This window comes from Gymnoscopelus braueri (assembly GCF_963280865.1).
Source record: "Gymnoscopelus braueri genome assembly, chromosome: 16".
Lineage (NCBI taxonomy): Eukaryota > Metazoa > Chordata > Actinopteri > Myctophiformes > Myctophidae > Gymnoscopelus > Gymnoscopelus braueri.
Genome location: NC_137616.1, coordinates 6,177,420 through 6,230,917, shown reverse-complemented (window position 1 = coordinate 6,230,917; position 53,498 = coordinate 6,177,420). Strand labels below are relative to the sequence as shown.

Sequence of the window (53,498 nt, the reverse complement as noted above, 5' to 3'; positions counted from 1 at the left end):
TCCTTTAAGGGTTCCAAATGGCCCCTTTCGGGTGTGTAACTCTGAGAGTGTACAAATGGAACCAAATGGACCCTTCAGGGTACATTTGGTTCCATTGTACACTAAAAAGTTTGAGAATCACTGTGCTACACTAAATGGAACATTGGTAACAATAAGGAAGAGGCCCAATTCCTTCCAATATGGTTGCTGTGCATATTCAAAATGTAAAAAGAAAAGCAGCTAAAAAACATGTTGCTATGCAACACGATGACCCCACACACACACACACACACACACACACACACACACACACACACACACACTGACAGCTGCTCAATAGTTGTTTTTTTAAATCCTCAGTGGAGTAAATGGTTATTATAAATGTACATCACTTTTCAAAAGCGCTTACAGGCTGCTTTTAAAACAATAAAGAAAAGATGACAGAACAGAAATGAGACGAGGTTTGTTTGTTTTTAGATGTTAGTGGATGTTAAACATGACAAGTGGAGCATGTTGTTGACTCCAGGCTGTGAAACAGGGTTTTTCTGGCTAGTTTTATTCAGAGCAACAGATGGAGGTCTTCAGTCAGGTGGAACCATGCCTTTCCACCATCAGTTCCTCTATGTCAGTGTTTCCCAAACTAGGGGTCTGGACCCAAATAATTTTTGGAGGGTCCTCAGATGATTTTAATGTGCAAAATTGTTTTCTGGCTCAACCGTAAACAAACCAACATACGGTATAAGTCTATACAGGGTATCTCGACATTTCTAAAGTTACAATTGTCCCCAGGTCGAAGATTATTTTGGGGGGTCCTGGCATGAAAAGTTAGGGAACCCTTGCTCGATGTCAGTGTTTCCCAAACATAGTGTCGCGACCCCAATTTGGGTCCAGTGTTACGACCCGGCCTAGGGGTCACCCGTTTTTATGGGAGTAAATATCCCGCAATTTTTGAAACCCTTTCCTACAGTGTTTTCTCTCAAATTCTTTATATGTTCAAAAGCCTTTCAGGGGGGACATGTTTCAAAAATAGCATTGCATTTGCATCACAACACATTGTGAGCTTGGAAATCGGCTATTTTCACTGTAGGCTATGTAAAAACAAACAAACAGCTTTTACCCAAACATGTTAGCAAAAGTCATTTCTGAAGCACTTTTCTGTATTGGCCCCCTGACTAATATATGTGTGTATGTTTGGGTATGGGGAGACAGACACCACATTTCTCTTTTGGATCTTTGAGCTGTCTATGGAGCTGACACAAAGTTTGGGAACCTCTGCAAATTAGGCCCATCTTCTTCTGGATTGCATAAGTGGTGTAACGCCACTAGATGGCAGCATTGCTTCAGCGTAGTTCAATATCGGGACATAATTAGATTTCACACAAGCAGCAGGCACTGGAAAAACACTGCTAAGAGTGCTATGGAGATCCTTCAGAATCCATCACATATCAAGTGCCCTTGGCCCCTTGTCCACCAAGCAGTTTGGAGAGTTTAATTTGAAGGTCTCTTGGGTCCAAAATGCTGACATGCTGCCTGATGGAGAGCAGCTCTCCTTTAGGCAGAAGTGGACAAAATGACTAGTATTTTGTAAATGTTTACCTCGTGAAGAGACGCAAGTAGACAGGATACTGCAGTTGAATTTTGATTTAAAAAAAGTGTTTTATTCCAACTCTCTGGTTTGAGGTGGTTTTACTTTAGAACAGCACAGAACTCCCACTTTTGATTTGTTATCAGCACAGCAGTGGTGGAAAGTAACTAAGTACATTTACTCAAGAACTGTACTTAAGTACAATGTTGATGTACTTTTAACTTTACTGGAGTATTTATTTATTTATTGTATTATTTATTTTTGAATACATTTATTTATTTTAGACATAATGATAATTGTGAAATGGGACATTCTGCATAATGAGTACTTTTACTTTTGGTACTTTAAGTATATTTTGACACCAATACTTTTGCACTTTTACTCAAGGATATTTTCAATATCGGTCTTTTACTTGTAACAGAGTGTTTGTACATTGCAGTAGGCCTATTGATACTTTTACTTTAAAGGCATACTAGGTAACGTTTTCAACAAAACTAAAGTTAAATTGTATATCTTTTGTGAGTGGCAAAAGTTTCACAACACCCACTCCATGAATTTCACCCCCGGAAGCCTTTTATTTATATATTTTATATTGAACGTGGACTGGGGGGACTTTCCCGGGGAAATGACGTCATCTGGCCGGAAAACGGAGGTGGAAATGCACTGGTTTCCTGTTTGGCCAGGAACTACCGTAACGGTTTCCTGTTTGGCCAGGAACTATCGCGCAAATAACAAAAAGGAACCTCACGCTGATTTTAAGAGAATGTAGGATTAGAAGATCGAAAAAGAACAGAAAAAGAAAGCACAGCTCATGGTAACTAATGCTCCACTGGCTAAGAGAAACGATCCGTAGATAGTATAAAACAATTAAAAAAACGCTATTTGAAACGCTTCCGGCTTCCGGTGAAAACGAATGGAATTCTGGGTAATCGAGGACCACGGAAATTGTATGCAGTGACGGTAGTGACCAGCAGAGGTTGCTAAAAATCGTTATTTGTGAATTTGCATTGTACAACTTTAAGTAAAAAAATGTAGTACTTTTTCCAACACTGGTTACTTATCAGCCAAGCACTTGCTGTTTTAATGAAGTCAATTCAAGTAGGCCTCTATAGATAAGTAGAAATTCACAGCATTCCAGTAGCTAAAGGTATAGGTGGAAGTAGGCTTGTATCGATATGAACTTTTCACGGTATGATGCAGTGGTTGAAAAAGTACTGACATTTTTTACTCAAGTAAAAGTATCAATAGGCTACTGCAATCTAGAAATACTCAGTTACAAGTACAAACGTATTGGCATCAAAATATACTTCAAGTACCAAAAGTAAAAGTACTCATTATGCAGAATGTCCCATTTCACAAGTTCAACTTGTATACAAATCTTTTGAAAATGGCAGATCTACGCGTCGCATCGCGACACATCATGAGCTTGTAGATCATCTATTTTCAAATAGCATATATAATAGGCTTAACTGGTTGTGCATGTTTTATACCTCAAAATTGTACTTAAGTACAGTACTTGAGTAAATGTACTTAGTTACTTCACATGACCACACTGCTATGTAGTGGGTTGAACGTTGAAGGGCACGGTTTTAGGGACCTCCTGCGTTCCCGCCCGTTGGTTCCACCCGCTGGACATGTGAGGAACTGCAGTCTCCAGGTGGAGGCCTCACATGCACCTGCAGCCAGTTAGTCATTAGGTTGTTTGGTTTTTGTGGATATTTTTTGTCAGAGAGAGTTGGGGCAGAGCACAGAGCAGGTGCAATGTGGGAGAGGCACACTGTTAAACCAACCAACAAGAGACTGTGAGATTAAATTTAGCCGCCCCGGAGAGGGAGAGAGTTTTTGGTTTTGTTTAATAAATGCCAGGCATTGGCCAGCAGGGACAACAACACAGCACCAGTGAGCCCTTGCGTCTTTTACTATCCCCTCTCTCTCTCTCACACACACACACACACACACACACACACACACACACACACACACACACACACACACACACACACACACACACTATATGTGCAAGGCAGGCTCATGGGGAATTTACTCGGTGCCAGTGGGATAGGCCTATAAGGATTTGGATCTTTTGTGAATATGCATGAATTGTGCAAAAGACGTTATAGTTGGCAGCCTTTCACATCCTTTCCGTTCCTTTGGGATTTTACTGTATGTGGGAGTTTACTGTTATGTGCCCCACTGTGAGTTTACTGTTATGTGCCCACTGTGAGTTTACTGTATGTGCCCACTGAGTTTACTCTGCACTCTGCATCTACAAACAGAGCTCAACCGGAGCACCAAGGCCATCGCAACCAGAGACCAGAGCAGGCCTAGATGGAGCGTCAAGGTCCAGCCAAGAGGACACTGTTGCGAGGGACGAGTGCCGGAACCGGGAGTGCAAGCGAAGCCAGAAGATCCAGGTAGGTGCTCCCAGTAAGCATTAAGTAATATACCTGTATTTTGAGAGAAGATCAAGAACGCTCGCCCCCAAAACACGCTCACCCCGGGGTAAAATCCGGCGACCTCGGAACGGTCGCCACCAGGTATTCTTAAACGTAACTTCAGTAAAACTATGCCTAAACCTAACCTTATTCCTAACCTTAACCTCTGTAAAACTATGCCGAACCCTAAACGTATTCCTAACCTTAACCTCAGTAAAACAAATAAAAAAATACAAGAACCTGGGGGCGAGTGATCCACGGAAGAAATGGGGGCGAGTGTGTTTGTCTGTATAACCGGAGTATGAACGATATACAAGGGACCATATGTAGGCCTATATATCATGATATGAAACGAACGCGGTCAGGTCGGTCGTGGCATGGTCGAATCAGAACACATAGAAGCCTACGCAAGTGTATTTTTATTAAACAACTATAATATTAATACCTAAGGGTTCTGATTCGATTCTCATAATGATTTATTTATTTATAATGCACTTTACATTTGTGAAAATCTCAAAGTGCTACAATAGGCAACTGCATAAAAAAAGAATCATCACGCCATTAAAAAGCATCTAAGAAACTGAAACAACACATCAGGGCATAAAGCCTAGACTAGAGGTAAAACTAGTGTAGTTAAAAGAATGCCTTGTTAAAAAGGTAGGTCTTTAGTCCTCTCTTCAAAGAGTCAACAGACTGTGGTGCTCTCAATGAACAATTTTACAACATAGTATAAATATCAGGGGGAAAAATAAGTTCAGTTCACAAACAATAATTTAGTATTTGAAATTGCCAGTAATTGTTCAAAGTCAAAAGTTCATACATCTAGACTGGTTTGAAGATGGGGATGGGGAGTCAGCGGGAGTAGTAATGTATTATTTGGCCTCTTTCTTTTTTGGGTGATGCCAGAGTCTGCCCATCATTTTGCCACTGCTTTGATCAAATGCCGGAGAATAACCCTGTGACTTGATGAGGAGGAAGTCTTCAATGGTGGACATATGTCAGTGGTGTAAAGTAACTAAGTACATGTACTCAAGGACCAATTTTCAATACTTTTACTTCTACGCCACTACATCTCAGAGACAAATATTGTGCTTTTTACTCCACTACAATTATTACGAAAACATTAGTTACTAGTTACTTTGTAGATTTTGAATATCATTACAAAACATACATGAACCACTTCAACCCTATATACTTTGGCTATTTTAAAATAGCAGATCTACAAGCTCACAACGTGTCGCTTCGCAAAGCGACACGTTGTGAGCGACACATTGTGACCTTGTAGATCTGCTATTTTCAAAAGATTCCTATACATGACCAACTTGTGAAATGGGACATACTGCAAAGTGAGTACTTTTACTTTTGGTATTTTAAGTATATTTTGATGGCAATGCTTTTGTACTCTTATTCAAGTACACTTTGAACACCAGACTTGTACTCGTAGGGCGCGCTCCCACCAAAACATAGTCGGCTAGCGTTAAACGCAGGTTGTGCGCGGCCACAGTTTTTTGCAGCCAGCGGATTCTAAAAAACGGGAGTGACGCACCTGACGCACCTCATTTTCAGGATGCTCCCCGTAGCCCGTACCGCCTTCTGCCTTGAGCACCATGTTGCTTCCTGAGACTTGGGACGGTCCGCCTTCGACTCACCGATTGGACAGAGGAGGAAAATCAGCTCCTGCCTCCAGCAGTTTTATGCTTCAAATGGACAAGTCGTGTAGAGCAGATAAACGCAAGGTCTGCGCGACAGGCGGAAAGATCCGCTCTTGCGTGAATCCACGCATTTACATTGACAAAGCATTGGCAGATTCCGCCACTACAGAGTATTTCTACATTATGTTATTGATACTTTTACTTAAGTAAAACATTTCAGTACTTTTTTCCACCACTGACAGATGTTCACTCCAGTCACAGCTTTGCTGCATTGGCACATAAGCATGAGTTTGATTAAGTCTGCTAGTTGGTTGCTACTCGACTTTTCTCAAACTACAAGTGGTCTCGGCTCTCCGATAATCGTGATCAGCATTAGACCCCAAAATCTGGTAGTGGCCTGTCTCAATTTTTCATTCAAAAGTTTACGTTTATTTGTCATGAATGACATTACGCGGTATTGGATACAGCAACAATGCCTCGACATTGTGTTTGGAGATTGGGTGTTTTATCTACCATCCCAACAACCAATAACATGACAAACTCAACCACTTAACCCATTAAGACCGGGAACGCATCCGTGTCATTTTTAGATTTCTTTAGCTATTCAAAAATAGCAGATATACAAGCTCATAGCGCAGCACCGAGTGAGCTTGTAGATCTGCTATTTTTGAAAAATCGTGAAACCACGGTAAAAAAAAAGTCTGAAAATATTTTGTATACTTAGTCAAACTAATCTTAGTTGCAACTGTACATGTATTGTACGCTCTTTTTTTTCATTCTACACCAAATCCCTTCCGTTTAAAAAATTGCTGATTTAAAAGCTTGTAGATCTGCCAGTTTTGGCGAATGTTCTCCCCAGAATAGGGATGCTGGGGTTCAAGTGGTAAATAAACTAAAATGGCTTAATAAACAGTCTTTGTGGGGCTATTCTGACTGACTGCTAGGCACATTGCACGTCTTTCCCATCCATCTCCTAGATTACAGGAGAAAATAACTGAATCGAGAACGTTATGCCGGCAACCGAGTTGGCATGGAAACGCTCCAGCGGGTGTACCTGCTCTCTGCTGATGGCACAATGAGGGGCACTTCTCCTCTGGAAAGCTGTAAGCAAACAATGAGAGGCACTTCTTCACTGGAAAGCTGTAAGCACGATGAGGGGCACTTCTCCACCGGAAAAGCTGTAAGCAAACAATACAGGCTGTCATCTGTTTCTGCATTTGTGGACGGCGATTACTTGGGTTTTTAGATGACGGCACAACCACGCGTCACAAAAGAGAGCAGGCGACAGGCTGTGGAACATATGGAAAGGCTTGTTTGGGAAGGATAGTTCACCCCCAAAATGACATTTCTTCTATCGATTTGTCACCCCATGGAGACTTGAATTTTTTTTTTGTTTTTGTCACATTCCTAAGACAATAATCTGATGACCGGCAGCGGTTCCGGTGGGAGACACAGAAAGTCTCCTACCGGAACCGCTGTCTACCAGTCCGCTGGTCATCAAATTATTGGCTTAGGAATGCGACAAAAACAAAAAAATATCCATGAATTCAAGTCTCCATGGGGTGACTAATCGATAGAAAAAAAGTATATATTTTTATAAAATATTTGATTAAAATATATATTTTGGGTGAACTATCCCTTTAATTAAATTAACTGTATAAATAAAATAAAAAAAAATCCTTCCTGATATGAACCAAGATAAATATAAAATCAAATAATAAATTTCTCCGAATGAATGAATATGTACAGTCCGTCAATAAATATACAGTAGTTTATCAGTCTATATATCTCAGTTTCAGCCTCTCCTCACCAGTCCATTTTGCATGTCGGTGTATTGATGCTATAACAAGTATTTTGTTGGCTGCAGTTTGGCTGTGAATGATTGCGCTTGCAGCACAATGTTGACTAAATGACTGCCAGTAACATCCTTTTAACCCATTAAGAACAGTGAACGCATCTGTGTCATTTTAAGATTTCTTTGGCTATTTTTTTGAAAAATCGTGAAAATGTGTCCTTAGTTGTTTCTCATACAATGGGGAGAATTAGCGAGGACCAATTTCATAAATATAAGGCTGAAAATGTCTACGTTCTTACGGAACAAATGTGTTTCAGTGCAAACACCTTCCAGAAGCCATTGTCTGTCTAAACACCAGGGATTGCAGTTCACTGTGGGTTCCAATCATTTGTTTTTGTTTCACAAGGTTAGATTTTCTGAGTCATGAAAAATGCCATTCTGCTTTGAAGGCCTTGGGATAATAGCTCGTTTCTGAGTGAATTTTGATCAAAGCGTGTACTCTTTTGTAATTTCTCTATCCCTTAATGTTCAAACTATTCAAGGCCTGTTATTTCCTCAAAAAGACTCTGCTGTTGACTGCTGTCTCACCTGTCGTCTCTCTTCAAAATAGCCGGTCTACGAGCTGTCGCGCTGTGAGCCATTATTTTAATAATAATAAAGTGTGTTTAATCACGTATTGTGGCTTAAGTGGTTATACAGTGCACAAATCCCCCTTCTAACTCCGGTAGCTCGGTGTAAGAACTAATTCAGCATAACCCTTTATACCCTTTAAATCTGTTTACAGCTCTAATATGTCATCACCTCTTCTTGGCAAAAAACAAATACTCTATTCTAATAGACAGTTGTGGAAAGTAACTAAGTACATGTACTCAAGTACTGCACTTAAAGGTAGGGTAAGTGATTTGCGTTGGTTAAAATAATTGTTAAGTAGCTCTATATTCTGATAGTACTCATTGCTATAGAGTGTTTGTTCAGTATTAGGAGTCTCCTTGTCTCTCCACCTCTTTATTAAACAGAAAATGCATTTTCGTTTCAGTTTCAGTTTCATTTCCAATTTTATCCAACCAGGACAGAGAACTCAATCAGGATACAGATTAAACAAGTGAAATTGGAAGTGATGACACTAAGAAATGAGCATGCAAAATTGGAACTGGAACACTATACAAATTAAGCTTAAAAATGGGTACTTTCTCCTGATTGGCTGAGATTTTGACACCTACCGAAAAATGTATTTTCTGTTTATTAAAGAGCTGGAGAGACAGGGAGACATCTGTTACTGAAAAAACACTCTATAGCAATGATTACTATCAGAATATAGTATTTTAACCTTTTAACAAAATACTTTTTGTTTTAACCAAAAAATATCACTTACCCTACCTTTAAGTACAATTCTGAGGTATTTGTACTTTACTTGAGTATTTCCAATTTCCAAGACTTTTACTTCTACTCCATTACATCTCAGAGGCAAATATTGTACTTTTACTCCACTACAATTATTTGAAAACTTTAGTTACTAGTTACTTTGCAGATATAAATGATTATATTATAAAATATACATTAACCGCTTTAGTCCTATTTTATACGATTATTTTGTACTTTTACTCATGCACATTTTGAATACGGGACTTCTACTTGCAACAGGGTATATCTACATTGCAGTATTGATACTTTTACTTAAGTAAAATATCTGAGTACTTTTTCCACCACTGCTAATAGGCAAAAACAGGAAAATAGCTAAATAAATAGCCATTTTACAAGTTTGCATGTTGAATTGTCATTGAAAATGAATGCTATAATGATGTGGCCAAAAATACTGATGCTAGGATGAAAGTGGTAGAGGAAAAAGCTGCTGCAATACCATTATGCACCCAGGGGGGCAGTGTTGCACTGTAGCTGGAGGAGGAGATGTGGAGAGCAGGCAGAGGGGAGGGAGAGGGAGAGATCAGTGGTGTAAAGTACATTTACTCAAGTACTGTACTCAAGTACAATTTAGATTTTTTTTTTTTTACGGTACTGGAGTACTTTAGTTACTAGTTACTTTGTAGATTTGGATTATTATTACATACATTACCCACTTCAGCCGTATATACATTTCGGCCATTTGAAACGGCCGATCTACAAGCTCACAATGCGTCGCGATGGATGCGCCACATTGTGAGTTTGTAGATCTTCTATTTTCAAATATAGCTTTTTTTGGCTATTTTCAAATAGATTTGATCTATTTTGAAAACTTGTAAAATGGGACTTTCTGGATAATGAGTACTTTCTACTTTTGGTACTTTAAGTACATTTTGAAAACAATGCTTTTGTATTTTTTGTTCTCTGAATTCCGGGTTTCTACTTACAGTATTGTTTTACTTAAGTAAAACATTTGAGTACTTTTTCCACCACTGACAGAGATACAGAGAGCAGGGAGAGGGAGACAGACAGACTGAGATACAGAGGGAGAGAGAGAGAGCAGTCCTCTGGGAGCCCTCTGGGGAGCGAGGGTCCTCTCCAGATCACAGTGGTCTGTCTGAGCCCAGGGTCTGGATATAAGGCTGTCTGTCAGGCCATATGTAATTGAATCCTGCCAGTGTTGCCGTTTGAAGTGCCCTGCACAGAGAAGGAGCAGAAGGTTCAGCCCTGGACACATCGCATCGGAATGCGACAAAAACGAAAAAATATCCATGAATTCAAGTCTCCATGGGGTGACTAATTGATAGAAAAAGTCATATCCCTTTAAGAGTATATACTGTGCAAGGGTTTGGACCATTTAGGGCGAATTAAGGAGCTTTTTGCTCTATTCATACTCCCAAAACCGGTAGTGAGATACAGTACCACTACCTTTTGAATAACACGGATGACTGAACAACCTGATTGATCGGGTCTGATTTGAACATGCATTGAAACGCACAGGTCGGCCGGGCCGAGACGGAAAACAGGGTTATTGATTTGAACGGCCTTGTGGACGCGGGTGAAAGCGACGCACACAATAAGAAAACTTTAGCATTGTCGTCGCTAATGTCGCCATAAGGCAGACAAACCTTGTATCTCCATATTTCATGTTTTTTCATCATATTTCCTCGTAAATTAATGTCCTACTTTGTCATACAAGAGTGTCCTGCGAAAGCTGTCGCGCTGTGAGCTTGTAGATCTGCTATTTTTGGAAGAGAAGAATGTACATGAAGGTGGTTATTGTCTGGGTTTTACAAATATGTATCCAATGAAAAGTATTAACAAAAGCTTGTGACTAAATAACTACATTGGCCTGGCCTTGCTCTTTCAGTGTGCCACTTCCCTGCCTCATGTATAGTGTTAGAAAGGATTCCACCTCACTGGAATGACTACATTAGACCACATCGCCATGGTTACAACAAAGGTTAGGCTGACGCGACCTATGTTGAAGAGGGCTTTGTCCTGTCTGATAGAGCTACCGAACCGTTGGCTCCGGAACTGTACGATTAAGACGTATACACAAGATAGAGACGAAGATAGAGATGAAGAGACCTATGTCATCCGAGACTGGAGTCATGGACAGAACGGACAGAACGGATGTAATCCGAGACTGGCGTCTTGGACAGTGCGCGGAGGTCGGCATCATCTGAGCTGACGGCATGAATGAAATTCACATAGGTATTACGTAAGCTCCATACAGGGACAAGTGAAGAAGACGGAGTGACAGCAGCAGTACGATGTGTCATCTCACAAGGAGAGAATAATTAGATTAGATTAGTTCGAGCATGAAGCTCAGGTGACATCTTTACCCAGGGTTCTGAGAACACCACAAGCTGACCTTGCGGAGAGCGAACAGGGCAGCGCTGAGCGCATCAGCGTGAGGCTTTATTTCATGTAGCTTTAAAACCCATTAAGACCTGAGGCGATTCCTAAAAATGTTTTCTAAATCCTAACAGTTTTATGAAAAAAATCTAAATTTCAAGATTTAAAAAAAATTGCAGATCTACAAGCTCATAGCCGCGCTATGAGCTTGTATATCTGCTATTTTTGAATAGCCAAAGGAATCTAAAGTGACACAGATGCGTTCCAGGTCTTAATGGGTTAACACACTACAGCACTGGGAGCAGTGGTGGAAAAAGATCATGTACTTTGAGGTACATTTACTTTACTTGAGTATTTTTTTATACTTATACTACACCACATCTGATATTATACAAATATTCTGCTTTTTTTACTCCACTGCGTTATTTTACAGCTTTAGTCGCTAACTACTTTGTAGATTTACTGTAGATTATTAACCACATGCACCCTAATCTGGGAAAACATCATCCCAAAAACGGCGCCCTCTGCTGTTTTTTCCCCTTTGAATTTGACTCTGGGGGGAGCGCCCAATAGAATGTTGACAACAGGATGTTGGCCCGTTTGGTCCGCCCTCAGCCCATCTCTTCCTGTGGGGCGCTATGTTTTCATTCCCACTGACAACATTTTTCCCACGGAACATGGATGTCATAGTCGACAAGCTTTTTCCTGGCGTACTTACGAAAGTTGCTCAATTACACAATATTGAACATGTAAAACCTCTTCAGCACATTTGTATGAAGTATTTGTTAGATTGACGAGTTTCCAGTGGGAACACATTAGAAAGAGAATGGACAGATGTAAATCCCGCCCCCTACATTTGATTGGGTAAAGCGCGGCTTGCTTCCTGATCTAAGGCCGGCCCACTTGTAGGCCAATGTTCTGAATGGCCCTCCCGAAAGACGCAGTAGCGCAGCTCGGAATCTGTTCTTGAGAGATTACATGAACCCTAGTGTCCCGATTCTGCCTGGGCATGCCATAATAAATGAACATTCATTCAGCACAGCAAATATTCAGCAGAAATAGTAGATTTACAAGCTCACTGGCTATTTCCACTATTTGACATACAACAAAATATATAGGGTTAAAGATCTTAATACAAAGCATACATTAGCTGATAAATTATGTATCATTATAGGTTAAGTTACCCGGCAGCACACAAAGTAATTAAAATAAGCGCTCACCTTTATCATCTGCAACCTTAAAGTGATCTACATTAAGGCATTAAATTACAGTCCATTAATATCATTGTGAAACGAGGCCATTCTGCATAATGAGTACCTTACATTTGGTACTATAAGTATACTGTGTATTTTAATGCCAGCAGGCCTATACTTTTGTACTTTTAAAATAAAATAAAAAAATGCAGGACCTGTTACTTCTAACAGAGCATTTTTATTTTTTAAATTATAATTTTTTGGCTTTTTTATTCTTTTTATTTATAGGGGAGTGAAGGCAGTAAAGGCTGTCGGGATCGGGACTCGAACCTGCGTCGCGCTGTCAGGCTACTTTGGAGCCTAGGTGCCTGGACCTCTACGCCAGCAGTCCGGGCTGTATTAGAGTATTTCTATATTGTCGTATTGCTGCTTATATAGAAATCAGAGTACTTATTCCACCACTGTCTGCCTCAGGGGGCGAGCAGGAACAAAATATTACAACATAAGTGAAAAAGATCAAATTGTGGCATTTAACAATGCGATGAGAAATGGTGTCACGGAGAAGCCGGTCTCTCTGTGCTCCCCGAGGGCTCAGAGAGAGGATGTGATATTCTGTCAGCATTGTGTAATTTATTTCTGGTTACAGGTCATGGCTGGCCAATCACACACACACACACACACCATGTACTTTATACCTCTGCTGGCTGGGCGGGCCACGGCCACAGCTTTAATCCCCTCGTTGCAATCAGGTTCATATGTATGTGTGTGTGTGTGTGTGTGTGTGTGTGTGTGTGTGTGTGTGTGTGTGTGTGTGTGTGTGTGTGTGTGTGTGTGTGTGTGAGTCAGGCGGGCCGGCGGGGATGAATATATTCATGGGTGTGTAAGTGCCTCGGTGCTTCAGCGTTGCACGTGCGCCTCTGAGACATAGCAACACATAACCCTAGTAACCCTTTATCCCACTAAGACCTGAGGCCCATTCTAGTGCCTTCTAAACGGGCGTTGTGAGCTTGTAGATTGGATATTTTCAATATAGGTAATATTTGACAATTTGGCCAATGTTTGACCATTGTTTATAGTATAGTTTGTTGGTTACTTTTGACGTAGTAATAGGCCTGTCACAATTATGACATAATTGCCTAATCGCAATTTGAGATAATCGCAATAATGTTTTACATAATCTTCATAATCGTCATAAACAATTCCATGTTAAAAATGTTCAAAAATAGTGGCAATAGCAGATCTACAAGCTCAAAACGTGATGCGACACACGATGCTTCATTAAGTATGAAGTTAAATGTGTTATTTGTCATCTGCCCTGTGCAACTTTTGTTTACGAAGGCTAAAAGCCAAACAGAAATGTAATTTTTTTTTCATAATGTCCCATTAATTTTCAATGACAGAAACACAATTAAATAGCTAATCGCAATTATTTGAGTGACAATTCATCGTCAAGTAAAATGTCATAATCATGACAGCCCTAAGTAATGGTCTTATTAGTTTGGAGTCAAACTAAATCAGTAGTTCTCACACTTTCAAGATTTTTCAAAATATGTAAAAAAATAGCAGATGTACGGTACTTAAGCGCACAGCACGACACGAAGTGACATGCTGTGAGCTTGTATATCTGGTATTTTTGAATAGCCAACGCAACAATCTAAAATGACACAGATGCTTTCCCGGTTTTAATGGGTTATGCAGTATGGAGATTGTAGCCCATAACTCAGTATGTGTGTGAATCCACTTTTGTTACAAGCCTGACCTTTTTGATTTGCGACACGCAGCCCCGGATATGACCCTCCCACCTCCCATTAGTTTTTTATCCTCCCACATTTATGAAGCTTTAACCTCATGAGTCCTATTTCAAAAATACCGAAGATAGCCCTTCAACGAGCTCACAACGCGTCACAAAAAAAGATATATAATGACATTACTATAATGACTTGCTCCAAATAGGGACACCAGGTTGGAAAATTATTAAGACATGCACAGCAGCGCCACTGAATATTTATTCTTCTTTGATCTACGTCAGTCTCTTGATATTATGTTGACATCCATACTGCAGACTTCATGGGGGGGATTTGGAAGAGCAGAAATGGCTTTGCTGCCCGTCACATAATATACAGTAATATACAGTACATACATACAGGCCACTGGATCGTACGTCAACGTAGCTGCCATTTTGGCAGTGGTGTAAAGTAACTAAGTACATTTACACAAGTACTGTACTTAAGTACACTTTTGAGGATTTTTACTGGAGTATTTCCCATTTTCAATACTTTTTACTCCTACTCCACTACATCTCAGAGGCAAATATTATACTTTTACTCCACTACAATTATTTGAAAACTTTAGATACTAGTTACTTTGCAGATATAAATTATTATATTATGAAACACACATTAACCACTTTAGCCATAGGCTATTTTATGCGTAGGCTATTTGAAAATAGCCGATCTGCAAGCTCACAACGCGCCGCGATGCGACGCGTTGTGAGCTTGTCTGCTATTTTCAAACATCTCAATCTGCCTTGATGGATTAAAAAAACCCACCCTGCTAGGTTTCACCCGCAGAGCCTGTAGCTTCAGCTCTCGCTGAACTTTTAAATTCTGGTTTAATCAGCGCTAGGGATCGAGGGAATGCACCATTGTTTTTAAGGGGGCACAAGTTCACATCCAGACAGACATCCACAGTGGAAATCAATAGAGATGGCTGAATGTAACTTGACAGGCAAGGCGCACAAAGAGAGCTGATAGTTTCATCATTTGTGCAGAGAAAACATCAAATACGCACCCTTGGCACCGAAGCACAAATCATATTTGGGTGCCGGTCGTTAACGTGGTTATTATGCCGTGTGGTTATTATGCTGTGTCTGCTTTTTAAAACAGAAAACTGCTGTTCTGCTTTTTGCAGAGGAGAGCGCTTGTCGTCATGATATGTCATCTTAGCAACCCCAATTTTCTTAGATACTTTTACTACTGATTTCATCTAACCTGGAAACCAGTTATCCCACAGTTCCACTTACGTGGGCGGCAGTGACTCAGGGGTAGAGTGGCCGGTAGAGCGGCCGGATGGCAACTGCAAGGTTCCCAGTTCGGTCCCGGGCTTCCCCAGAGTTAGTGTCGAAGTGTCCTTGAGCAAGACACTGAACCCCTAATTGCTCCCGATGAGCAGGTTGGTGCCTTGCATGGTTTCCTCCGCCATCGGTGTGTGAATATGTGTGTGAATGGGTGAATGTAATGCACAATCTATGTAAAGCGCTTTGGATAAAAGCTATATATAAATGCACCATTTACCATTTACCATTTACTGGGGATCCATGCTTTTGATATCCCCCTCTGTAGGCCTGTCACAGTTATTACATAATCACCTAATCACAATTATTTCAGATAATCGCAAACATTTAAACGTTTAAAAAAACAAGCTCACAACGTGTCGCATCGCGACGCGTTGTGAGCTTGTAGATCGTCTATTTCCACTATTAATGTTTATTTTTATTTTTTATATATATGTAATGTATAAATATATTAAATAAATATGTCAGTCATTTGTGTGCAACTTCAAAGCCTAAAAGCCAAACAGAAATGTAATTTTTATTCACAATTAGATCGTTAATCGCTTTTTCAATTATTTGTGTGACAATTAATCGTCAGGTAAAATGTCATAATTGTGACAGCCCTCCCCCTCTGGTCATTAATTTCTATGGCCTGTGGGGATTAATGTTCTTCTGGTCAGACTGAATTAAAATGAATGCATTTCCTTTTGGGAAATGTAGACATGTCTGATATGTTTGATATTTATGTTTGATGATATCACAACTTCTAATTTCAAAATGCATGTACCCTGGCATGGCAGCCCCCTATTTTGGAGAACATTAAAAAACCTTGTTGTGAAATTCGTGGGGAAAAAAAATAGTGGTTGCGATCATTGAAATCATGCAACACAATGTGAGCTTGTAGATCAGCTATTTTCACTACTTCTCAATTTTTCTTTAAATGTATACATTTCTATTTTGAGTTTGTTTTTTAAATTCATCGAATTCTTGTGAAAAATGTCATTCTTTTATTTCAGAAATTGTGGGAGTTTTTTTTTTTTTGTGCAATAATATCATTTTTTTAAATGTATGAAAAGAAAAGGGGATCTTTACTCGTGACCCATAAAAATCGGTCCGCGACCCAAAGATGGGCCACTGTTTGGGAAACGGTGGGCTACATGGCTTTGGGAACCATTACGCCACTCACTTACCAACAATTCTTTTTCTCTTTTTATCGTTTGTTTGTGCAGTACACACTGAACCCTGCAGTCAGTCATCATCTACCTGGAAGTGCTCCCACAGTCTTTTGTTTATAAACATTGTAATTCATAATAAATCACCCGGGTGCGAGCAGCAGCAGAAGGCACATTCCCCGCCACCCACTGTCCATATATTAGTAGCTGCTAATTCTTTTCCCCGCGTGCGGCTCCATAGTCTCCGAGAGGCATCGCTTGTGTCTCTGCCAGCCGATTGTCACGCTCCACTGCCTGCCTGCCTGCCTGCCTGGCCCTCGCCTCGTCTTTGCTGCTCACATGTCAGCAGCCAGCAACCACGTCTAATCCAGGAGAGAAAATGAACTGTCACGCGCCTTTGACGCCTTAAACCATTCAATCCGGGGAACGCATCTCTTGTCATTTTTAGATGTCTTTGGCTATTCGAAAATAGCAGATATACAAGCTCGTAGCGCGGCACCGAGTGCCGCGCTACGAGCTTGTAGATCTGCACATTTTTTTTAATCGTGAAAATGTGTATATATAATTTTTTTTTTTTAAAGCGAAGATTTGTCAAATATTTTGTTCCAGGGACCTCCAGAAGCAAAGATTTGAGTTACAAATGTTTGCTTTTGCGCTATGAGCTTGTATTATCTGCTATTTTTGAATAGCCAAAGTTTTAAATAATGGTTATAGCTCAAATCTAAAATGACACGGATGTGTCCCGGGTTTGAATGGGTTAAAGTGTCTGCTTGGTTACCGTGACAACACCCCCGCACCCCCCCCCCCCTACCAATGGGAGAGATGGCGGGATTGGGGAGTTTGATTGAAATTGATTGATTGATTGATTGATTGATTGAAATTTTTATTAGGCAAAAGAATGTAAAACAACACAGTTACATTTATAATGCTTTTGTCTAAAAGGTCCGTCACAGGCAGGGCAAGCCTCTCGTATTCCAGAAATCACTCTCCTTCTAAATATCTGTCTCTGTCGGGCAGACACCTCGTATCTCCACATTTAAACTTTTTAATGTTTTTTCTTCGTATATTATTAATGCCCCACTTCATCATACAAGAGTGCCGCACAAAAGTATAGTCCAAATTGCAGCTCACGATGCAACACGTTGTGAGCTTGTAGATTGGCTATTTTCACTATTTTAAAATGCATTTTTTTAACCCATCTAATCTGGGAACGCATCTACAAATCTCTTCTAAATCCTAACAGGTTTCTGAAAAACGTATGTTGCTATATCAGTGGTGCTCAAACTGTTTCATGTCAAGGACCCGCAAAATGATATGTATTTGGCCACTGACCCCCATATCAAAATATTTAGTTCCAGGAACCCCCAGAAGCAAAGATTTGAGTTACAAATGTTCGCTTTGTCAAATATATATTCAAAAGATTGCACACATTTTTATTAAAAATAAATAAATAGCAGATCTACAAGCTCATAGCACGGTACCGAGTGCCGCGCTATGAGCTTGTAGATCTGCTATTTTTGAATAGCCAAAGCAATCTAAAAATGACACAGACGCGTTCCCGGTCTAAATGGGTCAACAATAATGAAAAAGGAAACGGTTTTGGACATACAAGGTTTCCACCCGACAGCGACAGATATCTGGGAGAAGGCAGTAATTAGGGTTGGGACGGTTTGTTGGCCGGGTGTTTTGTGTGACAGACAGACTGTCTGGCTGGCTGTCTGCAGCTTCCTCGTGGCCTCGCTGTCTGTCGAGTAGAGCTGCTGCTGCTGTGGAGAGAAGGAACCAACAGTGGGGGAAAAAGTACTGCATTATTTTCAATGTAGAAATACTCTGTTACCAGTTAAAAGTCTGGTAATCTAAATTCACTATGTAGAAATACTCTGTTACCAGTAAAAAGTCTGGTAATCTAAATTCACTTGAGTAAAAGTACAAAAGTATTGGCAACAAAATATACTTAAAGTACCAAAAGTAGAAGTAGTCATTACGCAGAATGTGCCATTTCACAAGGTAGGCCTATCATATGTATAAAATTGAATGTATTCAAACCTTTTGAAAATAGCAGATCTACAAGCTCACAACGCGTCGCTCACAAAGCTTGTAGATCGGCTATTTTCAAATAGCCAATAGTTTAAATAGGGCTGAAGTGGTTAATGTATGTTTTGTATGAATAATTCAAATCTACAAAGTAACTAATAAATAAAGCTTTAAAATAACTATAGTTGAGTAAAAGGACAATATTTACCTTCTGAGACGTAGTGGAGTAGAGGTAAAAGTATAGAAATTTGGAAATAATCTAGTAAAGTCAAAAGTACCTCAAAATTTTACTTGAGTTATTGCACTTTAATAGTTACTTTCCACCACTATAGCAACCGGTATATATGGGACACACTTTGCAAGACTTCAGATGGAACTCCCAGTTATGTTTTTTTATGAACCCCACTCCAACCATAACCATTATGGTGACTGGGGCTATTACACACTCCCTGTGGATTGACCCACATGGCGAGGTATAGACGGCTGGCACTAAATGTGACTCACGGCCGTCCTCATGCTGTTTGGGAGCAGCGAGGGCCATTTTCTTCTTGAGTGAGTTGGGAGGAAGTGGATGTTGTTTGTTGACAAAACAAAGCGCAGCAGGAGCACCCGGTGGCCCAAAGGTTAGAGGAGGAGGAGGAGAGCGCTTAGTGGTCTGAAAGGTTCCCAGTTTTGATCCCCCCCCGGGATGTGAATCCCCAACATTTCACCTGACCCACCCCTCATGGCCGCTACACGTGCTTTCGAATCACACCGCATTCTATCCGAAGTGCCTTTTAGACAGTGGTGGAAAATAACTAAGTACATTTACTTAAGTACTGTACTTAAGTACAATGCTGAGGTATTTTTTACTTTAGTGGAGTATTTCCAATTGTCTATACTTTTACTTCTACTCCACTACATCTCAGAGGCAAATATTGTACTTTTACTCCACTACAATTATTTTAAAACTTTAGTTTCTAGTTACTTTGCAGATATAAATGAATACATTATAAAACACACATTAACCACTTTAGCCCTATTTTATACCTAGGCTATTTGAAAATAGCTGATCTACAAGCTCACAACGTGACGCATCGCGACGCGTTGTGAGCTTGTAGATCTGCAATTTTCAAACATTTTAGTACTTTTACTTTTGGTACTTTAAGTACATTTTGACACCAATACTTTTGTACTTCTACTCAAGTAAAGTTTTTATTCCGGACTTTTACTTATAACAGTACTTCTACATTGCAGTATTGATACTTTTACTTAAGTAAAACATTTGAGTACGTTTTCCACCACTGCTTTTAGATCGCCTTTTACACCATTCTGTTTGCTGCTGCTTTGAACAGTTATTATTTCCCCCCTTTCTGATCGCCTTTTAAAACACCTATATTTAATAATATTAAATATATTTTTTAAATATATTCTTATTCTACTCATTTATTTAAAGGACCCCAATGGAAACAAGCCATAGTGCTATACAATACTGTGCAAATAAAGAAGTAGAAAATACAAATATGTACAGTTACAGTTCCATTCATAGGAAAATCATCCAGAAGAGAAAGGGGGTAAATAATAACTGTTAAAAGCAGCAGCAAACAGAATGGTGTTTTAATAGGCGATCTAAAAGAACTAACTAATATTATGAAATATAATAATTGCGTTGTAATCGCTATAGATAGATAGCCTTCAGCAAACAGAATGGTGTTTTAATAGGCGATCTAAAATAACTAACTAATATTATGAAATATAATAATTGCGTTGTAATCGCTATTGATAGATAGCCTTCAGCAAACAGAATGGTGTTTTAAAAGGCTATCTAAAAGGCACTTAGGATAGAGTGCGGTGTGATTCGAAAGCACGCTGCAGCAACCGCAGATGTGCAGTGGTTTTCAACATGTGGTTCGGTACCCCGAAGGGCAGTCCTCACATGATTTTTTTTTGGGGGGGGGGGTCCCCAGATGACAGTGAAGTGTCAATTTAAAGACTTTCAAGACCTTTTTAATATCTATATCTAAAAGAAAGAAAAGAAAAAGACCAGGCAAAAATGGCAAAAATGTGAGGCAAAATAAATACAAAATTGCCTCAAAATTGCCTCAAATGCAAAATTTGGGGCAAAAATGCAAAAAAAGAGAAAATTTTTCACAAATGTATCTGGAACAAAATTTTATGCTTCAACTCCTACATTTCCAAGTGCTTGTCAGGGTGTGGTGAGGGGGGGGGTCCCCAGTTCAAATATGATTATTTTGGGGGTCCGGGTCACGGCCTGAAAAGGTTGAGAACCACTCCCCTAGTAGGTAGGGGGATCATTGACTCACTCTTGGTTAGGCACGTTGGCTGTTTTATTAACCACTTAAAGGGCTAGTTCACAAAATGACTTTTTTTAAAATCGATTAGTCACCCCATGGAGACTTGAATTCATGGATATTTTGTTGTTTTTGTCGCATTCCTAAGCCAATAATTTCATGACCGGCAGCGGTTCCGGTAGGAGACACAAAAGACACAAAAGAGTCTCCTACCGGAACTGCTGCCTATACCGGTCCGCTGGTCATCAAATTATTGGTTTAGGAATGCGACAAAAAAAAAAAAATCCATGAATTCAAGTCTCCATGGGGTGACTAATCGATAGAATTGTTTTTCTTTTTGGGGTGAACTATCCCTTTAAGCCCTATATAGCCTACTGTTCTTCATCATAGGACAAATATTGAAACCAGCAGCTCTACAAGCTCACGATGTGTCGTGCTGCAACGTGTCGTGACTCTTGAAGCTTGTAGATGTGAAATAGCAACAACAACAAAAAAATACCGCCCCCCAACTGCTCCCTGCAGTGGGCAGTGGGCGTAGGTTTGTCAGCAGAGGTTTTGTGCCGCTGTTCCAGCCCCTGCGTCGAGATTAGATTTCCCCAGACAGTATCGGTAGGAGGAGATCTCTGATTATCTGGCTTAAGTGAGACTATAGCCGCTAGGTGGCTGCCCACCGCTGCTAAACAGTCAGGATGAATGGGTCAAACGCAAAGGACAAATTTCCCCCACCGGGGACAAATAAAAAAAAGAAAGTGTTGCACTGTAATCGTCTAACATTTCTTTATCGCTTTCAGAAAGGCAATTGAAGCATAAAATCTCTCTCTCTCTGTCTCTCTGCATATCGTTGTTGTCGGGGGCAGATAGCTCTTATCTCCATATTCAAATGTTTGTGTTTTTTCGCCCTACTTGATCATTACTACAGCGTCACACAAAAGCGTCGAAAGTAGCAGATCCGCAAGCAACGCGTTTCGAGCTTGTAGATCTGCTACTTTTGCTAGTTTTTTAATTTGATTCCTGAAAAGTAACAGTTTTGGACATATGAGGTTTCCACCCGACAGAGACGATAATGTGTCAGATGATAGGGAGTTGAAACACACTGATGATTCAGCTCACCTTTGCACCGCTCTGCGGGCGAATAATTGGGTGTGTGGTACACAGTTAGTCACCCACTCAGAGATCTCTGTATTTGAAATGCAGATCAGCCTGGCGTTCGTCAGGGGAAAAAAATGCCCTCACACCCCCCTCCTCCTTGTCCTCGGTGTCTCTGTGCCGCGACCCGACGTTTTGACCTTTCAACCGCAAACCACAGACGGATGTTTTGGCGAGAGAGAGCGAATAAATAAGTCCTCTTGTCAAGGAGAATGGCGGCTTCCTCGGGAGTCATTTATTTTAATGGGGGACGACGCGTAGGGGGGTGCCTCTTTTGAGGACGGACCGCCGAATTGATTTGTTGACTGAATACGTTATTAACAGTTTGTTAAAGGTATACAGAGGTACAGTTATACAATAATGCTAAAAGGATAACACAAACAGCTTGTTTCCATTTGGTCCTGTGTATTCAATTCATCGAGAAACCTCGAATGTGAGCCCATGTGTAGTTCCCCACGGTTACACAGCAATGATTCTCAACTTTTTTTTATTTCAAGGACCCCCAGTTTGATATGCATTATTAGTCCTCGGACCCCCATTTTTGTCTCCGCCAGGCCGAAAGGCATGGCGAGAGAGTATGTTTTTCACCCTGTCCGTCCGTCCGTGTGTCCGTGTGTGTGTCCGTCCGTCCGTCTGTGACCAGCTAATCTCCGGCACCGTTGGCTTGATCGCAGCGAAACTGTGCACACACACTCCTTGGATGCCAATTCAGAACCTCTGCCCCAAATATTTCTCATGGCCCTTTTATTGCGCCACCAGGAGGCCGATTTGTGCAAAACATATTTTTTTACAGTACTCCTACAGATTTTGTCCAAAAATCACGCAAATCGCTACACAGTATCTCTAAAGTCATTAAACGAAACGAGTCTTTCAGATTTTTCATATTCCATCCTGATTGGCTAAAAATGTCTTCCAAAGTTTGCAGGAGTGCTCCGTTTTGAACAAAATGCCTCAAATCATGAACACAGCATGCACATTTTTCCAATCAGCCTCATGGTGGCGCTATAACAGGCCGATTCGTGTTTTTACCTATAACTGCATCAATCTGTGTAAAACTTTGTATGCACACTCCCTAGAGGTCAAAGAAAAACCCTTGCCCTGCATTTTTCACATCTGCCTTTTATAGCGCCACCAGGAGGTCGACTTATGTAAAACACATTATTTTATACTACTCCTTCCAATTTTATCCAAATTTCACGCATATCGGTACACATGATCTCTATAGTCATGTGATCAAGACGGATGTGTTTGATTTTTCATATTCTATCCTGATTGGCTAAGATTGACATCTAAAGTTTGCATTATTGGCTTGTTTTGAACAAAATTCCGCAAATCATGAACGCACTGTCCGATTGCGGTCAAACTTTGCACGCACATTCACACTATGTTGAGGAACAAATGGCACCCTTTTCACATTGGCCTATTATAGCGCCACCAGGAGGCCACAATAGCCTACCTGACCTGGCGGAGACCTGAGCTCCGAGGAGCACTTTTTTTAGTTTAAGATTTATTTTCCCTCTTGGGCTCCAATCTACAGTGAACAAATCCTCAATAAATTACCACTGTCTAAGTCAGTGGTTCTCAAACATTTTCATGTCAAGGACCCCCAAATTGATAATAATACTTTTATATGACGTTATTGTTACATCATTCTAATAATGAATGATTGATTATTGACTAGAAACAATAGATATAATCCATCCAATATATCCATAATAACATGACATCATCACAATATGGACATTCTGATGACATCATAGATCAGAGCGTTGCTTTAGGAAACACTTATTGTTGATTGTCACTGACCAGAACACAATCACATATACAACTGAGTAATATTCCCCTTTAAAGACTTATGTCTTACCATCATCATGTCTAACTGCATTGTTCCACAGTAACACTGATCTTCCCTGGTAACATTTTCACAGGGACAGAAGCATCACAGGTGCAAATGAATGGAAAGAGTGTGTCAGTGAAAGTTTGTGTGAAGGTTTCTATGTGTGTGTTAGTATCAGGGTCAGAGAATGACAGCTTTCCTTCATTCCAGTCCAGCTGGACTCTGATCCTCGGAGGTTTCTGCTTCAAGATGAAGGACATTGATACGTCTGAAATATACAAGGAAAATACCTGGAAATCCTTTCTCTGAAAAGGCTCTGCTATCACACCCACTTCCCAGTCTGCATTGTCTCCAACCTCAACATCCCAGCTGTGAGTCCCTGAGTTAAAGCCCTCAGAACCAAGGACAAAGCCAAAGTAGTTTACCCTCTCTGGGTTGTCAGGAAGCTGCTGCTGTTCTCCAGGTCTCGCACTGGTCAGATCATCAGACAGGATGAGGCTTGGATCGGCAGTGTTGGGGTCCAGAATGACAGGAGTGTAGGAGACAATGTCCTTCATCTTGTCCCAGACTCTGAAGGTCAGGTTGCCCAGGTGTTTGGTCACGTCTATCAGTGGTCCTGAGACCAGCTGTGGGTCCTGCAGTGTGAACTGGACTCTTTCCATTGTGGTCTTGTAGTTCTGCAGGAATGAGACGTGTTCAGCTCTCAGCTCCTCCTCTATGGCTCTGATTGTGTTTGAAAGGGTTAATATGCCTCTGTTTAGACCCTCAATCCTCTCCTTCATCATTCGACTCTTCTGCTGCTCTTCCTCCCTCAGTGCAGTGATGCTGGCCTCCTCTTCCTCTTGTAGAAATCGATGAAGCTTCTTAAACTGTTCCTTAATCTTCCTCTCTGTGTGCCGGGCCTGGACCTTAAAGTGTGTGGACCAGTTTGTTTTGACTTCATTGAAGACCTTCAGTTTCTCCTGTAAAGTCTCCAGTGATTTCTGGACTTCCTCCTTGTGATCCAGTGCAGCTTCATCGATGGGCCTGAAACTGTGGTTGATGTGTTTTTTAGAATCTCGACACACAACACACACTGGCTGTTGACATTCCAGACAGAACAGTTTGAGTTTCTCAGCATGCAGACTGCAGAGCTCCTCAGATTCTGATGAAGCTCTCTGATGTCTCTCGTGTATGAAGGCCTCACACAGGTTCTTCAGAACTAGGTTACACAGTGGAGGATCCATTGAATTCATTTTCTTACAAAGCGGACATTGCTTTATTCCCTTCTGTCTCCACCATTTCTGCAGACAGGTTTGACAGAAGCTGTGGCTGCATGACAGGACAACGGGATCTTTAAAGATGTCACAACACACAGGACAGGAAAAATCCTCTTCTGAAAGAGACAACTTGGAAGCCATTTAGTCTCTGAGTGAAACTACAGACGCTCTGCTCAATACAGGAAGTCAGTCGGTGGTGGTAACACTCCCTACTCTAGAATGTTCCCTGAAGTTAACTTTCACTGTGAATCGTGGTTCTTGTTAAAGTCCATTCAGCTGACAGAGTCAGCAGCAGGTTCCAGTGGTCTGGGTCAGTATTCCCTCCTGTAGCTGTAGAAAGACAGTCTGTCCTCCTCACTGGAAGTTGTGTTTGACCTGAAGGGGAATCGTATATGTGTGTGAGAGAGAGCATGTTATCAGTGAGGAAAGACTTTGACCTCCCTGTTTCCTGGTTTATGTCAGATGAATCAAGCAAGGGGAGGAGCACTGACGGACCATAAAACTGTTGCAAAGTTCACACGCGCACACACACACACACACACACACACACACACACACACACACACACACACACACACACACACACACACACACACACACACACACACACACACACACACACACACACACACACACACACACACACACACACACACACACGACAGATAGATAGAAGCCATGCACACAGCACCTTACAAGGGCACGGACCCCACAGTGTACTATGATCATTTTCTTCATCTTCTTATTGTCTCCGCCAGGCCGAAAGGCATGGCGAGAGAGTATGTTTTACCCTCCGTCCGTCCGTCCGTGTGTCCGTCTGTCCGTCTGTCACCAGCTAATCTCCGCCACCGTTGGCTTGATCGCAGCGAAACTGTGCACACACACTCCCTGGATGCCAATTCCGAACTTCTGCCCCAAATTTTTCACATGGGCCTTTTATAGTGCCACCAGGAGGCCGATTTGTGCAAAACATATTTTTTGACAGTACTCCTACAGATTGTGTCCAAAGATCTCGCAAATCGGTACACAGTATCTCTATAGTCATTAAACAAAACTAGTCTTTCAGATTTTTCATATTCCATCCTGATTGGCTAAAAATGGCTTCCAAAGTTTGCAGGAGTGCTCCATTTTCAACAAAATGCCTCAAATCATGAACACAGCATGCAATTTCGGTGAAATTTTGCACGCATATTTCCACTATGCCGAGGAAGAAATGCCACTTATGTAGGAGGCCGACTTATGTAAAACACATTTCTTTATATTACTCCTTCCGATTTTATCCAAATTTCACGCAAATCGGTACACATGATCTCCATAGTCATGTGATCAAGACGGATGTGTTTGATTTTTCATATTCCATCCTCATTGGCTAAGATTGACATCTAAAGTTTGCAGTAGTGGCTTGTTTTGAACAAAATTCCGCAAATCATGAACGCACCATCCGATGGCGGTCAAACTTTGCACGCACATTCACACTATGTTGAGGAACAAATGCCACCCTTTTAACATTGGCCTGTTATAGCGCCACCAGCCGGTCTAATTTAGCAAAAAAAAATGTTGCACAAAATGCCTCAAACCATGAATGCAGTGTCCGATTGCCGTGCAAGGCCTAAGAACAAATGGTACCCTTTAAACATTGGCCTATTATAGCGCCACCAGGAGGCCACAATAACCTACCTGACCTGGCGGAGACCTGTGCTCCGAGGAGCACTTTTTCTAGTTGCTATTCATTTTCTTTTGTATTGTTCCGAACTTCCTTCAATGTGGAGCAGGACACAATACCAACATATTTTACACTCGTGTTGCTACCTGTACATAATCTTGAAAATAAAAGTGGTTGTACTGTTTTACTTTCTCTCAGTGAATAAACAACAACTACAGCTTGGTGTGTTCTAATTAAAGGATCATTAATTGGTTGAACGCTCATGTTCCTGGTCACCTCAACTGTTCTCTTCCATGTATTTGGCCGCGCGGACCCCCTTCTGAAAACGTTTTGTAACAGGGACTTGTTAAAAAATGCTAAATTATTCTTATTTATTATTTTTTTTTTTTTATATTCAAAAATAGCAGATGTACAAGCTTGCTGCGCGGCACGAAATGACACGCTATGAGCTTGTAGATCTGCTATTTTGTAATAGCCAAAGAATAAAATATGGTTAAAGTGGTTAACCAAAATGATTGTGACTCTATTAAGTAATTATGCTGGGGACCCCCTGGAACCACCACAAGGACCCCACTTTGACAACCAATGGTCTAAATGGAACCATCCATTTATACACTCTGAGTAACAGGCCCATAACTTCACAAGGACCCCCCCTGGGGGGGTCCACAGCGCCACGGATATCCCACGTTGACAACCAGCGATATATAAATTACATTACAGTCATATGCAGTTTTTTTCTGCCTGGCAAAATCCCTTCACGTTGGCCTGGGGGACATTCTACATTTCTCCAGGCATCTCGAGAGGTTAAACGACTGGGGTTGCAAAAAATATATATAAACGTCTCTCTCCCCCCGAAGCGATGACAGCACGCTAAGGATTAAGCAGACGCACGCGAGCGAGCGAGGGAGAGAGAGTATAGGCCTACAGTTGCATACCGTACCGTTTGGTGTTGAGAGAGACGGGTCTTTCCCAAGTGGTGTCAAGTAATTAAGTACATTTACTCAAGTACTGTATTTAAGTACAATATTGAGGTATTTTCTTTACTTTCTTCAGTATTTACACAATGCTCACAATGCGTCGCATTGTGAGCATTGTGAGCTTGTAGATCGACTATTTTCAAAAGATTTTTTATACATTTTGAACATGTGAAATGGGACATTCTGCACAATGAGTACTTTCTACTTTTGGTCCTTTGAAGTACATTTTGACGCTGATATTCTTGTACTTTTCCTCAAGCACATTTTGAATACGGGACTTCTACTCGTGACAGGGTATATATATCTACATTGCAGTATTGATACTTTTACTCAAGTAAAAAAAAATGTAGTACTTTTTCCATACATACAGTTGCATCGCCGTTTGGTGTTGAGAGCTTGAGAGAGTCGGGTCTTTCCCAAGTGGAATTTCTCTGATGTCTGTTTGTCTATTTTTTTCTTCTTTTTTTTTTGCCCGTCGGCTGCATCACCTGCCCACTCAACAGCTGCGGCTGTTGAGGATGGAGAGGCCGAGAGAGAGGCGTCTCTCTGCAGCCTTATTGATTCCAGCCTGTCCGCCCACCGGAGGATCCAATAGCAGTTAACATGATGCCGAGTCCACATATTTAACCCATTTAAACCGGGAACGCATCTGTCATTTTAAGATTTATTTTCTCTATTCAAAAATAGCAGATATACAAGCTCATAGCGATCTGCTATTTTTTTTTAAATATATAAATAATAAATAATAATACAATTAAATAAAAATAAATAATTTAAATAGATTTGTGCAAATCTTTGAATATATATATTTTTAAAGCGAACATTTTTAAACTCAAATCTTTGTTTCTGGGGGGTCCCTGGAACAACATATTGGGTGGGGGTCCGCGGCCACGGCCAAATACATATCATCTTGGAGGCCTTAACATGAAAATGTTTGAGAACCGCTGATTATAGCAACTTAAGTTTTTTTTCAAAAAACTGTTAGGATTTAGAAGACATTTGTAGAATCCCCCCAGAAGCAAAGATTTCAGTTACGAATGTTCGCTTTAAAAAATATATATATTCAAAGAATTGCACAAATCTTCATGATTTAAAAAAAAAATGCAGATCTACAAGCTCATAGCGCGGCACCGAAGAGCTTGTATATCTGCTATTTTTGAATAGCCCAAAGTAATAAGATAATGGTTAAAAAGTGGTTAAAAGATGCTTTCCCGTTCTTAATGCGTTAAAGGCCACGGGGTATCAGCAAAGGCCCGGCCCGCGGTGGCTGTAATTGAGAATGATAGGGATCAGTTTAGAGCCAAAGCGTGGCATTGATTAGGCAGCGCGCGCATAAACAGATAGAGAGATCAATGGAGGAGAGTCAATGGAAATTATAAGTGTTTTGATGAGCGATGCTGGTGCAGTTAAGAGAGGCGTTTTTATTATGGATTCTGAAAGAGGAATATTGGCCCCTAAAAATATCATCTACTATATAGTGTGTGTTCTTTTGAAAGCATCGCTACCAGCCAAAAAAAGAAAGAAAGAAGAAGAAAAGTTTCTTTCTAATCGCTACAACACAGCAAAATTCAGTGTTGATTTATTTATCTATTTGTTACTCTGAGAGTTAACTCTGAGGGACCCCTTGGCTAGATTTGAAAGTGGTGGAAAGTGCTGTAACTAACAACATTTACTAACAGTACTGTACTTAAAGCAGCCCTATGTAACTTTCCTCTTCTACCCTGGATTTGTTTTACCTGCTTGCTCAGGGGATAAATTGAATCTTGAACTTCAGGTCAAAAATCGTGTCAGATCCTGTGTCCTTTGACACGTTTTGAATATCTCATTAGAAGAGCAGGGAGACACAATACAGCCACCCCAATTGTATTAGTGATTGTATTAACATGCTCTACCATACAGATTGGACAGAATTACATTTTATTCATAATTTTTTTTTTATATAGTGCCGCTTTAAGTCAAATTTGAGGTACTTTTACTTCACTTGAGTATTTCCATTTTTATTTATTTAGCTGTCAAATAATTGCAGTATAGTAGGAGTGAAACATGCAATATTGGTCTGATCAATGACTTTGACACATTATTAAGTAAAAAAAAAGTATGATAAAAGGACATTTGAAGATCTCTTTATGTTTACCACTATTAGCTATTGGCCACCGCTATAGTCTGCCATTTCTGTTACAGCTTGCAACACGTGTTGTAAACTTGTGGAACAGCCATTTACGCTGTTTTTACATTTATTTTAAATATAAGATTATTAAATGTATCAGTAATTTCTTTGTATATTTAAGTTATTTATCATATCTGCCCTGTGCAATTTGTGATTATGAAGTCTAAAAACTAAAACAGAAATTAAACTTGTTTTCATATGGTCCAATGCCAAAAACATAATGAAATCGTTAATTGCAATTATTTGTGTGGCAATTAATCGTCCTTAAATGTATAATGGTGACAGACCCAATTACTACAGTACTAGACAGTGCTTGTTGTTCCTGAGTGGAGGCAGAATCAGAAGAGCGAAGGCAAAGGGCTCCTTAATTGTCTCTGGAACAACTTGCCTGAGGGCCTCATTCTTGATAAAACACTGCCGTCTTTTAAATTACTTCTTAAAGCGTACCTTTTATCAAAAGGCCTTTCCATAATTTACAATTTAGAATATATTTAGTTAGATTCTCAAATGTTTTTATTTCTCACGTGACTCGTTTTCATTCTGTTGTATTTTGTTTGTTCAGTTTTATGTAAAGCATTCTGAAACCTTGTTTTGTACTTAATAAATTGAGTAAATTAAGTATTATTATTATTATTATTATTACTACTACTACTACTACTACTACTACTGCTGTCCTGCACATACCGCCCCTACAACTATAGGATAGGATAACACTTTATTAATCTCACAGGGGGTACATTCAGGTGTTACAGCAGAAGTAATAAAGTAATAAAGTAAAAGATTGCACAACAATAAACAATAAATACAGCAATAAACCATAGAACATTAGATACGGGCCACGGCAATAAACTACACGCACGCACGCACACACACACACACACACATTTTACGAATGTATTAATGTCCACATAAGGCAGAGCATACAAGGACACAAATATTAAAGGTACAGTTAAAGGTAGGGTAAGTGATTTTCTTTGGTTAAAATAAGTGTTAAATAGCTCTATATTCTGATAGTACTCATTGCTATAGAGTGTTTGTTCAGTAAAAGGAGTCTCCTTGTCTCTCCAGCTCTTTATAAAACAGAAAATGCATTTTAGTTTCAGTTTCAGTTTAATTTCCAATTTGATCCAATCAGGATAGAGAACTCAATCAGGATATAGATTAAACAAGTGAAATTGGAAGTGATGACAAGAAATGAGCAGGCAAAATTGGAACTGGAACACTATAAAAATGAAGCTTAAAAATGGGTACTTTCTCCTGATTGGCTGAGATGTTGACACTTACCGGAAAATGTATTTTCTGTTTATTAAAGAGCTTGAGAGACGGGGAGACTCCTGTTACTGAACAAACACTCTTTAGCAATGATTACTATCAGAATATAGTGCTTTAACCTTTTAACAAAATACTTTTTGTTTTAACCCAAAAATATCACTTACCGTACCTTAAGGTTACATTCACAAAATCATGGCCTATGTCTTGATGATACAATAAGCATTACACTCAGTACTCTATGGGTATAAGTAACAACGTCTCCACCACATGTGTGACGTACCCTTGATGCTGAGTGCCAAGCAGGGAGGCATTGGGTCCCATCTTTATGATAGTCTTTGGTATGACCAGGCCGGGGGGTCGAACCCTGACCTCCCCATCTCAGGGCCGACACTCTGAAGTCTAACCACCAGCAGTAGTGGTGGGGAAAAACAAACGTTCATTTCAGTGAACGAACGATTTTGTTCATGTTCACGGCAATGATCCGTTCAATGATGATTCTTTCACGTTCGCCGTTCAGTAGCGCTATTGTCTAGTGAAAAACACTTATCGCGAGAGCGCACGTTGTGCGCACAGGCCGCCCTCCCGTCCTGTGTACGGGGGGAGGGGACGGGGGGCATGAACTAAATTGTTCATGCCCCGAACGGGTTCGTTTACGTTCACGGCCATGAACTAGTTCTTTTGAAAGAATCCATCATGAACGACCCATCACTACTGAGGCGTTGGTGGAAAACATTAAAGGCCATAGGAACACCACTACTCTCCTGCTGCCACGTTGACGCTCTGGAATTTATGCTCTACCTAGAGAGAATTCTTCATAACCCGTTTTGCACATAACGCTTATGATTTATCCTCAGCGGTATATAGGCTATAGGAATCATTATTCATTTCTCAGCGTGTCCAAGATATATGTCCTTAGATCATTAAAGGTGGGCTGGGAGAGATGCTCAATCACAGCTCAGCGGGATGATAATTAATATAAAAGGGTAATAGTTATGACCAGATGAATAATGGTGGGAGGCTGGTTTATACCAGCCTGAACCCCCTCCCCCTCCAGCTCAACTGTCAGGCCTTGTGGTCTTGATTAGAGAACGACCAATGTCAGTGTTTTTGGGTCTGATGCTGATCACCATTTTGGAGGGTCCTCCTAGACCAGTGGTTCTCAACCTTTTTGGCTGGCGACCCCCAAAATAGACTTAGACCCTATACCAAGTCACGCGACCCCCATTCGTCCTCTACGACCGATGCATGTGGCTTGTATGATAACAGGTTTCTTGCTGATTGGAGCGGGCATTGCACTTGTGTATCGAAAAATTGGCAAGAGAGCTGTCCTGGACGGAGCGGAGTCGAGCAGAGCGCTGGCTACTCAGACAGGTGTGACCACTGAGCTGAAACGCGACATGAATAACATCACCGAGTGGATCCCCAAACTGGACGTCAAGCTGGGCAACATCACTGAACTAAGGCACGAGATGGATAACACCAACGAGAGGGTCCGGGGGCTGGACATCAAGCTGGACAACATCATGGCACGTGCGGCGGACGAAGCCAGAGGCAACGCTGAGCGAGCCGCTGCTCTGCGCGGCGATATGACCGCACTGCGAGGCGATTTGACCATGATTAGAGCGGGCATAGACAGACTGGATGGCCCACTACAGTATAAATAGTAGACAAATTGTCTGCTTCGGATTATTAGGATCGATTTGGACCCCCCCACACCAAAAAAAACTGGACTTTTTCCCCCCAGCGAAATACAGTGTGAAAATGGCTATCTAATGGCTCTACTCCATTCCATCCTACCCCGCACCCTCACTTACCTACCCACCCAACTTTGATATGAGGGATCGTTTAGCGCCATGTTGTTCATGGTCATGTTTGTTGTTCATGGTCATGTTTGTTGTTCATGTACATTGAGAGGCAACGCTGTTGCCGCCCTGTTTCATGCCATCGTTCATGCCAGTTCATCGTTTACGGCTGCTGTGGTGTTGTTTTTTAAGCTGCACTAAAATGAATTTCACCCACTTTTTTACCTTGTAAACCTGTGATGTGACAATAAAACTGATTCTGATTCTGAATGCGTGTGCGCAAACTTACCAAACACGTGCGTGCACGTATACAGACTGCCAGAATTAATAATAGGCTAAATAAAATAGTGAAACAAACAATTTTTGTTAAGTGTTTTGATAAGAGGATTCAAAATATACTCGTCGGAGAGGAAAATGTGAACTTTCCCGCAGCAACGAGTTGTGAGCTTGTAGATCTGCATATGTTATTTTCTCTTCCTAATTTCAGGAATTTCTTTGTTTTTTTTTTGGGAGGGGGGGGAAATGTTTGAAAATCTTCTGAAATAATGATTAAAAACAAAACGGAGGAAATGAAAAGATAATAAAAATGTGTGTAATTGATAGAAAATAAGTATTTTTTTGGGTGAACTACTCCGCTATGATACTTTCGAGCCGTTGCGCGCACACCCCAGCCTCTCGTCTTTAGTAAAAAAAAAAAAAAAACGCTCTCGCTACTCACCAAAACAAAGACGGTTTTATGGAGTTGAAAGCCTACTTTCCTTAGTGGGAACACTCAGAGCCCACCACCTCACGTTTAAAATAAACTTTTTGACCAAAATGTAAAATAATCCACCGGATGGGAAACAATGTTTTGTTACTCCCCTGCGCAAAGAGTCAATCAGTGTTCCCACTAAGGAAAGTAGGCTTTCAACTCCATAAAACCGCCTTTGTTGTGGTGAGTAGCGAAAGTGTATTTTTTTGTTTTTACTACAGACCAGAGGCTGCGGCCGCTGTGCTACCGCCTACCGGGGGTGTTTGGGCAACGGCTAGAAGTAACATAGTGTTAAGGAGAACTACTTCTAAAACTATGGACCAGAGCTACTCTAGCCTGAACTCCCCTCCAGTTGAACTGAGTCATGCTCTGTGGTGTTGAACCATCCCAGTACTACACTCTACACCTGCTGCTTGGCTGGATGGTGAAGGGTGTCCAGTGGTGAGGGCTGAAGGCTGTCAGACACTGGAGCAAGTAGTTATGTGTCTGTCTGTCTGTCTGTCTGTCTGTCTGTCTGTCTGTCTGTCTGTCTGTCTGTCTGACTGACTGACTGACTGACTGACTGACTGACTGACTGACTGACTGACTGACTGTCTGTGTCACTATACTGGTCTTGTGAGGACCAAATGTCCCCACACAAGCAGGGCCGCTTCTCCCTACACGCACACTACGCAGGCTGCGTGGGGCCCCGCCTTGCGTGGGGCCCCGCCTACCAGAGAGAAAAAAAAAAAAAAAACAATCTGCCCAGAACTGCGAAAAAAACGGACCCAATCCGCCCAGAACCGCGAAAAAAAAGCTTTGCGCGCGCGCGGGGGAAACATGCACGCGCGCGCATGTCCCGTATCATGCTTAGGGCCCCCGTGGACTCTAAAGCGGCACTGCACACAAGTATATAGTAGAATTAGACATTGTGAGGATCCTTTACCTGGTTGTTTTGTTGTTAAAAAAAAGATTTTTAGATGGGTATACAATTAGAAAAAAGCAGGTTAGGATTAGACACTTAGAGGTTAGATTTAGGTGTTGGGATTAGGATTAGACACTTAGAAGTTAGATTTAGGTGTTGGGATTAGGATTAGACACTTAGAAGTTAGATTTAGGTGTCATGGTTAGGATTAGACATATAGAGGTTAGCTTTATGTGTTAGAGTTGGGATTAGACATATAGAGGTTAGGTTTAGGTGTTGGGGTCAGGATTAGACATGTAGAGGTTAGGCAGGGCCGCATTAAGGCCCCTCAGGGCCGTGGAACTACACCAAATCAAAGGCCCCCCCTCAACATTAATCGGACAAGGACAATATTGGGTGCGTTCACGCGCACGTGCGTTTGGTGCACGTGCCACCGCCTGCACGATCGGTGCTGACACAGGCACTGGGCACAGCCTTTCCAACTTCAGTCTATGCTATAATTACAGTGTCTATCATTACAAATTACGTTTATTATTAAGGAGGTTACTTTATGGTCATTACAGTCGTAGGCTACTAGACATATGGTGATGAGATGGGTAACAAATGTTTCATATTTATTTTCCTATTCTTCATAAGAAATTCAACAATTCAAGTTTAGAATTGAGAAAACAATACTCAGCAGAGATGGGAAAAGTACTACTCACTTTCTTTACTTAAAGTAGAAGTAGCCTCAGATACATTTACTTATGTAAAAAGCGACTTTAGTAAAAGTACTCATTCAACTAATTACTCAAGTAAAAGTACAAAAGTACAGGCTCTGAAATATACTTGAAAAGTTAAAGCAAAAAGACCTATTGAAGTCTACCGCAGTGGTACTCAACCTTTTTACCACCTCAGAAAATAATATTATGGCTCACCATTATGACTGACTGATGTTAAAATACAGTAGCGTAGACCTACTACCCCATCCTATTCAGCTATTTGCACAGTACAAATAAGAATATTTCATTTAGATTTTCACAGTGTACATTATGGTAGCACTAAGACAGACAGACAGACAGACAGACAGAGATGACATTAACAACTGTGAGCTACATTATTCAAACACAGCACGTGAGATACAGTCTAAGCTAAGCCTACTTCAAACAAACACACACACGCACACACATCTTCATTGTAAGATTAACTCACCATGCTGCGCCGAGGTTCAAAGAGTTTAACGCACAGCACTTCCAGAGTTTGTACAATGTTTAAGTCACAGGAGCTGGTTTTCATATCGTAAATACAGTATGAACGTTGGCCTAAATCTTGCGTTTAATCCACATGGTTCTTGTTTATTTGTGTTGCTGTCACAGACCATGATAGCAGAGTCAAACTGGTTAACAGAAACAAACTTACCCTAAAAGCGGAGGATTTCAAAATAAGAGCCACTTGTAAAGATTACTCGACAGTAGTTTTATTTTTTTGTCTACTTACAGGAAGTAGAAGTGACACATCAGTACCAGCGACGGTATGCAAGAGGTTTGCATCTGTTCTGCGAGCAACATATGTTTCTAAATATATATAATTCACACAGCAGGGCCCGAATGTATACATTTTTATAAATAATAATAATAATAATAATATATATATAATATTAAAATAAAATAATATAAATTTTTAAAAAAAATCAATAATATATATATTTTTTAAATACATAATTCACACAGGGCCCCTGCAGGCTGCAGGCCGTGGAACACAAGTTCCACTAAGTTCCGCGGTTAATGCGGCCCTGAGGTTAGGTTTAGGGGTTAGGGTTAGACATGTAGAGGTTAGGTTTTAGGTGTTAGGATTAGACACTTAGAGGTTAGATTTAGGTGTTAGAGTTAGGATTAGACATATAGAGGTTAGGTTTTAGGTGTTAGGGTTAGGATTAGACACTTAGAGGTTAGATTTAGGTGTCATGGTTAGGATTAGACATATAGAGGTTAGCTTTAGGTGTTGGGGTTAGGATTTGACATATAGAGGTTCGGTTTAGGTGTTGGGGTTAGGATTAGACATATAGAGGTTAGATTTTAGGTGTTAGGATTAGACACTTAGAGGTTAGATTTAGGTGTCATGGTTAGGATTAGACATATAGAGGTTAGCTTTAGGTGTTGGGGTTAGGATTAGACATGTAGAGGTTAGGTTTAGGTGTTAGGGTTATACATTTAGGGCTCTATTCAGAGCCAGATTTGAACAAACCACTAATTAGGGATTTCGGACTAGGCAAGAGGCGTTTCCCCGCAAAATTCGGTATTCTATGGCACCCCCCTCACCCGCCAAACACCTGAGCTACCCGTTACATTATGCATAGGTGTGGTTTGGGCGTTACAATGATAAAACCAATCACCGTGCCAGAAGCCATTGCCTTTAAGAGAAGACTGCGCTAGCCGTCATCCCGATCCAATATATGCTCTAGCCTATCTACCTGTCTGCACTGTTGCCTGGTCTGATTATTATAAGCCACATTGGGCTTGTTTTCCTTCTTCTTTTTTTTTTATCCAAATACATTTTTATATTAATTTGTAGCATATTGTGTTCACAATAAGCTTGTCATATTAGTCAGATCCGGAATAGTATATGAAAGCCATTTAAAATAGTTATATATTCCTACACAGCTGATGCCAAATAATTAATCAACAGGGCAGCGCAACGCTAAAGTAGCCTAGGTCAAATCAATCACTGTCTTGTCATGACGCAGCTCCCTTTAAAGTTTAAACCATAACATGACATAAATAATGGATCTTCAGAACTTTCTTCATGTCTTTTTCACCTCAAAGTAAATGTTGGATTACTTCTTCAAATGAAAGCACAGGCAGCGGCCAGAAGGTAACATTGTGATTTCTCCATTGCAAAAATGATTACGGTTATTCTATGAAACATATATTTCATAGAATAACCATAATCATTTTTAAAATGGTTATGGGGAAGTGTATATATTTATATAGCCCTATTTGCTCCAAGCTGTTTTTTAAATAAAATATAGACTGTTAGGGTAGAATGACTCCTGTTCTTAACGAATTACCAAGATTTAATGAGAAATAAGGCTTCTTTAGAAAAATGACTGACGGGCTGGGCTGGGTCTAATTTGTCAATTATTAGTCGAGCCAGGCTGAAATATTTAGGGGATATGAAAGCTCTAGTTAGTAGTTTGAAGTGCTCATGTGGCTAGTTGCTTCTTTTTGTTTTCATAGACCTGCGGACGGTTGCTTATTTCTCTCCAAGGCTGGCAACATGGCTCATGGTCCAACGCACAAAGCCATTGTAGTGTCTGTGTGCACTTGACGGGTGATTTTATAAACCAGCGGGTGCTTTTAGAATCCACTATCCCCCCTCCCCAAGCCGTACCCATGTGTGGGTTGAGAATTTCAATGTGGGGGATATAGCAGCAACACGCCCACGGGCACACCTCCACGCGCAAATAACGGCGTCGGCATAATGGTGACGGGTAGAGCAGGTGCTAGAATAACCTATTGGGGCGGCGCAGGTCCATTATCCCGATTTAACGGGGAATTTTTGGCCTGAGAATGGGGCCCTTAGAGGTTAGGTTTTAGGTGTTAGGGTTATACATTTAGAGGTTAGGTTTTAGGTGTTAGGATTAGACATGTAGAGGTTAGGTTTTAGGTGTTAGGGTTAGGATTAGACATATAGGTTATAGCTTTAGGGGTTAGGATTAGACATTTAGAGGTTAGATTTAGGTGAAGGGTTAGGATTAGACATAATAGATGTTAGGTTTTAGGTGTTAGGGTTATAGATTTTTCCCTATTTTATACTTAGTTGTGCGCCAATGTCACACACATCCCAAAAAAATGCTGAGCTTGTATAGATCTGCAATCTTTTTTAAATACTTAGTCCTAAATGTTTTGTCCTCAGAATTATAGTAGTATTTAGTACAAACCTGTCTGTGTGCGTGTAGCGTGTGTGTGGGGAATGGATATAGAAGCAGGCATTGTGTTTGTGTGTGTGTGTGTGTGTGTGTGTGTGTGTGGGGGGGCTTATCTTCCTGTGTCAGGGTCTATCAGTGTGTGTCATGTTTACTCCTCAGGTGTGCAGGCTGGATGGCTGGCTTGGTTGCTCTGTCACACACAGAGCTTCATATCAGCCTGTCTGCGAGGGGAACTAACCAACCGACCGCCAGCTCAAACACAACACCTTTCACTGAGCGACCTCTCCCTACAGCTTTACACACCCTGCCTTTTTCTCTTTCTGCTTTTCTGTGTCCCTAAATGCTTCATTTAAGCCATTAAAGGGGAAGACCACTCATTTTCAACATTGAACTATGTCTTTAATACACCTTAGAGCTGTTGTGTGGAAATAAGAAAAAAGTCCTCCCCCCTCTATGTTGCCTAGAACTGGAGAATTAATTGAGGTCATGTGATCAGTGACATACGCAAGGTGTACTTTTGGCTGAGGGGGAGGAGCCAAAAGTACACCTTGCGTATGTCACTGATCACATGATCAGCATAGAAGGGGGGGGGGGCTTTTTTCTTCAGTGGTTCTCAAACTTTTTCGTGCCAAGGAGGACCCCCCCCCAAAATTATATATATTTGGCTGTGGAAACTTTCAACATTTTTCAAAAATGATCAAAAATAACAGATCAAGCTTGCAGCGCGGCACAAAGTGACACGCTGTGAGCTTGTAGATCTGCTATTTTTTGAGAACCACTGTTCTAAGCCACTGTTCTAAATCCTAAAAGTTTTCTGAAAAGACTTATGTTGCTACTATATATAGCTAAAATCTAAAATTACACAGATGCTTTCCCGGTTTGAATGGGTTAACCTCTGTCCTACGATGGCACGTCACCCGTGGCCAACATAGCAAACCTACAAGCTCACCAGGGGGTCCCCGGCAAAATTAGTTAATAAATTGTCACAATCATTTTAACCCCATTGTCCATATTTTATGCTTTGGCTATTTTAGAAAAATCTTGAAAATGTGTGCAAATCTTTAAATCTTCTTTTTTAAAAGGCAAACATTTTTTTCACAAATCTTTGCTTCTGGGGGTCCCTGGCAGAACATATTTTCAGGTGGGGGTCAGCGGCCACATACATATCAATTTATCCTTGGCACGAAAAAGTTTGAGAACCACTGCTGTATAGCATTCTGAGATTGTGGAATAGCTATCTGGCCACGCAAGACCATTGTCTCTCTCTCTTCCTCTCCCCCTTTTATCTTCCTCTCCCCGACCACGCCCCCTTCTCGGCGTCTGGGTTCTTCCCCATGCCGCTCTGCTTTCCTCTCCGCCCATGGTGTGGAACGTAGCCGGAGTGAATCATAGCTTGACACTAACTGGCCCATAGTTCACATAAACACACCCAGAGGTCAGTGACACCAAGCATGTTCCTGCTGCTCCACTGAAACGCCTACCAGTAGAAAACAAAAACGAGCACTCTGTCTGTATATAATGCAGTTTTCCGGGTGCACGGCTCACGAAGATTCACAGTAAGAAAGTAATAGCCAGACATAGCTTGCTCACACGGCACAGACACAGCAAACACAGGTGTTTCGGCGTCAAGACATCCTCAGCGTAGGGGCACGGTGGCGCAGTCGGTAGCGCTGTCCCCTCACAGCTAGAAGGTCCTGGGTTCGATTCCCGCCGGGGACGCTGTGGGCGCTGGGGGTGTGTCTTCTCCTCCGCGTCACCAGCGCCCATACCCTAGGTGGGGTTGGCGAAAGGGCCTACTCTGTGTGGAGTTTGCATGTTCTCCCCGTGTCTCCTAGGGTAGTTAATACCCTCACAAAAACATGTAGTAATCCTGGTCACTATACTGCCTCCCCCTGGTCAGCCGGGGCGCCTGATGGAGGGGAAGGGAACTGGTTGGAATAACGTGTTCCTTCCACGCGCTACGTCCAACCAGGGAAACTCCCCCCTGTCAGGTGACAAGAAGGTCAGTTGGCTTTCATGCATTGAAGGAGGCATGAGCTCGGCCCTGGCCTCCCTAGGCTGGTGGGGGGAGTGTAGTGCCCAGGATCACTTAGCAAATTGTCACCGGGTGAAAAAAGGGTTACAAAATCGAGGGATAAAAATTATATAAAAAAAAAAAGTCTTCCTCAGCGTGTCAGAAGAGTGCTAAAGCTATGCTATGAGTATGGCAAAGCTATGCTATGAGTATGGCATAGCTATGCTATGAGTATGGCTATGCTATGAGTATGGCAAAGCTATGCTATGAGTATGGCAAAGCTATGCTATGAGTATGGCATAGCTATGCTATGAGTATGGCTATGCTATGAGTATGGCAAAGCTATGCTATGAGTATGGCATAGCTATGCTATGAGTATGGCAAAGCTATGCTATGAGTATGGCATAGCTATGCTATGAGTATGGCTATGAGTATGGCAAAGCTATGCTATGAGTATGGCATAGCTATGCTATGAGTATGGCAAAGCTATGCTATGAGTATGCCATAGCTATGCTATGGCAAAAGCTATGAGTGTTATGCCATAGACCATATTCACACGGCGGCCATATTGCCATTAAGTCAATGAAATGCCACCCCAGTTGCCACCCCAGTTGCCACAGCAACGCAATGTTATATTCCAAAATGGCCGCCGTGTGAATATGGACTATAGCAGAGTGTTATGGCAAAAGCTGCAGGCTAGTGATGCACTTTAATTTGGGCTTTTATGGTTTGGTATTTGTAAGGGATTTAAGGTTGTTTTTTCAATGTTTTTTGTCATTAAGTAAACTAGAGGTTTGGGCCGCTTCGTGGCCCTCACATCTAGGCCCGATCAGCTACATCACAGCTACGTTGCACCAGTGATCCAACTGGCCATATATGGAGATGCGCAGTAGGCTGGGGTCAAAATAAAGGTGCTGCGGCCTAAAAGAAGGAAAGCTGCTGTGGCTAAAATGTATGTAGTTTTATACTAATTGTACAATATTAAGGGTGTCACGATACTCGATACATATCGAAATCGAACCGAAAATGACGTTCGATACAGTGTATCGAAATCAAAAGCCGTATCGCGATTCAAGGGTTAATTAAAAAAAAAATACTCCCGCGCATGCGCACATCCGATTGCACGTCCGGGTGAAGCCATGCTTGAGCCGCTCATGGAGCCGCTGTTGTGTTTCTCCGTGCATCGCGCATGCGTGCTTATGACGGGGGAGAAAAAAAAGACGACAGGACAAACCCACACGCACCACAGAGGAGTTTGGATGGGGACAGAGAGAGAGACCGCTGTAGCGTTGCGTCTGTACTACTACTTTACATTTCACCATGGCCACTGCTGAAGCCAGTGATGGTAATGATGATACACAAACGGAAGAATTGGAAAACCCTTTAAGTCAAAAGTCTGACAATATTTTCGCTTCCCAGTGAATTATGAGGGCACCCGACGCGTTGTTGACAAAACGGCTACCGTTTGTCGATTATGCTCCACATTGATAGTTGCTCTGTCTTCTCTTTTTCCCGCGAGGCGTTGTGAGCTTGTAGATCTGCTATTTTTGGCTAAAGTTCACCTCAGAAAAGGGATGGGGTTAAGGTAAAAAAAAAAAGAAACCCTGTTGAAGACCCCTGGCTTAGCTTATTATTCACATTTCTTGTTTGTTAAAGCTCTTACCTGTTCAAACAATGTGAACATACTTTAAGATGTTTAAGAACATGTAGCCAAATAACAGTTGTCTTTGGATCCTTTTTTCTTACATGTTCAACTTTGTATTTAGATTTTATTTAGTTATAGAGCTTCACAAGAATGTTGTTGTTAACTCATCTTAAAGAAGAATCTGAAAATGACAGTTGTTGTAAGGGCATAAAACCCTTTTTGTTATTCTCATTTGATATTATTCAAATAAAAGGGACTTATTGAGAAACATGTGTTTTTCTTTACAAATCAAGACAATAGCCTAAATTAATAATCATATAGCCCTCAAAGCTGAAAAAAAATACGTTTAAAAAATATATATCATAATATATATATAAAAATATGAATCGTGACCTTAAAATCGAAAGTCGAATCGAATCGTGGATTAGGCGTATCGTGACACCGCTATAAACAATATGTAAGTACATTGAAGGCGGGGAAAGAAGCCTAAGTATTAGCCAAAGCACTGATCAACAGTCTGTGGCAAGTTTGGAGGCAAATCGAGTGATCCTGTGCTGAGCAACCCCGGACGTACTTTTGGAGGTCATTTCCATTATAGTAGTAGGATTATTGTGTTTAATTACACTTTAATGTGTTATTCCGGGTTTAAGTTATACTGTGATTTTATTTGTACATCTTTTGCCAAAAAGAAATAATCAAATACTAAATGATGTGCAGATGACACTGTGTGTGTGTGTGTGTGTGTGTGTGTGTGTGTGTGTGTGTGTGAGAGAGACAGACAGACAGACAGACAGCGACAGTTTGAGGAAGAGAGATTAACCACTTGAACCTCAGCATCCATATTCTCTGCATCTCATGCATGCGAACATTTTGCGAAAATAGGAGAGCTTGTAGATCGGCCATTTCCAGTGAAGAGATTTGGTGTACAGGGGAAAAAAAGTGTCCAAGTATAGACCCCTGGGGGACCCCGGTAAATGAAGTATATAGGGTTTTAAGTAGTTAATAATGTTGGTTGAATTTATTGCAGGTCTTTCAAGGCTGCTAGTACTAAATGTGTGTGTGCGCGTGTGTGTGTGTGAAAGAGAGCGTGTCGGTACGATGAAGAGAGATTTAAAAGAGATTGTGAAAATGTCGCGGGTGTAAATGTCAGGTGGGTGAGGTGGAGGGGGAGTCAAACGGAGCGGGATCAGGAGGTTGAGACCATAATTAGTCTGAGTCACTCGGCGCGGCCGCGTGTGATGTCACTGACCTTCCCATCCGGTGGCGTCTGCGATCAAGGGCGTGTTTTGTTGCGGCGGTGGCAGTGTGGCGGGGGACTGGTGCGTCAACGACCTTCTGCTCTTTATCTGAGACGCCTCGTGTCCTCTTCTTCTGTGCTGTTTTATATACTCTGGTGTCCAGACCAAGGGGCTAGCATCTGGCTTGAAAATTTTAGGCTATATAGGAAGTGACAGTTCATATGAATGTCTCACTGTTTCACCCCTGCTGGTGTCGGAAGCAATTAGGCTCCATTCAAGCGGATGGGTTTTTGCCCAACTTTACACTTGATTTTATTACTTCAATAAACATTGTCATAAATACTAGCTTCCAGTCGCTAGTTTAAAGTCTATGCCCACCTCACACTCTGACTGACATGTGGTGGAAAATAACTATACTGTATACCAGGGGTCTTCAGCAGGGCGTCCGGGACTCCTAGGGGGTCCTCAGAGCTACAACAGGGGGGGCCGCCAAATCTTTGCGTGATAGGATTCTTTTTTCTTTACTTTAACCACTTGAACCATAGCATCCCTATTCTGAGGAGAACTTTAGCCAAAAATAGCCGATATAAAACCTCGCGCTGTGAGGCGTTGTGAACTTGTAGATCGGCTATTTTTGGAAAGAAAGAACAGACCAAGTACAGAATGAAAGGTCAAGTTTACTAAGTATCAAGTTTACTAAGTATTGACGGTAAGTAAGTGGTTAAATGTCTGAAAATACACATTAACATGAATCCAACACTGATTATAGTGCAGTGAAACAAGTCTATGAAACTATCTGTTAAATCTATGAAAAAGTTTAATCTGCAACACAATTTTATACAATATGTAGTGGGGGTCCCTGCTTCATCTCTCTCCCTCAGCTAAGGCATCCTTGGCCTGAAAAACATTGAATACCCCTGCTGCATACTGTAACTGCACATTTATTCAAGTACTGTACTTGCGTAGTAGTTTTGAGGTACTTCTACTGTATGAGTTATTTTCCATTTTCACACTACTTTATTATTGACCTCCTCACTTTTTGTGTGGGGTCATTGTATTTGTATTTTGGAACACTTTTGAAAAGACATTCAAATTTCAAAACATTTGTAAAATAGCAGGTCTACGTATATTTTTTATCCCACGATTTTTGTAACCCATTTTTTCACCCAGGGCCAATTGCCTAAGCTTGTAATCCTGGGCGCTACTCTCCCTCTGCCAGCCTGGGGAGAGCCCCAAACTGAGCTCATGCTTCCTTCAAAGCATGAGGAGTGAGCAGGCCACTTCTTATCACCTGACAGGGGGGAGTTTCCCTGGTAGGACGTAGCGCGTGCAAGGAACACGTTATTCCAAACAGTTCCTTTCCCCTCCATTAGGCGCCCCGGCTGGCCAGGGGGAGGCAGTATAGAGACCAGGATTACTGCATGTTTTTTGTGAGGGGACCTACCTTAGGGGACACGGGGAGAACATGCAAACTCCACACAGAAAGGCCCTTTCGCCAACCCCACTTAAGGCGGTTACACACCGGCGAATATGCGAATATACACAAAATTCGGACTCGTTCCGAATAATTAAAAGACGCTTTTTCGCTTCGCTTTTTCGCTCCATGTACGCTTCCATTGACTTTATAAGGTTTTTTAAAAAAACGTATTATTCGCATGAAAAAATCGCCCCGGTGTGTAAGGACCTTTAGGGTGTGGGCACTGATGACGCGGAGGAGAGAACACGCCTCCAGCGCCCACAACGTCCCCGGCGGGAATCGAACCCAGGACCTAGCTGCGAGGCGACAGTGCTACCGACTGCGCCACCGTGCCCCCATTTCTGCAGTTTTTAACGGCATGGCTGTACAAGCTCACAACGCATCGATGTAGAACGTCTATTTTCACTATTTTAAAATGTTTTCAAAATAATAATAATAAAGGCCTAGTAAGATTAGGCATAAGGGGATAAGGCGCTGCGCAAGATAGAGTCCTCAGTCTACGTACATTTCCCCAAAGGAAATATATGCATTTAATTCAGCCAGAGAAGCAGAGATAAAAACATATCCCCAACTGCACCGCCCATAAGAAATGAATGACCAAGGGAGAGGAGGGGATATCAAAAGCAGGAGCTTGGATTTATCCCCCCCCCCCATTTCCCCAGGATCAAATCCAACCCTGGGTGAGATGTGTTGTCATGCCGTTTCCCCCTTCACTACAGGGGGAGACCGACGGGACAGGCCGACCGCTGAGACAAAGCCGTGCCTGGGAATCTCAAACACACATTCTGCACGTCCTGCCTGCACAGGAAGCGGTTCCCATGCCGAGGCGGCAGACATGAACAGCAGCAGATGAGACGGAGGTGGCCCGAGGAATTAACCCATTCAAACCGGGAAAGCATCCCAGTGTCATTTTAGATTTTTAGCTATATACAGTAATACAGTATGTATAATAGCAACATAAGTAAAAAAAAAAGAATAAAAAAAGGATTTAGAACAGTGGTTTTCAAAAATAGCATATCTACAAGATCACAGTGCGTCTCTTCATGCCGAGCTGCTAGCTTGTACATCTGCTATTTTTGAACATTTTTGAAAAATCTTGAAAGTGTAAGAAATAATTTGATTATAACTTTTTTGATACAAAATAAATACATCTGCCTTTATTGATAGTATACAGTAGACTGACAGGAAATGGGGAGAGAGAGATGGGGAGTGACACACAGCAAAGGTCATCGGCATCGGGATTCGAACCCCGCGTACCCGCTGTCATTAGCCTAGGTGCCTGGACCGCTACGACAGCCTTCCGGGCCTGATTTTTTTTTTTAATACAAATCTTCTCTTCTGGGGGTCCGCGGCCAAATACATATCAATTTTGGAGGTTCTTGGCACGAAAAACTTCGAGAACTACTCATTTAGAAGGCATTTGTATTGAATCGGCCCCGGGTCTTAAAGGGTTAAGGTGCCACATAACGTGCACCACCTGGATAATATTGAGCCACGGAAATGCCGCCGCGCCGTTGATTCCAGGAAACCGTGGAGGAGATTTTAGAAAGTTATTAGAACGGGGACATTGCTGAATGCTCATAGGGGATTATGTTGCTTCTCTTGACTTGTGGGAGTGAAATTGTAATGCCGCTGGCAGCGATGAACACACGTTCTGCTGTGCGCTTGTGTCCCTCCACGCCTGCAGAGTCCTGTGAGGTTCTGGGTCTGCAACGGATCTGAGGGAATCAGAGACTCACAAAAGTGATGCTTTTAAAATTGTGTTTGGATCAGTGGTTGTCAAACCTTTTTGCAGTGCTGTAAAGTAACTAAGTACATGCACTCAAGTACTGTACTTAAAGGTAGGGTAAGTGATATTTTTGGGTTAAAACACATCATTGCTATAGAGTTTTTGTTCAGTCACAGGGGTCTTGAATGTTCAAAATTTCAGCCAATCAGGAGAGAGTACCCATTTATCAGCTTAATTTTGATAGTGTTCCAGTTCCAATTTCTTTGTGTCATCGCGTGGCCAGACAATATCACTGCCGAGGGCATTTTTGTTTTTGCAATGGCAGATTCGTCTAGAACCAGGCTAGTGGTGAATACAACCTCCTGTTGTCTGCTTTCACTCACAGGATATTCACCTCTGAAGAGGTATTCCCAATTCCCTCCTGCCAATACAAATCTTTCTCTCCGTCTGTCTGTCTGTCTATATCTCTCTCTCTGTTTCTGTCTCTTTCTCTCTCTCCTTCTCTCTCCCTTGTACCTCTCGATGGTGACATGTAGTCCAGCCTTCCCCTGACTTAAGCTTGTTTCCATTTATAAATCCACCTCTCTGGGAAATGAACATGGCTCCACACTAGTCTAGACGCACGCACGCACGTGTGGTTGCATTTGTGATTCAGGATGTCAATTTTTATAAATGCCATTTCAAGAAAATCTCACATGCTCACAACGCTTTGCAGCACAACACGTTGTGAGCTGGTAGATCTGCTATTTTTGGTGCACAACACTGGCACAGATATGGTTACAAATATTTGTTGTAACCATAAAACCATAATTTAACTGTCCTCACAATCTCTATTTCTCAAATTCTACTTGGGGTGGGGGCAGTGGTCATCAACCCCTGGGCTTGTGATGGACATTTTCCTCAAACTATATTTTTGCCAAGGACGTACAAAATCAATAATATTACCATAAATAAAATACTAATGCATACTAGTCCAGTAGACACCATGGAGAACACATGCTGTGTTTTTAAAGAGGGAGAGTGGTTAGTCCTCATCCCTTTGAACTTTATTTTATTAAGATATTAAGTAGGAAAGCTGAGAGGGAAGGCGTAAATGGAGCAATTAGTAACCCATTTTCAAAAATTGCTTTAAAAGTCAAGTGTATTATTGTTATTATTTCCATGACCATCTCTGCACTTTTGTCTACTTTCTACTTCACTTTCTTCACTTTCTAAATCGAAGTGATGGCTTTGAACTTTTCAAAGCCATCACTGTCATATTGACATGTCATATTGACATCATCCACGTCATCATTACTCGTAAGCTTAAAAAACTCTGGCTCAGACAGATTTGTCCAGGCCTGGTTTGAATACCTGTCTGGCAGAGTCTTTATTATAGTGTTAATGTCAAAGGGCATTTGGGAAACCCAGCTCTTACCCTGTTAAGTCAAAATCAGGTCATTCATTGTTCATGGAAGATTTGTTTTTAATGGTTCTCTGTAGAGACGTTTCTGGGTGTACTGGCACCCTAGGCCAGTGGTTCTCAAAGTGGGGTCTGGGGACCCCCAGGGGTCCTTGAGGGGGTTCCAGGGGGTCCCCAGCTAAATGGCTAATAGCATCAAAATATGTTTAACCACTTTAAACCTATTTTATACATCAGCATACAGCAATGGACAGCAGGCATCTTGATGAGAGTGCCTGTTGTGAATATGAACAGTGCGGATAATTCAATATCATGATGATGAGTGACTTGAGTAAAGAGGTGTCCAATGTTAATGTAGTAGAATAAAATGTTTTTCTTGTTTTATCCCACGATTTTGTAACCCATTTTTTCACCCAGTGCCAATTGTCTAAGTGATCCTGGGCGCTACACTCCCTCTCCCAGCCTAGGGAGAGCCTAGAGCCGAGCTCATGCCTCCTTCAATGCATGAGAGCTAGCAAGCCGCTTCTTATCACCTGACAGGAGGAGGTTCCCTGGTTAAACCTGGAGACTGGCAAGTCATCCACTGTATACTGGCTCTAGTGTTTTTATTTTTTAAATAGAAAATTTGCCGCGGACATGGACAAGTCTTGTGACGGACACATCTGTCCGTGTACGGACACACTGATGACCCCTGGGTGGGGGACATTTGGCAATACAAGTACACGCACGCACGCGCGCGTGCAGAGAAACAAATGGATGAAGCCCTTACTCCTGTGGGTTTGAATGAATGTCATGGAAAATCACTGTAACCTCCAGAACGGTTCAAGAACTCCATTGTTCCCTCATCCTCGCCCTCCGGGCGACTGCAGGGACCACACTGTGTCCTTTCACGTGCTCGTAATGTTGTTCATAATGCATCAGGTACGTGTCACATGGCGGAGCACTAATGTGGAATGGTTGATGCAGCGTTTCAGTGGGAGGGGATTGTACATTTGTGTGTGTGTGTATGCGCGCAGTGGTGGAAAGTACATTTACTCAAGTACTGTACTTAAGTACCATTTTGATGTTTTTTTTTTATTACTTTACTGGAGAATTTCCAATTTTCAGTACTTTTACTTCTACTCCACTACATCTCAGAGGCAAATATTGTACTTTTACAATTATTTGAAAAATGTAATTACTAGTTACTTTGTAGATTTAAATTATTACAAAACGTACATTAACCACATCAGCCCTATACACTTTGGCTATTTGAAAATAGCCGATCTACAAGCTCGCAACGCGTCACAAAGCGACACGCTGTGAGCTTGTAGATCTGCTATTTTCAAAGGATTTTATACATTAGGAAACTTGCGAAATGAGACATTCTGCATAATGAGTACTATCTCTAAAGTATATTTTTATGCCAATACTTTTGTACTTTTACTCGAGTACATTTTGAATACCGGACTTTGACTTGTAACAGAGTATTTCTACATGGCGGTATTGTTACTTTTACTCAAGTAAAACGTGTGATTACTTCTTCTCTGTGTGTGTGTGTGTGTGTGTGTGTGTGTGTGTGTGTGTGTGTGTGTGTGTGTGTGTTTTGCAGAGAGCTGAGAGCGGTTGGTTGAGTTCACATCGCGTCGGCGTTAGATCTGCTATTTTTGCAATTTTCATGCGACACCGTCGAGGACGGAGTATGAAATGTATCTTAAAGTTTAATTTAAAATGGTCCATGTGTTTCAGAGGGTGAACATAAGCACAGAGGCAGAGAGAGATTGTGCATTATGTGGCATGTGTTTTCTTGTGTCTTACAGAGAGCTGTTTGTGTGTATGGGCTGCAGTGGTGTAAGTACATTTACCCAAGTACTGTTCTTAACTACAATTATACGTTTTTTTTTACCTTTATTGGAGTATTTCCAATACTTTTACTTCTACTCCACTACATCTCAGAGGTAAACACTACAATTATTTGAAAACTTTAGTTACTAGTTACTTTGCAGATATAAATCATTATATTATAAAACATACATTAACCACTTTAGACCTATTTTATACCTAGGCTATTTGAAAATAGCCGATCTACAAGCTCACAACGCGTCGCATCGCGACGTTGTGAGCTTGTAGATCTGCTATTTTCAAACATTATAGTATTTTTACTTTCGGTATATTTTGATGCCAATACTTTTGTACTTTTACTCAAGTAACATGTTGAACACAGGCCTTTTACTTGTAACAGAGTCATTTTATATTCTGGTATTGCTACATTTACTTAAGTAAAATGTCTGAGTACTTCTTCCACCACATTGGTGTGTGGGCTGTAGGTATGCTGAATACACACAGACACAACAAGCTTGTGTGTGTGTGTGTGTTTGCTCTCTGGGCAGACCTACAAATAGGCTGACATTCTGCCGCCTTTTTATTAATTCATAAATGTCAGGCTGGATGACTGTGGCGCCGTGACCAAATGGTTTAGGGAATTTGGGGGGGGGGGGGAACTGTCCTGTGTAGAAAAGCAAGCTGGGGCGCTCCATGCACAGCCCTTTGCTCTCCTCCACACGTCTGCCTTTGATCGGCCCATGCAGGTTGCTCCTCACCTCTCCCTCGCTGTCTTTCCCTGCAACATCAATAGGACTGTTTTATACATTCTTCATCAAAGCGTGGCTGCTGAGCAAAACACAGACACAGAACTCTCTGCAGAGAGGCCGTGGTTTGGTTTGATTTCATGACATGGATCCGGAACCTATGTCAGCGACTCGTTTATAGAGGCCCCGACCGATGCCTGATTTATGGGTCCGATCATGATTTTTTTGGGGAGAGCGCCACCAGCCCACGATTACCGGTTTTCAGTGGTGTTAAAGTAACTAAGTGCATTTACTCAAGTACTGTACTTAAGTGCAATTTTGAGGTACTTTTACTTTACTGGAGTATTTCCAATTCTTCAGTACTTTTACTTCTACTCCACTACATCTCAGGCAAATATTATACTTTTACGCCACCACAATTAACAAGTAACTAAAGCAAGTTATTACTTTATAGATTTTGATTGTCATTACAAAACATACATTAACCACTTCAGCCCTATGTACATTTCAGCCATTTGAAAATAGCCGATCTACAAGCTCGTAGCTTGTAGATCTGCTATTTTCAAAAGATTTCTTTTACATTTGAACACCTGTAAAATGGGATATTCTGCATAATGAGTACTTTGTACTTTTTTAAGTACATTTTGATACCAATACTTTTGTACTTTTGCTTTGATTACCGGACTTTTACTTGTAACAGAGTATTTCTACGTTGCAGTATTGATACTTTTACTTAAGTAAAAAATGTGAGTACTTTATCCACCACTGCCTAGAGCCATCAAACAGTCATGACACAGGCATGTGATTGGCAGCTGCACATCATCTCTACCGTCTTCCGCCCCCTCTTTGTCTCATACATATTCATGGTCTACCTCTCCCTATCTTCCTCTCTCCATCTTCCTGTCACACTGCCGTCATTCACATTTCTCTGTAATGCGCAAAGTCTGATTGTTAACCCATTGAATCCTGGAACGCCTCTCTTGTCATTTTAGATTTCTTAGGCTATAAAATAGCAGATCTACAAGCTCATAGTGCGGCACCGAGTGCCGCGCTATGAGCTTGTAGATCTGCTATTTTTAGAACAATCGTTTTGTGTGTATAAAGAGAACATTTTTAACTCAAATCATTGCTTCTGGGGGTCCCTGTAACAATATATTTTGAGATGGGGCTTCACGGCCAAATACATATCATTTTGGGGGTCCTTGACATGAAAAAGTTTGAGAACCAATGATATTATAGCAACATTTTTCAAAAAACAAAAATAGGATTTAGAAGACATTTGTAGAATCCCCCAGAAGCAAAGATTTGAGTTACAAATGTTCGCTTTAAAAATATATATATTCAAAGATTTGCACACATTTAAAAAAGAATAAATCAAAAATAGCAGATCTGCACTTGGTGCCGAGCTATGAGCTTGTAGATCTGCTATTTTTGAATAGCCCAAAGAAATCTAACAATGACACACAGATGCGTTCCCGGTCTTAATGGGTTAATGCCACGTGTCAATTAGGTTTGTGTCACCAGTCAATCAAAGGTCGCAATTTGAAATGGAAGTGTCGGGTTTTCGCTGTTTTCAAGGACGTGTAAGCAGTGTAATGTCGTTGACATTATGGCTACACAAGTTGACAGTCAGTTGTACATGAAGCTGAACAGTAATGGCATGTAGGATGAGGTTTACATCACAGCTACAGTATATCTGGAATGTGGCAGGATACTGTAGCTTCATAGACTTGGAGTTGGATTCATGTTAATTTGTGTATTTTCAGACATTCAACCACTTAAACCAGTGGTTTTCAAACAGTGGTCCGGGGACCACCAGTGGTCCTTGGGGGGGGGGGTACCAGGGGGTCGCCAGCTAAATTTGTTAACATAGCGTCAGAATCATTTTAACCACTTAGCTTTGGCTATTCAAAAATAGCAGATACACAAGCTCATAGCGCGGCACTGAGTGCCGCGCTATGCGCTTGTAGATCTGCTATTTTTGAAGAAAAAAAACGTGAAAATGTGTGCAAATCTTTGAATATGTACATTTTTAACTCAAATATTTGCTTCTGAGGGTCCCTGGCAAAAAAGAAAATTCTGATGGGGGTCCGCGGCTAAATGTATATCAATTGGTCCTTAATTGGCATGAAAAAGGTTGAAAACCACTGACTTAAACCTTCAATACTTACTTGATCTTTCACTCTGTACTTGGTCTGCTCCTTTTTCCCTCTACACAACCCCCTTTGCCGAAAATAGCCAATCTACAAGCTCACAACGCCTCGCAGCATGAGGCGTTGTGAGCTTACACATTAATCTGTATTTGTCTTTATTATTATAGACAAATACTTGACCCCATCTGAAAATGTTTTGTGCCAGGGAGCCCCGTACCAGATTCATGGTGTTTTGTGGCATTTCAAAAATCGTCAAATATTCCACATTTTATTTCAAGATTTGTTGAAAATAGCACATCTACAAGCTTGCGATGTGACGTGTTCTGAGCTTGTAGATCGGCTATTTTCAAATAGCCGATGTAAGCGTTCATGTGGACTAGTCGCTTCTTTTGGGCTTGTTTTCCTAGACCTGGTTGCTTATTTCTGTCATAAAATCTGGCAGTGCTGAATCTCTCGAGACTGATACAGTATGGAACATGTTGTTCTGTGGACATTTTTAAGAACAACTTTAAAACGCTATTATTTGAACAAGCTTTTGAAGATGATACATGATTGTATTTCCACGTTTGTGTCGTTATTTGCTGTACTGCTTGAGTATTGTACAGGCTTTTTACTGTTCTACCTATTTTAATACCTCGTTT

General features: G+C 41.2%; 1 protein-coding gene across 1 annotated transcript; it reads right to left on the bottom strand.

Annotated features, from left to right (window-relative positions):
* Positions 1–23,968: 23,968 nt before the first annotated feature.
* Positions 23,969–25,349, bottom strand: LOC308102780 (nuclear factor 7, brain-like; the record flags this gene model as incomplete). Its single annotated transcript, XM_080452640.1, has 1 exon — positions 23,969–25,349. The coding sequence occupies exon 1, from the start codon at positions 25,328–25,330 to the stop codon at positions 23,969–23,971; it is 1,362 nt and encodes a 453-aa protein (XP_080308766.1). The 5' UTR covers positions 25,331–25,349.
* Between the last annotated feature and the right edge of the window lie 28,149 nt (positions 25,350–53,498).